The sequence below is a fragment of the Magnolia sinica genome, chromosome 1 (assembly GCF_029962835.1).
Source record: "Magnolia sinica isolate HGM2019 chromosome 1, MsV1, whole genome shotgun sequence".
Lineage (NCBI taxonomy): Eukaryota > Viridiplantae > Streptophyta > Magnoliopsida > Magnoliales > Magnoliaceae > Magnolia > Magnolia sinica.
The window spans coordinates 57,679,838-57,751,926 of NC_080573.1; positions in this window are offsets into that span (position 1 = coordinate 57,679,838).

A 72,089-nucleotide genomic window follows, 5' to 3' on the forward strand; every position below is an offset into this window, starting at 1 on the left:
GATCGAGGAACGGCCGAAAGACCTTGTTTATCAGCTACATGAATACAGTAGGCGCATTAGTCAGTCCGAACGACATGACCAAAAATTTGAAGTGACCATATCGTGTCTGGAAAGCCATCTTCAGAATGTCCTCCTCTCAGACCCGAATCTGATGGTAACTAGAGCGCAAGTCTATCTTGAAAAAATATTGTGCACCCTGTATTTGGTCAAACGGATCATCAATACGAGGAAGTGGGTATCGGTTCTTGATGGTGACTCTGTTGAGCTCATAATAGTCTACATAGAGCCACAACTAGCCATCCTTCTTCTTCACAAACAATACCGAGGCTTCCCAAGGCGAACTGCTAGGATGAATGAAAACTAACTCCTGGAGCTCATCTAACTGCTCTTGTAGGTCCCTCAACTCCAACGGTGCCATCCGGTAGGGGCCTTCGAGATAGGCGCGATACTGGGCACTAGATCAATCTAAAACTCTACCTGCCAATGCAGAGGCAAACCTGGGATCTCCTGAAACACATCCGGGTACTCACAAACAACTGGCAGCTACTCAATACACCCTGTCATAGAATCCTCGACGACAGAAGCCAAGAAACTAGATAACGGCTCTCCTCTGAGCTCGGCAACAAACTGGAATGCTGGCAAGCCTGTAATGTGGAACGTGACTGTCCTCGCGGCACAGTCCAAGATGACACGATACTCTGCAAGCCAGTCCATACCCATAATAACATCAATGCCTGACAGCGGCATCACGAACAGATATGCAGGAAGGAACATCTCGCCCACTAACACTGAGCAAAAATACAATGACGGGTCAACACAACGGACTTCCCCATGGGAGTCGAAACGGCCAAGGCCTCAGACACGAACTCCGACAGAATACTGGTCGATCGGTAAAATTGTTTGGCCATAAAAGAATAGGAGGCACCAGAATCAAATAAAACATGAGCAATGCAAGTAGAAACAAGAAGAACACCCTCGACGACTCTACAGGTTGATGACTGCGGGTCCTGGCCTGGTGCCTGCTCCACGGGATAAAATCAGCCCTGAGCTAGTAGATGAAGCAAACCGGAAGACTGTGGGTCCTGAGTCTGTGCCTGTTGGGCTGCAATACACACTCCACCCAAGGACTGAACATATGGATATCCCCTCTACTGATACTGCTACTGTTGCTGTCTCTGCTAGAGAGGTCTACCAGGCTGTCTTTGCTACTGAGGAGGAGCCCTAGGAGCAACGGCTAGAAGCTGCACTCGCTGCTACTACTGAGGAGGACCTGCGCAGCTCAGTGACTTGTGTAACTCGTGACCCACGTAACTTGATCTTTGCGAAACTCAGTCCATTTTCTACTCTTCTTCTTCTTCTTTTCTCCATCGAAATTTTTTATGCTCTAACAGATATCAATCAAATCGATGGCAACTCAGTTACTTTTGGAGATGGTATCAACTGCGAAATCATCGGAAGAGAAAATGTAAAACTTCAAAATCTACTTATCTTTAAAAATGTGTTATATGTTGAAAGATTAAAACATAATTTCCTGAGCATATCTCAAATCTGTGATAACAATCATAGTGTAAAATTTTCAAATCACGGATGTGAGATAATTAACAATCAATGTCATATAATATTAAATGGCCGAAGAACCTATGAAAATTGTTATATACTCTTGCTCTATAAATCATTCTTGTTATATGGTCTAAACTGACAAAAATAAACTTTTGGCATTAGTCTTGAACATGTAAACTATAGAGACTAAAATATATAAATTGAGCAAGAGAGATCATCTACGTGGTCTACCCAAAATGAAAATTGTAGAAAATACAGTATATGGTGCCTGTCAAATAGGTAAAAAAATTAGTAGTGACAAAAAGGAGAACTCCTTAGCTACTATAAGACCTCTTGAACTACTCCATATGGACTTAGTTAGACCATATTGAATGGAGAGTAGAGGCGAAAAGAAATATTTTCTAGTTGTAGTAGATAACTACACTAGATATTCATTGGTAGCCTTCATAAGAGAAAAGTATGATGATTTTGACGAAGTTAAAAAGTTAATTAAACACATCCAGACTAAAAAAGAACTGTCTGTGATCAGAATAAGAAGTGACCATGGTACTAAATTTGAAAATAAAAATTTTAAGAAGTACTATAATGACCATGGAATATTACATGAGTTTTCTGCTCCTAAAACTCCTCAGGAAAATGGAGTTGTGTAACACCCCATACTTTCCAGTACTCGGGTGTTACCATTTAATTTAATTTAATATAAATACAAAAAAAAAGATAATATAACCTAAATACATGTATTATGAAATGTTATTTATATATTTCATAAATATTTAAAGTCTCACGTTAAAATTGTATGTATATAACTACCGTATACAAAATATTACGAAAATAATATTATAATAATGAATGAATTATAAATATTGATGTAGTACTAAATATCTTCTATGTATATGAGTACTAAATTTATTAGATATTTTAATAAGATTTTATATGACTTAACAATATTGAGGAATACAAAGATGATTTTGATTAAATATATATTAATATTATATATTGTGAATTATATACTAATAAACATGTGATTCATAGCACGTATATGATAATATATTAATATTAAAATTTATATATTATTTGAATAGAAGCGCATGATGGTGTGCTTAGACACATAAGTGATCCCTTAAGATATTTTAACCATTGATAGTCGAAATCACAATCGATGATAAATAACTTAAAAAAAATATATAATAATAATAATAATAATAATAATAATAATAACAATAATAATATTAATGATATTAAAAGCATTGACAATAAATAGCTCATGCTATAAGTGTGTATTAGGCCATATGATTCATGAAACAACCACTAAATTCTAGCTTAAGTAGTCTCTAGGACTCTTTTAGCCGTTGACATCCAAATTCAAAATTATCCGACTAGCGGATCAGCGAGGACCCGTACTTAAGGCCAAGAATCACTTGGTATGGCCCACCTAGGCTTTGGATCCACCTCATCTTTAGCCTAAGGTCCTAATTGGACCTGTGAAACCAAATGAATGGAGTGGATTTCATCCAAACATCACGGTGGACCCCACACGGCCATTGCGCGTGCACCAGGGGTGGTGCACTCGCTGTGCACCGGACCCGATGGCTCAGTCAAGAGGCGCTGACCCGCCATTTCCAAATAAAGAGAGATTTCTCTCTCTCTCTCTCTGCGTTCTCAACAGCAGCGGACGGCGTCCGTTTGCAATGCACTGTGGCCCACCATATGGTCCCCAACTTGATGATCCAAACCGTCCATCCGACAGAGGACACGTGCAAGACCAAAACCCAAGTTCACATCATATTTTCATGCATGTATGGACACACAAACCTCGCTGCATAACGGCCCTGCAAAAACACATTTCCAAAAATGGCAACTGTCCTCCTTGCCACGAGAGCAATCCGTGTGCTCTCTCCCCTTTCCAATCCCAGCCATTCTTCCTAGTGAGATCTCAACCGTTCATTCCAACAACGGTTTAGGGCTTCAAAACCACGACCGGTCCCATTCCGCCTACTGTTTTGGGAGGCGGTTTCAACCAGAGGAGATCCTGGCCACTCGCTACTGATCCGACGGTTTAGGAGGGATTAGGGCAAGCGTATAAGGCGTGCGGATCGAGGAACGGTAACTCGTCCTCCATTTTCGCAGCCACAACCCAAAAACTGGCCGTTTCCCTTCCACTAGCGAACCCACCGCCCAAACGACCGTAAAGCTTCGAAAGAACTCTCCCATAAGCTCCCTAGGGTCCATGCGAACCACCCCATGCTATCGGATTGAAGGAAGAAGCTGAGGGAGAGAATCTGCCATTAACGGTGGAGCTTCTTCCTCGTTCAAGTGGCGCCAAACCGAGTTGATTCGGGTCGAATCCGACAATCCAGTGACTCCACTGGACCTGCATCAGAGATGGAAGAAGAAAAGGAAGAAGAAGAGAGAAGCAAAAATAGGAGAGTAAGAAGGGAGAGAGTGCGGCTGCTGTGCAGCCCGACCCAACCCAAACCGAGCCGTGACCCGAGTCGCACTGCTGGCCCAATTCTCGTCAACACTGACAAGTGAAGAGGAGAGAAAGGGAGACAGGAAGAAGAATGGGATAGGGAGTAGAGAAAGAAAGGAGAAAGAAGGGGATGGTGAGGTGCGGCTGACGACACCATATCCAACTGACCGAGTTGCTGGGCCTTGTTTAGGCTGCTGACGAGTTGCGTCTGAGTCAACTCGATCCAGGCCCCTGCTGGATGAGTTTGAGGAAAGGAGAAGGAAATAGAAGAAGAAAGGGGAGTGAACGAAAGAGAGAAAGAGAGAGCCAACTCGACTCACCTGAACTCGGCTGGAACTCGCGGGAGCTTGCCGTGCAAGTTGGGCAGATCTGGTGTAGTCCAGATTCTTGCCGGAGTTCTCTAGCAGAAAAGAAGGAAAGAAAGAAAAGAAAGGAAGGAAAGAAAGAAAAGAAAGAACGAAGGAAAGAGAGTAGAGAGAGGGTTGACGTGGTGCAACTGCACCACGTTGTTGATCGAGTTCGGGCCAAGTTGAGGGGCCATTCTGGACGAGTCGGGTTGCTGTCCAGCTGGTCCATGGCTGCTATTGTTGAGCTTGAGGAATTGCTGGAAGTTTCAGCAATAGGGATTGCTGGAAGAAGAGGAAGAAAAGAAAGAAAAAGAGAAGGAGAAGAAGGGAGAATCAGAGAGAGGAAGAGAAAGAGAGTGGTAGCTGAGTCAACTCACTGCCGGGTTCCAAGTCAGGCTCAGTTCGGCTGGGTCCATTGCTGGACACCTTCAGCGGAAATGGTAGGAAAGAAATGAGGAAGGAAGTGAGAAAAGAAAAGGAGAAGGAAGGAAAGAGAAGGAATGATGGAAGAGAGTGGTGGTGGCGTTGCACCACACGTCGAGTCGAACCGAGTTGACTCAGCTGACTTGCGAAGGTGCTGCGCTACTCTGTCTCAACTCGTTGATGAGTTGAGTTGAGCCTTAATTGAGTTAGAAAGAAAGGAAAGGAAGAAAAGATAGGAAGAAAGAAAGAGAAGGTGAGGCCGTGAGGGTTGAGCCGAGCCAACTCGGACGTCGAGATGTTGATTCAAGTCAAATTAACTAGAGGTGCGTTTTCTCTAAAAATATTGTGTTGGAATTTTAATTAGCATATTAGTAGGTTATTTATGCTATAACTAGCTATTAAAATCAAAAGGTTGTAATTGTCAAATCTTAGTAATTATTATCATTATTAATGTGGCTATAATTATTGCGATTATTAAATACGGCTAATCATTAGTAAGTTAATTCTGCTAGTGTTAGTTATTATGAGTGCTAGATATTAACATTCATCATGCTATACTTATTTTGTCATTGAAGGTTATTGACAATAGGTCTAGCATTGTTAGTGTTAATAGACAATTATTATTTACTTTTACTTCATCCTAATATTATTATGAATTAATTGTATGAGTTAGGTTTCAAACTCTAAACCAAAGCCTAAAGTTAGATTGGTGGATGAAACCTGAGTCTAAGTAACCTATACCATAAGTTATGATCCTAATTATATAAGTTGTTCTCTAAGATATCACTATAGGTTCCTTTTATCATTGTTATTACTATCATGAGTCACTATTAGTATCATCATTCGAATGTTGTTAGATAATTTAATATAATATTAGTCGTTGTAATATTCTCAAAAATCATAACTAAATTATTTATTAATTTTACTCGTTCATTACTCCCATTAACAATACCATTGATGGCCACACAAAATAGAGTTCAAATTTCAAACTAAATCCTAAGATGAAGCCCTAAACTTTAAATTAAAATCCTAAAATCTAAGTATTGGACTAGACTCTAGAATAAAACCCTAATTCCACATTAAAACCCTAAAAGATGACCCTAGGCTATGATCTTCAACCCTAGGTAGTATGTAGAACTTGGATCTAATTGTGCATCCTGATTTATGGTAGGATTTGATTGTAAGGGAACGTGCATTCCTTAAACAATGCTGGTATGCGATGCAGAGTATAAGGTGATGATTCTTCCCCTTGAGCTTTCCATCTTCTCATTAGCTTAAGTTATAGTTTCTACTATAAATTATAATTGATATCTCTCTCTTATAATCACATGTGTTAGCTAGTAGAAATTGAATTGCTATATTGCCTGCTTAATGTTCATCCTGTATATTTGTTCATGCTTGTGGATTATTTGTGTATTGCTTATGGACTTTAAACTGGTACATTAGTGGGAAACCCCCACCTATAAATATACACCCATACTTGGGATGTAACCCGACTGGTTGTGATTAAAATGGACCTTCGACTTAGTGGTTATTGAGTAGTGGTCTAAATGAATCATTGATATGGGCCTACCATCCAGGGTTATTGTGTTCAAATGGTTTTCAAGGATGGTCTTTTATCGCATGGTTTTGACACTCGCCCTATGAGGCCTATTTTGATAATTGCCTTATGTGGCTTGTTTAATATCGCCCTATGTGGCTTGTTTGATATCGCCCTATGTGGCTTTGTTCTGATATTTTTTCTATATGGGTTCGATGTTTTATACCGTGTAACCATGCGATGGTAAGCCCCATATACTATAATATGATTAGCCACTAGTCGATGGGTTTCCATTAAACATCCTAAGATGGTAGCCTCATGAGCCGGGGATGGTGGTAATGGGACACTATGCCCGAGCTGTCGGCCTACGCTGGGCCCTGCGCTCCCGTAGTGACCGTGAGCTTATTCTAAAATGGCTGATCGCAATTGGACTAATAATGGGCTGGCAAATCATGCATGCATAGCATACTACGACGGCTTGGATCATTATGCCCATACGATTACGCTGCGAGTTGCACTAATGACCAGCCGATCGATTTATGATGATGACTTGGATCACTCATGCCCATACAATTACGCTGCGTGTTGCGCTGATGACCACTCACATCTTTGGGTGACGACCCCATTGCCTGTCTGGATGTTTTTCCTGGGGCACCGACCGTCCGGATGATTTACCCGGGTCGATGATTGCATTCATACATCCATGCACCTAATAAGACTGCATTTACTCTGTTTTGAATGTCTGGATGTTTTATACTATCTCTTACCTAATGCGGCGGTGTGTAATCTTGAGGGGAATTCACACTGAGTTGGCCACTCATCCATCAAATATAAAACCATACAGGTAGTACAGGTGGCTTAAGTGATATGCATGTTTAGATTTGATAAGAAGCAGGGTACGATCACCATGAATGCTTGACTGTATGCTTGGAGGAGCTGTGTAATCTTCCGGCTTATATTGATATGTTTTCTATTATTTCTCATGTATTAGATCATGTAATTCTTCTATTTGTTAATTTTGGAGACATTGGTTTGTATAAATCATTATGGGCAACTTCTTATAAATTTGAATGATAATGAAACTTTCCTTTATGTCGATTTGTCCACTCTACGCTCATTTGCTTACCCTGATGAAGAAAAAAAAAATGTATACTCGAATTTGACCATCCTTTAAAGTTAACACTCGGGTTTCTAGGAGACGGGTCATATACTCGGGTCCTGAAAACCGGGGCGTTACAAGTTGTTGAGAGGAAAATCAGAGTTCTTTAAGAAATGGCTAGTGTTATGCTAAATAGTTTAAAATTAGCTAAAAATTTATGGGCTGAAGCTGTTAATACCGCTTGCTACACTATTAATTGTGTTTATGTAAGAGTATGTAAAAATAAAAGAACTTATGAACTTTGGTTTGATAAAAAACCCTTTTATTAAATATTTTTTACTTTTAGAAGCAAGGGTTTCATTTTACGAGACCGAAAAAATCTGAGAAAAATTAAAGCTAAAAGTGATCAGGGAATATTTTTAGGATACAGTCTAAACAATTAATCATATCATGTCTTAAATAAAAGAATTGAGGTGATACAAGAATCCATAAATGTTGTTATCAATGATCAAACTACCACACCCAAACTTAATCTAGATGATGAAGTTACTATAGTCAACCAATCTGAATCATCAACGAAATCAGATTCAACTGAGCAGATTAGTCAAGGATCATCCAACTAATCAAATAGTTGGTAAACATCACACTAGTGTTCAGACCAGATGACAGTTGGAAAACATATGTAATTATGTTTGCATCACTTCCCAGATAGGACCGATTAATGTTTATGAAGCCCTAACAGATGAAAGTTAGATTTTACCCATACAAGATGAATTAAATCAGTTTGTTAGAAATGATATATGGTATCTGGTTCCTAGACCTTCTAACAAACATGTTAGTGGAACTAAATAGATTTTCAAAACTAAAACTAATGAAGTGAGAAATATTATAAGAAATAAGGCACGATTGGTTGTGCAAGGTTACACACAAATCGAAGGAATTGACTACGATGAAACATTTGCTCCATTTACTCGCCTTAAGTCTATCAGATTATTTATTTTCATTGCATGCCATAAAAATTTTTAAATATATCAAATGGATGTCAAAAGTGACTTCTTAAATGTGACTTAAACAAGGAAGTTTATGTTGAACAACCTAAGCACTTTGAAGATCCCGAACTTCCTAATAATGTATACTGTCTTAAAAAGGCTCTGTATGGTTTAAAACAAGCCTCAAGAGCATGGTATGAAAAACTGACCAAATTTCAACTTAGTTAAAATTTTTAAATGGGGAGTGTCAATAAAACTCTATTTATCAAAAAATAGAATGAAGACATGTTGATTGTTCAGAAATATTTAGATAATATTATTTATGGATCAACTTGTACTAACCTCTCTTTTAAGTTTGTAGATTTAATGAAGTCAGAATTCGAAATGAGTATGGTTGGTGAGCTAAATTATTTCCTTGGTCTTCAAGTGAAACAACTCAAAAATGGGATATTTATCTCTCAAACCAAATATGCTATGAATCTACTAAAAAGATTTGGTTTTAAGAATGGTAAAAACTTTCAAACACCCATGGGTACAACACTCAAACTATCTAAAGATGATTCAGGTAAAAGTGTTGACTCTCGTCTTTACCGTAACATGATTGGTAGTATATTATATTTAACTGCTAGCAAACTTGATATCTCCTTCAGCATAGGCATATGTGCTAGATATCAATTGTCATGCCCCAAACTAAGAAATCGGGCTCACAAAATTCCCGATCGCCGAATTCGGCACTGACAACCTCCATAGTATCCTATTCTCGGCTCCCGAAACGCATATACCAGATTCCCATCTCGGGGTTCTACAAGGAGTATTTTCAGTATGATTTTTTTTGAATGGTTAATCTGTTTGGGCGGTTACACATTTTGTACATGGTATTAACAAATATCAAAGAGACAAACCCGTTCGACATGTCACACATAATATGGTGCACCAACTCAACAATAATAAAGGAAACAATAACAAACTCCAACAACTCTTGTATGCATCCTGAAAAAGTGTAGTCATACATATGAGCAAACCATAGCTCGTGAGTCTACTGTGTGCTGAGAGTAAAACATGTCTTATCAGGGCACTCCCGTAAAGACACCCAAAATAACCATAGACATGTCATCATAGGTGAGTAGGTTATCAATCAAGCATGTCGTATAACTATACAGGTTATCATGAACATGACATCAATAATAGGCATGTCACTCAACAAGTGACCATGAATCATTAAAATAGCCAATCATCATCAACAAGATAATCAAATTCTATTTTCTACTATATGACATATGATGGAAAGGCAATGGCAAGGCTGACGTGCAATCGTTCGAGTACAAGGACATAATAAACCAAATGTCATAGGTTGAGGATGTAATGCAATATGCAAATCCTAACGAATCCACAAATATGTAGGACAAGGTCCTGCCTTCACTATGTGCACAATAGCCTGTCAACCACTGGTAGCTCACCCAGGCCCGCTAGTCCCTACCCACATCAGCGTCCGCCTATGTGTGCTCGCCCACATGTGACCATAGTGACTGAGCGTCACAATATGTCATATACAAAGGATGTAATGTAATATGTAATACAAAAGAAATGACAAGGCTGGATTGTGTAGTCGGGATGATAGTACATGGTATCACAAGTATGGGGTTCATCACAAGGGACTTCTATCCAAATCAGTCCTATACTTAAATTTGGATAGCTAGACTCAATGTGGTAAACTCCAGATCTAAGGTTGGTCGCGCGCCACAACCGAAATCCCTGCCATTACGAAGGTACACTTAATGATTTGGTTGTGTACCACTAGCCCGAGTGGATAGTGAATGAATGAATGAATGAGTCAAATGTTGAGTACGCAACTCCTGCTCAATAAGTCCACATATCAGTATTGTACATCTCTGACATCATCACCGTGGTTTAGTACAATGTTGTCAGCCATACCAAGGCTATGCAATGCAAGGCCTACGTGGCCAATGTCATATGCAAGGTGCAATCACAAGTCATGTCAGTCCTCATCTGAATCCACATATCAGTACAGTTCCTCTCTGGACAATCATCGGGGTCTAGTACGCTCTAAATGGCACTGCCCCTCCCCCAGGCACGCAGTCCAAGTGAGCATAAGAAACCTCATTATCCGCCTAACCAATTTTCACGCCCCAAACTCAGAAAGTGGGCTCACAAAATTTTCAATCACCAAATTTGGTGCTGACAGCCTCCGCAGTACCCCATTCCCAGCTCCCTGCGCCCATACGCCAGATTTCGATCCTGGGATCCTCCAAGGAGGATTTTTCAATGTATATTTAACTTGTAATAAGCATAACCATAATTTACCCAAATCATAAAGGCAACATCATCACCACATATCCACTAATAAAAATATTTAAATACAGTACATGAAGGGGAAATACATATATCGAAAATCAAAGCTCCAGAAGACATTTACACACTCCAAGCTCAACGCTGCTGCGACCTAACGCCACCTGTACACATCTACCGTGCATAAGCTTATAAAAATCTTAGAGAGTGGTGAAAGTGTGTGCGATGCACGTGCCAAGCATATAGATCTCAGAGTAAGCAGAAATACTGGCAATCCATAAATACCATCAGCCTTATCCCAGCTATGTGATGTAAAAACATAAACCAATATCATATACTCAGGAACCAATGTAGATCAGTTATGTAATGCGGAGACATACTAAGCTAGATACCGAGGATGTAATGCAATATGCAAATCCTGACGAGCGTTCAAATACCGTCAACCTTATCTATGTCATATAAGTACAGAAACATAGCAACCCAAAATGCCATATGCTAAGGATGTAATGCAATATGTGGTGCGAATGAAATGACCAAGCTGGAGTGTAAAGTTGGGATGATAGTACACAATATCACAGGCTACGGGGTCCACCATAAGGGACTTCTATCCAAACCAGTCCCATACCTAAATTTAGATACTCAAACTCAATATGGTAAACTCTTGATCTCAAGTTAGTCGCACGCCCAACCAAAATCTTGTCCATTGAGAAGGTACACATAACAATTAGTTACGCACCACCAGCCCGAGTAGATAGTGAATGAACTCCTGCTCAATAAGTCCACATATCAATACTATACATCTCTGAGATCATCACCGAGGTCTAGTACACTCTGCATACGATCGCCGCCCACTGGACGAGCAACCATGCAAGTGGAAGAGACCTCAGTATCTGCCTGGCTAGTAGTCAGCCAATATCTACTCACCACGTCGACAACAGACCCATTTACGAGTTAGTCAAACTCAGCTTAGCTATGCCCCCTACCGTCGGGCGGGTAAGGCCACACCCCTTCCAATCGACCACAACATAGTGGGAGACGCGGCCTACTAGTATTCAGCACTTGGACACTCATGTATCCACTCGGTCTAAATGTTGGATCATTTCCTGGCCATGGAAGTTTAGAAATTTTCAACCAGGGACATCTATAATGTCCCGATGCTAGTAACAGATTTTCAGTGTGCCATCTGGCATCCATGACTTGCCTGTGGAGGCTTCGGCCCTGATGTCACTAGGGCGTACAGTAATCACAATACACAATGTAAGATACATGAGTCATACAATCCAGTCATGCATCAATCCTGTGCATACCGTGCGCTCATGTGAGACAATCTCCGCCTATCAGGGAGTCTCATAACAGCCTGCCTAATGGCATATGCAATGGCCAACCACATCTCATAACAAACATGCAAATGATGCATATGGGCATGTATCATGATGTTACGCTGTCACATACTCATAATCGGTATTAATAATCGGCATCGATAATTGACCTTGATAATCGGCCTAACAAAGGGCCTAAGGGAAGGTCACGATGTGGACATTTAACCAACATCGCTCCCAATGAGTGACCCACATAAGACCAAACATATAGTGGGCTCATGGCCTCACACAAAGGCCTCATACATAATATAATGGGCTGCATACATTCTCAATAGGCCTCATACAATCATAATGGGCCTTACACAAGGGTCTCATACATCACAATGGGCTACGTCACATGGGCCTAATACACATCACATGGGCCGCATCACATGGACCTATATACATCACAATGGACTGCATCACGATGGGCCACATACGTCATAATGTGCCACATCACGGTGGGCCATATACAATCTCGATGGACCACATTCTATAGGCCTTAAATATATGATAATGGGCCTCATATCTGGGTCAGAATTATATCATAGTAGACCTCGCCAAATGGGCCTCATATACATCAAGTGGGCCACATCAACGAGTCGCACCAATGGGCCTTATATACGTCAAGTGGGCCACATCAATGGGCCACACCAATGGACCTCATATACATCAAGTGGGCTGCATCAACGGGCCGCACTAATGGGCCTCATATGCATCAAGGTGGACCTTAACGAATGGGCCATAAATACATCAAGGTGGCCTCATGGATGGGCCACAAATACATTAAGGTGGGCCTCATGGATGGGCCATAAATACATCAAGGTGGCCTCATGGATGGGCCACAAATACATTAAGGTGGGCCTCATGGATGGGCCATAAATACAATAAGTCGGGCCCACCACTCTAGGTGAACTATCTACACCATACATCTATTTTTAGAGATCATTTTAGAACATTACCTAAAAAATGAATCATATCGGAAGATCATCTGGACCACACCCTTAAATAACGGCGGAGATGATGATTGGAAAATCATCTGGACCATACCACAAATAGCAGTGGTGATAATGTTTCCCACCGTTTAAAATTCCCAGGGCTTATTTTCTATCCAATCTGTTCATAAGGTCACAAAGGCATGAATTAAGGGGGAAAAACAAATTTCATACTGATTCAAAATTTCTGCACTCCCAAAAGGGGTTTCAATGATAAACGTTCAACTCACCATTACTTCTTCAGTGTGGTCCACCTGATAGATCTGCCTCATTTTGTCTCAAGCCTTGAAACAAGCTTGCCAATTAGATGAACAGTTAGGATATGACACATACATCAAGGGTTGTCCCACTGTCTAGCCATCTAGACGGTGTGGATGGACGATGTGTATAAAACACATACATAATAGTGGGTCCACCGTCCTAGACAAATGGACGGTGGGGATATAAACCACATGCATCATGGTGGTAGGGTCCACGTCTAGTGTCTGGATAGCGTGGATAAAATACTCACATCACGGTGGATCCCACCATCCTTGCGGACGGTGTGGATATACCCTACACGTGCAAGAGGTAGGCCCTATGAATGGATGGCCTGGGTGAACACATGCCGTAGGGCGGGACTCATCGTCCCAACAGATTAGACGGTGAGGATGGGACCCATACAGATGGACGATGATGGATATATAACACATACCTCGTGACCTTAGGCCCAGAGAACTTGCTGACATGGAGTAACGGCTGCTACATGTGGGGTCCACATAGGTAGATGGTCCGGATGATCAAACCCCACTTGCTGATGTCCTACAACAACTGCAGCTACTGGCTGCTGACCCACCAGCAAAAATGGATGGATGGTTTAGATATAAAACATGTACATCTTGGTGGGGTAGGACGGCATCGTCCAAGCCGGTCCAGCATTGTCCAGATGGCCTGAACGATGTGGATGAAATAAATACATCATGGAGTGGTCCTATAGCACCGTCCAAGCCAGTCCAGTAGATGGACGGCAAGATGCGCACATACATTAAGGTGGGTCCTCACGGCTATGTAGCATGGATCAAGTGGCCACACGCCAACACACACAGAGAGAGAGAGAGAGAGAGAGAGAGAGAGAGAGAGAGAGAGATGTGAGAAGGGGAGGGACCCCACCACTATGGGCCCTCCCTATACAATACATACATCAAGATGGGTCCCACCATATGTCCCTCAAATATACAAAATCAACAATTTAATATGTTGTGAACACCCACCGTTAGATCTTGGACTCCTCTTTTCACTGATGCATTCTAGAGCTCCAAGGGATGAATTTTAATGGTTGAGATGATCTTTGGAGGGTGGGATTGGGTGGTAGGAAGGTGGGCCACACCTAACTCTTTCTCATGGAGAGCTTGGATGTTCTCTCTCATGGTGGGGTTGCTTGGGAGTGAAGAGAGAGATGAGAGAGAGAGAGGTGATGTAAGGGATGGGTGATGGATGGAGAGAGAGTTGACTTTAGGGTACTTGTGTAAGGGAGAGGTAAAGGTAGGGTATGGGTTGCTTGTACTTGACTTGAGGTATGATGTATACTTGATTGATGAAAGTGATTTGAAAGGTTCTCTCGAGTTTTGCAAATGTACGACGTTTTTCTCGAAATGAACGCGAGCCCACATCTCCTGGCCTGGGTATCGTATCAGTGTGCGAGATGCAGGTCGGAACCTCGGTGATGGCGCAGTCACAAGGATATAAGTCTCAGGTTGTGCCAACTCTGGAATATGGGATACAACTCAAGGTTGCGCGCAAATGCCGAATACAGGTCGCGGGTTGTCGAAATTCGATTGGGAGGACCACGGAAGCCTACAGAATGGAATGGTCTAAGATACGGTCCTTACACTAATAGTCTACCAATACCTATCCTGCACGTTGATAGCGGACCTATTTACGAGCTGGTCAGACTTAGCCTGGCATTGCCCCATACCCTCGGGCGGGTAAGGCCACACCCTCTTCCAATCGACCACGACACAGTAAGAGACGCTGCCTAATGGTATTCGATACTCGGTCTCAATGTTGGAGCATCCTCTTAGTACCATAAGGGTTTAGGAACTTTCACCCAGGGACATTTATGATGCCCCCTGTAGAACCAAAACATTTCTGGTGTCCAATCCTGCTATGCACGATATGCCTGTGGAGGCCTCATCCCTGATGTCACTAGGGTGAACATAAATCATATCACACAAATGCAAGATACATGAGTCACATAATCCAGTCATCCATCAGTCCTCCGCGTACCGTGTACTCAAGTAGGGCAGCTCCGTCTCTCAGGGAGTCCCAAAAACAACCATCCCAATGACATATGTTATGGTCAATCACTCCTTACAACAAGCATGCAAATGATGTGTATGGGCATGAATCGTAGTGTACGCCATGCATGATTATTAATCATAACAATGATCGGCATCACACAATCACAATGGGCCTCACACATCGCAATGGGCCTCATCTAGTCACAATGTGCCTCATCTAGTCACAATGGGCCTCATACAATTATAACGGGCCTCACACAATGAGCCTCATACAATCACAATGGGCCTCATACCATCACAATGGGCCTCCTACAATCACAATGGGCCTCATGTAATCACAATGGGCCTCATACCATCACAATGGGCCTTATACAATCACAATGGGCCTCGTACCATCACATTGAGCCTCATATAAGTACAATGGCCCTCATACAATCACAATGGGCCTCATACCATCACAATGGGCCTCTTACAATCATAATGGGCCTCATACAATCAAATGGACCTTACATAATGGGCCTCATACAATCATAATAGGCCTCATACAATCATAATAGGCCTCACACAATGGACCTCATACAATCACAATGGGCCTCATACCATCACGATGGGTCTCATACAATCATAATGGGGCTCGTACCATCACAATGGGCCTTATACAATCACAATGGGCCTCATACAATCACAATGGCCTCATACCATCACAATGGGCATCCTACAATCATAATGTGCCTCTTACAATCATAATAGGCTTCGCACAATGGGCCTCATACAATCACAATGGGCCTTGTACAATGGGCCTAATACAATCACATTGGGCATACATATCATAATGGGCCTACTTATCACAATGGTTCTACATATCACAATGGGCCTGCATATCACAACGGGCCTACATATCATGGCCACAAGATGGGTTCCAAGGTTTGAGTAGTACTACAGGGTATGGTGGAAAGCATTATTCTCAATGAAGGCCCAATAAGGGGAAAATAGAAATGGGCTTTAAAATGGGCTTTAGAGAGTTTGCAACATGGACATTTAACCATCATTGCTCCTAAAGTACGGCCCGCCTTAGATCTAACTTACAATGGGGAATGGGCTTAGCAATGGACCCTAGGGAGTTTATACTGTGGACATTTAACCACCACTGTCTCCTAGAATGCGGCTCACTATAGAGACTATCTCACAATGAGGCCCATGGCCCTTAAACTAGATAGAAAAATGGATGGGCATCATAAACATTATCATATACATCATGGTGGGATCAACATCATAATTGGGCCTTGCACAAGAGTCTCATATATCACAATAGGCCTCATCACATGGGCCTCACATACATCACAATGGGTCTCATCTCATAGGCCTCATATACATCACATGGGCCTCATCACATCACAATGGGTCTCATCTCATAGGCCTCATAAACATCACAATGAGCCTCATCATATAAGCCTTATATACATCACAATGGCCCTCATCCTATAGGCCTCATATACATTACAATGGTTCTCATCACAGGGGACTTATATACATCCTAATGGGCCTCACCACAAAGGCCTTATACACATCATAATGGGCCTCATACAAGGGCCTCACATACATCACATTGGGCCTAATCACATGGGCATCATATACATCACAGTGGGCCTCATATACATCACAATGGGCCTCATATAAGGGCCTCACATACATCTCATTGGGCCTCATTACATAGAAGGTAAAGCCCACTAGATGACCCACTTAAGGTTTTGAGCCCAATAATACCTAAGAATTACTTTTTAAAGTTTAGATACTGCATTAAATGCTTTGGGAAGGTGGTGGACCCCATTGACGTGGCCCCACATAAATTTTACATCAAACAGATTTTTGTGCAATGTTGGTTCTGGGCCATTTTAAAGTCTGATTCATTATCACGTGGGGCTTACATATGGTGAAAGAGAATAACCATATGGTAGATCTATGTATGAGCTTTACAAATTATAAGGCGGGCCTCATTGGTTGGCTGAGTACAATTTACGGTGATGGCCCAAACATGGGTACTTGGAAAAACTGTGCAGGAAATATAGTGCAGAATTAGTTTTGACCCAATCTTTAGTACATCTCACGATTACAGGGGACCACCTTTCAGTGTCCTAATAGGTGACCTTGGTTTTAATATATATGTACTTCAAAAACTATAAGCTGGAACAACTGGTTGTGCACACATAATATTTAGTATAGGGCTAAACATAGGTACTTCGATTTTCCGCACATAATTTTCTGCACAACCATGCCTGACCACATTTTGGGATCCACTACCTGATCATGTGGGTCTGATTTAGCCCAAGTAAAATATTATTTATCTATTTATTGGTATAGGTTAAAGGTTCCAAGTGGTGGTTTATTCATATCTCTAGCGTGTGGTCCACGACAGAGGCCCAAAGTTGGTACAAAACACAAATAATCAGACAGTTTTCAGCAATGGGGTCTGTCACTACTTAAAGCCAAATTTTCAAACACTTAGGGAATCATTCCAGACGAAAAGTGGGACATCCCAGCTCACTTATATAAGGATTAAACATCCCCCAAAGTGGGACCCTTAAATACAGGGTGTGGGGCCCACTACAAGGTGTCAAAGAGGCCTACATGCAATACAGTCAAGTACTTAGAAAATTTCAACAAACATAAAGTATGAAGGAAATGAAATAAATCCAATGGCAAGTGGGGGCCCACATGCTTGCTAACCATAGATAAGAGACACACAACAATGTACATGGGTTTCCAGATTGGATAAATTAATAAAATGTATAAATCACAAGTGATCCCACACCCAAGTGGGTCAATGAGAGGATAATTGTCATGTATAACATAAATCCAACATATTTATTAAGTAACACATGAAATATATATTGATGAGATATCTATGATTAGATTCTTTGTTGGCAGATCTGATCTAATGGATGGTTTGGGAACAAGTCATTCATGCTGTTTATAGGTTTCCAACCATAAAGAGCCTTGGATCCATTTGAACCACACATAGAAATTCAAGATTTATCCTTACAGAAGTATCTATCGGTCCATAATTTTTTAAATTTTATCATGAAAGAATCTGACCATAGGGACCATACATATGATTATTAACTATACATCTAACTGTTGAAATCACGGATATGGCCTAAACAAGAATGGTAATAATAAGCTCCCAAATACATCTTTTGTATAAGGCCAAGATTGCAACCATCCGAACTCCGATTGGGGCTTATTATATACTATTGGAAAGTTGGTTCGATTTTCTATGATACTAACTAAACATATAGTTTTAATACATTCATTGAAAGAGTTAAAAATGGGTCCATTTAGACAAATCGGAATCCTGCATATGCTGTTGGACAGCGGCCAAGTAAACTTGAAGTTACGGATGATTGGACCGTTGGATGGCTACGAAATTTGGTCCAGAGTTAGTTCATATTGTGATTCATAATACCCCACATTTCAATGCCGATCTTAGCATGGTTGATTTTATATGATTTTTAGAACTTACTGTTCAGAAACAAAAATAGGATTACAAATGAAGGGTGTAGATATGATGTTCATCGTAGTGGACCATACTGACATGGGTCACTTTGCTGACCACCATATATATAAATACATGCACACAAGAAATCCACACCAGTGGGGCCCACACATATCAAGAAAATAAAAGGAGGAAGAAAGAAGAGGACGAGGAAGATGGAAGGAGGGGTGTAGACTCACTTTAAGGGATGGATGGTTGGATGATGATGTGTGGTCCACTCCCTCTTGATCAATCGTGGGCCACACCTTAGCCCTAGTCTCTCTCACTCTCTCTTAAAATTTCAGAATTTTTTTAAGTATAGGAAAAGAATAAGTGCAAGAGAGCTCCTACTATTATATAGGAAATTAGGGGTTGAGGTGGTAAAATGATATGGTAAGTTCATTGGATCTCATTGGTGCTAAAAGTGAGGTGGAATGTAATGTATGGTATGAGTAGTGGATGGATGAGATGGATGGTGCTAAGCATGCATTGGCCAAGCTGGAAGAAATCTAGACATGCATTGGCTAATGGATGGATAAGGGTTATGGGTTGTAGGTGATGCATGGTGGATGATGAAGTGGAGTGTTGCAATTGGTTGTTTGAAGTGATGTGGTACAAATCAAGACATGCATTGAATGTATGTATAGGATGAGGTGGACATGAGCCATGATTAGTTTCTAAGGCATGGGGAGAGAGCTAATGATGAGTTTTGGGATAGAATCCGATTTTGTTTTATAGTGCTTGTCTTATATATGCTAGGTTCTTAATTTGTCATGTAGCAATTGTCTTATTTGTTGGTAATTTCTATGTTCTAAAAGTGGGTTGTAGGGCCACATGAGCTCAAGTCCAATGGGCCTAGCATAATAAAGATTTCTTGTGTTACTGGATACATAATTTGGGCCTTACATTCGATGGGTCATATCTCACTAATGGAGCGTCGGATTGATGCGCGGTTTTCACCATTGCAATCACAACGACGACGCGGTCCATATGATAAAGGTTTCAAGATCTTCCGAAACAAATCACTTGCGCATGTTTTCTAGGTGCACTAGGGTGCAGTGTATGGTCTATCAACGGTACGAGTTGGGACACGTGTGCATATGAGCGATGTTGTAAAAGACCGGGATCCCACATCAATCTAACCCTATAGAATCTCATTTATCTACGGTTAAAAGAATAATCCGATATGTTGCTAACACGACTAACTACTTAGGCTTATGGTATCCTCATGATACATCATTACAAATTGTTGGATATACTGATGCTAATTGGGCATGTAATGTTGATGACAGAAAATCCACAAGTGGTGGATGCTTTTATATTGGAAATTGCCTTGTTTCTTGGATGAGCAAGAAGCAAAACTCAGTATCATTATCCATTGTAGAAGCTGGATATATTACCGCAGGGAATGCATGCACACAATTAATGTGGATGAAACGTATGTTAGCATACTATGGTATTGATCAAGATACCATGAATCTATACCGTAACAATGCCAGTGCTATAAACATATTCAACATTCTCGCACAAAACACATCAATATGCGATATCATTATATTCGAGAATTAGTTGAAAACAACACTATCATGCTAGAACACATTAATATTGAGAAACAGCTTGCAGACATTCTGACAAAACCGCCGGACAGTGTTAGATTCTCCAATTTAAAAATGATATTAGATTATGTTATATTACTTGATTAATCTTCCTTTATTGTAATTTGTTTATTTTTTTCTATTTTCTTTTTTATATATTTGTATAAAAAAATTATTAAAAAATAAAATTGTTGGAGATATTTCGGCCAGCCCATAGCTGATCGACCAGTTCAGCCAGTCGAGCACTTATTCGGGCAAGCTGAATCAGGCACAGATTGATCAAAAGGGGGGGGGGAGGGGGGGAACCTCCAAATTTCTCATTTTTACTTCTTTTTCTTCTGTTTGCTAGTGCTTCCTTCAGCCAACCCATCTCCCTAAACTCATTGTAAGTGGTTTAGTTGTTATTTCCTTATAGATTTAAGTTATTGGTCGTACTTTATTTATGAATCTTGCAATTTCTTAGAATTTAGAACCTTCATTTTGGTATGTTTACTTTAAAATTTTGATCTAATCAAATCCATCACCCACTTTGTTATTCTTTGCTCATTTTCTTCCATGAAACATCGAATTAAACATACCGTTCATAGACCGCATTCTGGTTCCTCATCCCGCTTTGTTCCTCAAGTTGTGTAGTCTATACACGCACCAGAGGATTATCCGGAGAATGAACAGAATTTCCACTCTCATAGAATTATCATTGAGCGGTCTATTTGATCTTCTCTCCGAGGTAGGATGGGAGAAAATTCTAAAATGGGGCGGGGCGACTTACCAATCCATTACACAACAAATATACGCATCCATAAATGAAGTTTCTTCTAATAATCATCATTTAATATTCAATTTATGGAAGAAATTATCACCATAATACCCTCCTTCATATCATCCATTGTGGACATTGAGATGGCAGATGACGGGTTACCTTTCACACCTCTTTTTGAAGATATGTACACTTCAGAAAGAACTACCATTACTCAGGTGTTATGTGGATTTAACGCCAAATGGAAGTCTAGTAACTCTCTCCTCACTTATAATTTACTTCCAAAATACCACACTCTTCATTGCATCTTTACATTTAATGTTTATCCAGGGGCTGGGAATAAGACTGTTCTTACTCCCTTCATGATGCGTATTATGCATTTTGTTGCATCTGGTATTCGCATTTTTCTTCCTTTCTTAATATCTCATTCGATTATTCAATATCATCTCTATCATCGTCATGTTTCCATTCCTTTTGCATTTCTTATGACTTCGCTTACTTTGCGATTAAATGTCCAAATTCCCACGATCGAAGCATCGGAATCCAAACTTCCCTTTAGTAATGCAAACTTGAACATGATAAAGTTAGATCTGAGGCCTGAGCAGTAAGGCGATCAGGAAGAGGATCCTGAAGCTGATATCAACATGGATGACACATTTGGTGACTTGGAAGAATTTGTTGATACGAATGATTCAGATTTCCAACCTTCGCAATACTCTCATAGATTAGAGAGTTTAGAGAGGAAGGTAGACGCTTTGCATATATCTGAGGAATCATTGCATTAAACTTGAAAACAACATATGAAGTACATGAAAAATTACTTTCATCGATTCAAAACTAATGATTCTGAAATGAATGCACCGTCCTCCTTTGTTTCGGACTGATATTTTTTTATGATCTGTAATAACTTTTATTCTCTCTTTAGATTACATGCACTCTTGGATGGCTTTCCCTTATGCACATTTGGATATTAATCTTTATGTAACTTAATGACCTCATATTCTTAATTTATATGCACATTTGGATATTAATCTTTATGTAACTTAATGACCTTATATTCTTAATTTATATGCTCTTATCCTTGATATTCGTGTTCTATCCATCATTTAATTCTTTCTTCTTTTGTCAACTTCCGACAAAAAGGGGGAGAAAATGGTTATGGATATATGAGCACAACTCCACAAAACACTTGAATGAATATCTGAGCACAACACTTGCATGGATGAATTATATGAAATTATATTCTTTTTTGCATGTGATAAAGTATTGGATTGTATAGAGATATATTCTATGTGACTAAGTGCTTAGGGGAAGTTACAAATGCTTGTTCTAAGGGGGAGCATCAAGATCATCAAGATATGGTATAACTAGTGGTGTACATATGCTCTTTTAAACCAGAACTCATATTAGTACGATGAATTTGTGAGATGTTGTAATATTTTATGATGAGTTGTATGAGTGTATGATGAGTTGTATATGATTGCGTTTTGTCACAAAATTGACAACGAGGGAAATTGTAAGTGCTTATACTTAAGCACAATTAGGATTGTCAAATTTCGTAGTCCTGAAAGGAGCACAAGCACTCATGAAGATACTCTTCGATAACTCATGAAGAACTCGTAAAGACTCGATTAACATCATAAGGAAGACTCAACATCTCAAACCTCAAAAGCTTTACATGGTTCAAAGATTGGAACACTTTGTATGTGTCAACCATCAAGTGGTATATAACCTTAGATTGACCCTAGGTTAGGTGTATTTCACATGATATCACGATAACATATGATTCTAAGTAAAATACATTGAAGTTATGTCAGCTCGACCTTAGGTTCGACGAGCCTAACTACCTTCGACCAACCCAACATAATTCAGGCAAGTATACAATAAGAAAGATCTTTTCTGAAGTAAGTTCGGCCAGCCCAACCTTGGGTTTAGCCATCCCAACCAATCTACTCATACTTGCAATCTATTTGGTATCACTTTTGTCTCACGAAATTTGACAACCATATGTGTGTTAAACATACAAGCACTTACAAACCTCATATAATCTAAATAAAATGTATTAAAAAAATACAATATATGTTTATATAAAGAAAACATATGAAGATGTTAAAATGTAATATTTTTCAATGTAAATTAAAAAAAATGAATGAATTGAATTAATATATTCCATAATCCATAACAATTAGTGTAGTTTATTCTTTTTAACAATAGGGCTAGTCTACACCAATTTACTAACACCCACGCCAATACAACACCTACCCTAATAATGGAAACTTTTTGCGTTACATGCTCACCCATCCAATGGGCATTTGGTGAGGGACTCATTTGTACGTTAGCATGTCAGACTACTACCCTACCGAACCTGACGACAGAAACTATTTATAATCCTGACATGCTTACTTACCCAAATGGTATAGTAGAGGTTCCAAGACATAACAATTGGGATTCTGGGACTTCCAACCCAATGGTCTAAGTTGCCCCACCTATTTCCAGTTTAGGGATTTTCAACCCAGAGAACTTAATTACCCCACCTATTTTCTAGTGTTTTATAACTATTTCAATGATGCATGATTTTAATATTTCAAGAATCAAATATTTTCAAAATTCTTCAATGACCACTATTCTTCGATTAATCCATACTATGTGATGTACATAATTTATCTAACTAAAAAAAAAATTCAATTAATGTAAATTGTCCGTACATGATTAAAGTTATACGGAAAAAAATACAATGTAATCTATTAGATCTTAATTAAAGTTCTACGAAAGAAAATAACATGCAACGTAATCTATTAGATCTTGATAAAAGTTCAACGTAAAAAACTTAAACATGTAATATAATTTAATAGATCTAAGAATCTGGAAAATTATATAAAAACTAGAGATTTTTACAATAAATTTAACAAAAATATCTAAATTCAAAAAAAAAAAAAAGAATTTTTAAGGCAGGATTAAAAATAAGCCAATATTAAAGTCAAATTGAGTCATGTTAATTAAGGACAACAAAAAATGATATATTTAAAAGCATGGTTAGTAATTAAAACAAATAAAACTACTACTAATAATAATAATTACAACTAAGATAAGCAATTTCATTTATTGGATTATTCACATAATAATAATAGTAATTTTTATTTTAAACAAACCAAATAGAAAGAAATTTTGAGAATCAATAAATGAATAAATACTTTAGTAAAATATAAAATTTCGAAAAAAAAAACAATTGAGAGAATACTCACATTTTTTCCCTCTTATCTTTTTTCTTCTCTTTCTTTCTCTCTCTTATTTCTCTCTCCCCCTCTCTTTCTCACGTGAATAACCAAAACAATTTTCTTATCTCTCTCTCTCTCTCTCTCTCTCTCTCTCTCTCTCTCTCTCTCGCTTTTATAAACTCTTTCACACATGTAACACGTGTGAAAGAAAACCTTTGGTATTTACTCCCTTATGTTTCCATTCCATCAGTTTTCTTTTCTTTTCTCATTTAAAACATATGCGGGAACATTGTTTAGCTTACGCTCATGTGTGTTGCATGTGTGCCATGTGTGTGCATGTGTATATGGGAATGGATGAGGTGTGCGTGTGTGGGAGGTGTGTGTTCATGCAATGGGTGTACATGGTGTGTAATATTTGATGCATGCATGACAGATGGTGTAGATGGAGGGATGAATTGATATATGAATAGATAGGCGGATAGATGTACGGTTAGGTGAACTTTTATGTGATCGGCGAATGGACTTCAAATGCACATGTGGATTTGAGGTGAGATGGACGGGTAGGATATGAGGATGGGTTAGGTAAAATGATGATGAACGGTATTTCTAGAATAAGTGATGTGCATACCTTTGGTATAGACCTCACATTGGGTATGAAGTCAGATAGAGAGGTAGAATTGTGGGTGGCTACATGACTAGTAAGATGGATGATTAATTTTGATTGATAACAAGTGTTCTGATGATTTTTAGCATATGAACAGTTAGATGGGTGTTTCTTCGGATGGATGGCCAAATGTCTGGTTGAATTTATTAATTAATGGATAGTTGGATTTGGATATGTTTAAATCAACGGTTGAGATTGAATAGGTTGATCATGTAGATCAACAATCATATTGCATTAGTATGGTACGTCGATCAACGGTTAAAATTGGACTGTTAAGATTCAATCAGGTTATTATATTCTACCCACTTTAAAAGAAATTTTGTCCTTAAAATTTAACATACCTATAATGCAAACAGGTGAGGGTATTTCACTCTAATATCGGCCTCTCGTTCCCAAGAACCCTCTTCCTTGCTATGGCGATTCCACTGGACCTTTACTCACGGTATAACGCTAGATCGAAGTACTTAGTCTTTCCTATTAAGAGTAAGGACTGGTTGCTCGATGTATAAAGCATCCTCCTTAATCTCTAATGGTTGTCAGTCTATAACATGAGAAATGTTCCGCTCATATTTTCTTAACATGGACACATGGAAAATATCATGAATACCGGACAACTAAGGTGGTAAAGCAAGCCTATATGCGATAATACCAACCCTCATTAGAACCTTGAAAGGACCTATATGCCTTGAAGCCAACTTTCTCATTTTACCAAACCTTATGACACCCTTCATTGGAGAAATCTTTAAAAAGAAGTGATCTCCAACTGTAAACTCTGGATCTCTTCAGCAATTGTCAGCGTAACTCTTCTGGCGACTTTGGGTTGTATGCGGGTAGTTTATAATGATAAAAATATTTTTTGTAATCTCTTGCATAATCTCTGGCCCAAGCAAGCTACCTTCTCCAACTTTTGCCCAGCAAATTGGAGATCTACAAGGCCTCCCAAACAAAGCCTCATATGGTGCCATACCGATACTCACTTGATAGTTATTATTATAAGCAAACTTGATCAATGGTAAATTGTCATCCCAACTCCCTTTAAAATCAAGAACACAAGTTCAGAGCATGTCCTCAAGGATCTGATTCACTCGTTAAGTTTGCCCGTCAAACTGAGGGTAGAAAGTGGTGCTAAAATCAAGAGTGGTTCCTAATTCCTTCTGTAGACTCCTCCAAAAACGAGATGTGAACCTGGAATCCCGATCGGATATGATAGATATAGGTACTCCATGCAGTCTAATTATTTCTTAAATATAGAGCTTACATAAGTCCTTAGCATGTACTAGAAGAAAATGTACAGACTTAGTGAACTGATCGATGATGACCCAAATTGCATCATGACTATTACATGTACATGGCAATCCCATAATGATGTCCATGGATATGTGATCCCACCTTCACTCAACAATTGGCAGTGGGTGTAACATCCCTGATAGCTTATGATGCTCTGCCTTCACCTGTTGACATATGAGACATTTGGCCGCATAATCAACAATCTCCCTCTTCATATTATTCCACCAATATTGTCTGCGCATATCACGATACATTTTCATACCTCTAGGGTGATTGTGAACTTAGTGTAGTGTGGCTCATCCATAATTTCCTTCTTCAATTCAACCACATTTGGCACGCACAATCTTCCTTAGAATCTTAATCCACCATCAACACCAACTTTCCATTCTAATTTACTACCTTCTTTAGCTTTTATTAACTTGTCATGCAGTCATGAATCTTGTTGTTGAGCTTTTATAACCTTACTAATTAAGGAGGATTGAATGGCTAGGTTAAAGAGACGAGCTACAGATGTTCGCAGATTCAATTAGACATCAAAATCCTACACCGTATCTAACATTTCCACCATTGAATCATGAGGTGGGTGATTGGTCCGTGCGTCTTATGACTTAAGGCATCTACTACTACATTAGCTTTACCTAAATGATATTGGAGGGTGAAGTCATAGTCCTTTAAGAATTTCATCCACTGACGCTGCCTCATATTCAATTCTTTTTTAGAGAAAAGATACTTCAAACTTTTATATATGGTATGAAAATAGTTTGAACTTCTCCCTATATAGATAATGCCTCCACACTTTAAGAGTGAAAACCATGGCTTCCAACTCAAAATCATGAGTAGGGTAATTCTGTTCATGCACTTTCAGCTGCCTAGAGGTGTAGGATATGACCTTACCTTGTTCCATAAGGACATAACTTAACCTTCTATATGACGCATCACTAAAGATTACAAACTTTGCACCACTTGAAGGATTGGTGAGGACAGACATTGTCATCAATTGGATCTTTAACTTTGTAAATGCTTGATCACAAGCATCATTCCAAATGAACTTTACACCCTTCCTGGTTAATTGAGTTAACAGTGAAGTAATCCAAGAGAAGCATTCGATAAATCTGTGATAATACCCTATTAAACCAAGAAAACTACGTATTTTGGTCACACTCGTGGGTTGTTTCCACTTCAATACCACTTCCACTTTTGATGGGTCTATTAACACACCATTCTTGGAAACTACATGGCCTAAAAATTTTGCTTCCTCCATCAAAATTCACACTTTTCAAATTTAGCATATAACTAGTACTCCTATAGGGTTTGAAGAGTAACTCTAAGATGTTGCTCATGCTCTTCCTATGTCTTAGAATATATAAGAATATCATCTATGAATACTGTGACAAACTGATTTATGTGTGGCTTAAATACCATGTTCATCAGGTCCATAAATATTGTTGGTGCATTGTTAGCCCAAATGGTATCACGACATACTCATAATGGCCATAACGAGTCCTAAAGGATGTCTTTGGTATATCTTCTTCCTTAATTCTAAGCTAGAGATATCCTGACTACAATTCTATTTTAGAGAAAAACTTAGCTTCCTTCAGCTGGTGTAACGCCCCAGATTTTTTGCCAGTTGGGAATTGGATGTCCTTGGGTAGTACATTTGATTTTTGGACTTCAGTGCATGTCTATGTGTGTATTCACACATGTTTGGGGTCAAAAGGATGGACCTTGGATCCACAAACACCGCCTGACTGAGTGAAATTTGAGAATTTCGAAGAATAAGGATAGCAAGGTTTGGTTGCACCTAGTGGAACTCGATTCCACTGAGCAAACTGGGACAACTGGGGTAGCACTGCTCGGTTGCACCGAGTAAACATCAAGAAACTAAACAAATTTGGATAGCAAGGTTTGGTTGCACCGAGTGGAATTCAGTGTAACCGAGTAACTCTATTCATCAATATTCTACATGTTTGGATTTTGACAGTTTCAATGCATTGAATTCAAAAATTCATATATATTTTTCTACAACTCTAATTGAGGTGATTCAAAAGAGATATTGAGTCTTGATGAATCTAGTTTCTTGAAAAAATAAATAAATAAATTAAAGTATGTTAAGTTTTGAATGTATTGGAAATTGTACCAAAATCATTAGTTTCAGGCAGCCGGTACTCCCAGAATTTTTAGAATTTTTCTATAACTAAAAATGAGATGAAATTTAGTGGGGCTAAATTATACTTGCTATAAATTATTAAAATATAATAAAAATAATTTATTTACTAAAAGTACCAAAAATATTATATGAAATATACTTATTTAAACTAAAAATTTCTACAAGTACACGTTGTCGACATGTCGCGCATATCTTTTTCATCTTAGAGTTTTTGTATTCGATGTCTTCTTAAGAATTTCTTTTAATCATACTAGGAATCATACTATTTAATTAAATTGATATTTTCTATTTTTTGGTATATTTTACTAATTTGGATAACTTTGAGTATAGTTGAATTATGGTCCTTGATTAGAGTGATTAAAGCCGAATCACCGTGTTCACTAATTACAAATATGTCACACTATGAATTTAGCTAATCTAAACCCCAGTCATTGTGTATGAGAAATCTCGTTGCCCAATTCATCCTGAAAATAGCCTAATTATCCAAAAAAGCTCCAGATCGCATGTTAGTAGTCCGCTAAACTCAAAACGGTAGAATAACGACCGTCTTACCAGGCTTAATGTCCATCGCAGATGTCAATCTGGGATAATGTCTAAAATCGTTCAACTTCAGCCGAATGCTAGGTACATGGGATGTGCAAATGCCCTAAGCAGAAACTTGAAAATTTAACTAAATTAGGCTCTCTACTCTTTTGCGAAGTTGTGATATTTCAACCGTCAGATCACAATGAAACTCAAGGTATGAGTTAAGGATATTTTTCAGCTCATATCCGTATAACCACGGCCCCGATTGATAATCGACAATCATCCATAGCAAGTGGGGCCCCCACAGCTTATCGAAGCATCTGATTTCTGTCTGGTTGTGTCCAAACATAGATCTTATAGTGGGGCACCTTCCCCTGACATGGATGAGCCAGTGGGCCCCTAAAAGGACCTGTAAGTCAAAAACAACCCCCTCCAGGGTTAGTATAACGAATAAAGGGCCATTAGGCTATTTTCGTCAATTTTGGTTCTATAAAAGTACCTCATTTGCACTCTCCTTCTCCCCATACAAATTTTTGCAAAGAAAAGGAGAGAAAGAAGAGGATAAGAAGAGAGGAATGAGAGAGATGGTGGGGCCCGGTGCTGGATCACACCATCCAATCCCCGTGCTCTCTGGATTCATTCAAGATCTCATCTCTATTCTTAGTCTCATGTCTTTCACGGATGAAATCCGAAGATTTTGGGTCGGATTCTCCACTCCCTTATTAGGTAAGAGGTTTCCCTACAGGTCTTTCCATCTCTTTCTTTTATTTTTTACTCTTTTTGAGCCATTAAGATTGGAAACCCTCTTTCATTTTCATCATTTCTCAAAAATCTTAACACTAGGGTTTGATCATGTTAGGACTTGGGGTCTCAGAAATTGATTAAGAGTGGCTCATGCTATTATGAGAGTCGTATTTGGGCATGGTCCATGCGGATGTCGTAGTAGACCAATCCCAGGCTCCGACTCGTCAATTCGAGTTGAGATTTGCTTAAACTAAGTTAGTTAAAACCCTTAACCCTTAGTTAAAACCTAATTATATTAAAATTCATATTACTAATGATGATATTATCAATGAATTACGGTTTGGAGCATTTTTTCCAAATTTCTGATGTTAAGGCCGCATCCAAGTCAAGGATTTTGACTCTAAGGTGAAGATCTACCCCCAAGCTTCTGCTTGCATTTTAGAATAATTAAATACATTTAATTATTATTTGATTAACAACATGCTCAATGAAATGCTTGAATAACATGAAACTCTTAATATTATAAAAATTCTTGGATGTTGAATACTTAGAAATACTAGGATGATTGAATAGTGTTGTTATGGTGGATTGAGCTTCGCAAATATCTACATATATGGATCGCCCACTTTAGGGAGACTATCCCAGCATTGTACGGTTGACTGAACTTGAATATGGATGAACAAAAATAGTTGGAGCTACACTGAATGCTTTGCACCCAATGCTAGTTTGCCTGAGGTCCTCCATAGTCGATCACATCAGTCTAATGCAAGCTCAATCATTTTTTTGCTTGGTGATTGTATAACATTTAGAATCTTGGATACTACCATTACCATTGATTTAATCTACTCATAACCATTAGTGCGTGAGCATGGTGGTATAGGACACCATGTTCGAGCTATCGACCTATGCTGGGGTGACAAGCCTTCCCATAGTGACCATTGAGCACTGATAAAGGTGATAGTATGTTGTTCGAACGACCCCCGTCAAATTACCCCACCGATAGTTTCGTGTCAGAGTACCGTTTGAACGATCGGGCATGAATGGACTTGGGTGACGAGGCCTTTCCTTCCTATTTATTTAATTTTGAGTGACAGGCCCGCACCTCTAAATTGATGGTTTATACTTGGTATTGGGTGACGACCTATACCTTATTAATGCCTTAATTTGGATCAAGGGACACTGGTGAGGAGCCGCCACATGCCATAACGAACCATGTGATCTGGATAATGACTCGTGATATAATAGCGATATCTAAGCTTTGTCAACCTGCTGTATGAATTAAGACTAATAATCACTTCACTAATCATGTATATCTTAGGACAGGTTGCGATTTGGCATTGGAGTCGCTTGTGAGGGAGTGTTGACATTTGCGAAATAGTCGTGGAAGTTGCTTGTGAGGGAGTGTTTTATTGTGAGGAGCATGATCATTTCATCACCACATTAATATACTTACCAAATAGCTTAGTAAACTATTTGTTATTATGCTATCATTACCTGTGCTCTGTTGTGTTGGCAACATGTGTAACTTATTTAGTAGTTATGCATTAAAGATAGCAAGCTTGAATGTATAATATCTATTAATATACATTTATTGTGAACCCGTTAATCACTAAAATGTCCCAAGTAACAATCTTGGAGATATTTCTTCACTATGTTGGCATTTAATGCCTCCTATTTGACATATGCCGATAAGTCAGGAATAGGACAATTCGATGATGAGCTTGGGGAGCCGAATAGATCTCTAGCTTCTTCTCACTTGGTAGTTGTTCTTTTATTCCTATTGTAATTATTGTGATTTGTATAATTATTAAAAAAGGCAAGCTTAACAGTCCTAGGGGGCTGAATAGGACTATGCCAAATAAAAACTTAAAGTACTGAAATAATAAATAAATCAGAATAAATCATAGATCTCAATAGCCATAGAATTGAAAAATTGATTCAAACTTAGTTTGTAGGACAACCTTATACCAAAAACAAAGTTTTAGGTAGGACAACCTGATTTCACAAATGTTTGTAAGGATCAAGACTTCAAACCAATTAAGAGATAATAAGCCTATCTATTATAATCATTCACCAGTGCAGAAATAAAGTTACAAACATTCACCACAGATACAAAAATTAAACATTCATCACAACACCAGGAGTTATAGTGGTTCGGTGTGTACACCAACTATTCTCAAATAGTCACACCTACTCCACTCCCAATAATCACAACCCACGTGATATTGGCGTTCACTAAAAATAAGGTTTTCATAGGTACATCTTAAAACCTATACAGTTGTAATTTTAAAAGGGCTATCATGAACAAAAACCCCACACTGAGATTTTCTAGCTATCTCATTCAAAACCAATACATGAGATTTTCTGGTTATCTCAAATAAACCAAAATACAAAGAAATAGAATTGTACTTATCTTCTCTTTGAAGACGTTCTTGATGTAGCCTATGGAACCGCTTCGCTTGAAGTAAAATGTTCAATGTCCAGTAACACAAACAAGGGTTCTAGGTTTTAAATTGATTTTAAATTAATTCAAACTAAAGGCTACTTGTTTGAATTCCTCAAATCTTAAAAGAAGAGTGATTACTCTTTTTAAAAAATAAGATTCATGAAAAGAGATCAAGGAATTAAAATAAAAAAGCTATACAAACAAAATATTAAAATGTCATGCAATAACTTGAAGATAGTGGGGACTTCTCTCTCTCTCTCTCTCTCTCTCTCTCTCTCTCTCTCTCTCTTGGTGAAGGCTTTTCTTAGCTTAAATAAGTAATTTCAAAATGAGAGAAGGCCTCTATTTTTAGTTAGAAATGTTGTTGCTTCGACTCTTCTAAGGTTTCCTTCGACTCATCTAAGATCCAACAAAATTTTAAATTTTGGGTGTGATCGGGTAAAACTGTTCTTCGACTGATCGAAGGCCCCGCTCAACTAGTTGAGGGCCCTATTCGACTGGTGGAGCATGGGCTTTGACTGGTCGAGGGTGCCTGATTTTAGTTGTTGGACTTTGAGTCGAGCAACCCTCGACTGGTTAAAGGTCCCTCTTCGACTGGTCGAGAAACCACCAAAAATATCCATTTTTTGTATTTCAAACTTGGACTGGTCGAAGATTATCTTAGACTGGTCGAGGTACAGCTTAGACTAGTCAAACCAATGTCTAAACTAGTCAAACTTAAGCCTAACTAAAGTATAGAAACCCATATTAGTTTGTCTTTTGAAAGCACCTAAGTCTAAGGTCTTTCTAGTGTCTATTATACCTGAGAAGACTAGACATTGAAGTGTAAAGCTTGAATCTTCTTCTTGAATCTTCAATAGTTGATCTTATACTTGAAATGTAGTCGAAGGTGGAGCTTGATCTTCTATTATAAGTGTAGTAGAACTTGAACTCATTTCGGCTTTGAACTTTCTAACCTCATGACTTGTACTTAAGCTAGCACTTCCAACTTCATGATTCACTTGAAGGTGAACTTTCCATCTTGATTCACTTGAAGGTGAGCTTTCCATCTTGATTCTCTTAAAGGTGAACTTTCCATAAGTTGTTTTGTCTCATCGAAATTTAACAAACAAGAGTGTGCTTTATAAATTATAGCACTTACAATTCTCATTTGGGCGGACACCACTTTTTAATTGTATTATTGATTGTTAGCCCTATATTTATTGATTTTTGTTATCCCTACTTTGCTTCGATTCTGCTAATTTGAATTGTGCTACTCTGATTGCTCGTGTGTAAAATGAGTGTGAATATGAAATAGGTCACATGTGCATTTTATTTGGTTAACACCTGAAAACTCAGGATCGGGGTCTCTGTACTTGGGTACCGATTGTCGGGGTGTTACAACTAGTCAAAAAGGGCATTTATCCTATGCAGTGGGTACTTGTTTTTAATGGTGACCTTATTCAGCTGGTGATAATCAATACATAATCTCATCGAGCCATCCTTCTTTTTCATAAATAAGACTAGCTCACCCTACGGTGACGTACTCGGCCAAATAAAAATCTACTCCTTCAGTTCCTTCAGCTCTACTAATGCCATACAGTATGATGCAATGGAGATCGGTGAGATCTCGGGCATAAGATTTATACCAAAATCGATCTCTTCTTGGAGGTAACCTTGGCTTGTCTTGAAATACATCCAAAAACTCACAAACGATTGGAATTTGATCGATACCCACTTCATGTGCTTTAAAGCACTAAGAAATCCCAAAACAGTTCGTCCTTTTGCTTTCCAAGAAATTAGAGTCTCAGTCGTCTAAGAATAGAAAAGGTCACAATTTTCTCAAAACAATCCAACTCTGCATGAAACAAAGTCAATCAATCCATTCCCAGAATAACATCAAACTCTTGCATCTCCAATACGATAAGATCGGCCAATAATATGAAATCTCCGACCATGACAGGGCAAGATCTGCACATTTGATTTAACACTATAGAGCTTTCTATTGGTGTATAAATTACTAAATTCTTATCTAGGACTTCATGCGATAGACCTAATGTATTCATAAAAGGAGTCAAAATAAAAGAATGTGTATCTCCTGAATCAAATAAAACTCAAGTGGGCGAGGAATATATAATTATGGTACCTTCCACCACTACTCCATTAGCGTTTACATGTGGTAGTGCTATGGCGAACACACGACCCTGTATCGATTCTTGAGGAACTTAGCATTTCAGCCTCGACTGGTGGTGTTGTTTCTATGAGTGTTGTTGCTATTGAGGGGGTCTCTACTGCGGAGGTCTCTAATATTGTTATGGTGCTTGGTCATATGGAGGTCTCCAGTATTATGGTTAGGGTGTTTGATATCATGGATGAGGTTTCGGGTGCAGCTATTGGGGAGCCTGATACTGTGATTGCTGAGGTGGTCATCTATAAAAACAAGCAGAATGACCCTTCATTCCACAATTATAACATTTACCTACAAATTTGTTCGTTGGGTGAGCTGGAGCTGAGATGTTTGTTATCGTCATCTTTTGCTTCTTGGAAGCATTGCCCTGTGCTTAAGACATGGTCAGTGCAACCCTAGCATTACTCTACACTTTTCTGTTCTGGTTGTGACTTTTCCAGAATTCTTTATTGTCTTGCTCTTGTAAGTGCTATATTTTCTAGTTCCTATGATTGTCAAATTTTGTAGTGTTAAAACCTCTTGGAATTTGTGTCTTGTGTAGCGCATCTACATATTCAAGACTACGCATCACATGTCCAAGAACAAAAGTCTTTACCTCAAGAACTTCAAATGCAAGATCAAGAGATATACATGCTCAAGTACAATACTATGGGATAGTTCACTCCTTCAAGCTTCAAAGTTCAAGGTTCCAAAGCTTCATCTAAAGGCAAAACAATAGTCTTTACTTTGGTACTCAAAGCTCGAGATGAAATATAAGTCAAGTACTTCAATTTCAAGCTTCAAAAAGTCTCAAGTTCAAGCTTCATCATATGTTAAGATCTCAAACTTCGTGAACTTCAAAGAACAACTATCAACTGAAGCAAAAGAAGATTTAATGTTGATATATTTCTTACAAGGTATGAATGACCCTAGATTGACCATAGGATAGGTCATTTTGAATACATAATTTAATTGGGTCACTTTATAAGTGCATAGACTATTTTTTGACTAGTCTTAGACTAAGTTCGACTAGTCTTAGTATTGTCTTAACCAGTCCAAGAAATCCTTGACCAGTCCTAAGTTTGCTACTAATTTTTGAAATTTTTTGTTATTGCCTCGACTAGTCCTGGAGAATGCTCGACCAGTCGAGTGAACAGTACTCGACCAGTCCTGCAGGCTCGACTCAAAGTCCAGCGACTAAAAAGAGTCTCAAACGACCAGTCATAAACAGGACTCGACTGGTCGTGGAGGCCACTCGACTGGTCGAGTAGGTCCTTCGACTAGTCGTGGAACGGCCTGATCTTATCCCACCCAAAATTTTAAAAGTTTTTTGGTCCTTCGACCAGTCGAGCTGTCCTCTGGGCCAATTGAAGGAACGATTTCTGTACTTATAAATAGAGCACGATTTTCAGAGTTTGATATCCAATTCTAGCAAAATCAAGACACCACTCTGAGAGATAAGTTAGTGATATTCTTAAGCTATTTAATGCTCATTTTATATTCTCTTTAATTAGCTTTCTACATTTGATTTTGTATTCTACATTCCAATCTTATTTGAAAAAAGGATTGAAGTTTTCCCATTTCTTGGAATCAAAATCAAATCAAGCTAGCCCAAGGTGATTTAATCTAAAATCAATTTAGAACTTAGAACCATTTCATAAGTGAGTGTGAACATTAAACTTCTACTTCGAATTGGTTCTACCGGGCTGCAACAAAGAAGAATATCAAGATCAGTATTTTACAGTTTTGTAAATCAATTATTCTTTTGGTTTTTTTGAGATTGTGCTAGAAAAATCTCTTTCTTTTGGTTTGTCTAGGGTGATCAAGAAAACTCAAAGTGTAGGGTTTTTGAATTGTATAAGCCCACTTGAAAGACACAATTGTGAGGGTTTTAGATGAACCTTGAAAAACCTATTTTTATAGTGAACGCTAATATCCACTGTGTGAGGATATTAGGAGTGGAGTAATCGTGTGGCTGTTTTTCTAAACAGTTGGTGTACACACAAGCGAACCACTATAATTTCTGGTCTTATGGTGATTGATTGATTATTTCATTGTGTGGATGTTGTAATTTCCCTTTACGCATTTGTGGAGAATGTTGTAATCTTTTTATGTATGTATGGGAATGTTGTAATAGCTTAGTTATTTTCTTTGTTATTTATTTCTTTATTCCTCTGTATCAGTTTGAGTTTTTGATACATAGACCGTTCTAGGAATCAAGTTGTCCTACCATAAGTCATTGGTTTTTGGTGTAAGATTGTCTTTAGAACAACATCTGTATCAGCCTCTCAATACTTATACACTTGAGGTTGTTATTTATTTCTGCATTGTGGGATTGTTTAATTACTATCATTATTTATATTTGTTTAAATTCTGTATTTAATTTTTTATTTGGCATTGTCCTATTCACCCCCCCCCCCTCCCCTCCCCTCAAGGACTCTTAGCTCAGCCTTTTCAAGTGGTATCAGAGCCTAATAGCTCGCTTTAATTATTATTTCTTTTAGATTAATTTTCTGAGCTAATCGATCTGAGCTTTTTAAGATGTCAAATTTCGATAGCCTTTCACTCACTAGGCCTCCACCATTTGATGGCTCCAATTATGCCTATTGGAAAGTCAGGATGAGAATTTTCTTAAAATCCATGGATGAGAGCGTGTGGTAAGTCACGTGACTAATTGGACCCCTCCTACCACTGAAGTAACTGGTATCGACGGATCCAAAACTATGAAAGTCACACCTTATTTTTTTTAGACCACTCTTCAGAAAAGTGAGAGTAGTGCTAATGCAAAGGCTCTAAATGCAATCACTTGCACACTATCACCGGATGAATTCAAGAGAATTATATCCTGTGATACTACAAAGCAAGCCTGAGATATTTTAGAAATGACACATGAGGGAACAACAATTGTCAAGAAATCTAAAGTCTAAATCCTCACAACCAAATTTGATGAAATATGTATGGAAGAAAGTGAAACTTTCATGGACTTTTATACAAGATTAAATGACATTGTCAACTCTATGTGGGGTCTTGGTGATAGAATCTCAAAAAGTAAAGTCTCTGCAAAGATACTATGCTCACTGCCTGAACGGTTCAATTCAAAGGTGACTGCGATCTAGGAACTTCGTGATACGAATAAGATGAGGGTAGAAGAATTAGTTGACTCATTATAGACCTATGAGTTAAACTTTAAAGCTCCTAAAGGTAAATCCATTGCCCTTAAATCTTCTAAAAGAATTTCTTAAGAAAATAGTAAAAATTCTGATTTAGAAAATTCTGAAGATGATATGTCCCTTTTAGCTAAAAAGTTTTATAAGATTTTCAAAAATAAAGAGAGGGTTGATTTATAAAAGCCTAATAAAAAGAAAAGATCTAAATCTAAAACTCAAAAATCTTTAAAAGACAGTCAATGTTACAACTATCATGAATATGGGCATTTAGCAACCAAATGTCCTAAAAAGGATAAACCTAAAAGGAAAGGAATGTTAGCTACTTGGGATGAATCTTCCCACTCTGAAGCCTCTTTTGAGTCAGAAGATTCTGAAACCGAGTCGGATAATGAAGTTAAAGCCCTTACGACTCTAGCCAAGTTCACTTTCTTAAATAATGATGATTCAACTAGTGAAGAAAATCTGAATAGTGATCATGAAAATGAAGAAGATCTTCAAGATACTTATAATGTCCTATACAAGGAAAGTTGCAAAATTGCTATAAAGCTAAAACTTCACAAAGAAAAGTTTTCAAAGCTTAAAGAAAATTTTGATAATCTCGTTTTAGAAAAATCTCACATTTTAGATTGTTTTGAAAAAACTAAGTGCGACTTAGATTTCAAAACCTCCCATGTTGAAAACCTAAAATTTAAAAATGAAAAGCTAAAACTTTAAGTCTCTTCACTTTTGAGTTTAAAAGACACCTGAAGGTATGCCCAAGGTGATCCTAAGTTAGAAAAACTCTTATCTGGATCCAGAAAATGTGGCGATCGATCTGAATTGGGCTACGATAAAAGTATTCCTCCCAAACATAAAATACTCCACCTAAATTTGTGAAAGGGGAGTCTTCAAACTCAAAAGGGAAAAATCTGAATCAAAACTATTCTAAAAATGCTAAGACTTTTCAAACCTTAAAACCTAAAGTAACCATATCAACTATAAAAATCAGAATCCTAATCCTTTAGCTGAGAAAATTGTTGATTTACTTAAGGAGCTCTTAAAATCTTACTTAGTAGGTCGGTCTTATAACAACTACAAACATAAGAAGACCAACTATACTCCTAAACCCAAGACTGTAATGAAATGGGTTCCTAAGGTTACTTACTTGGTTGCCCACACTGCTTTCAAAGCTTCAAGTCATTCAAAGTAGCAACTAGATAGTAGATGCTCCAGACACATGACTGGTGACAAAGGTCTGTTCACCAATCTTAAAGACATGACTGATAGTTCAGTCACATTTGGTGATGGTAGCAATTACAGGATTGTTAGCCAAGGTATGGCTCAACTCATTAACCTCCCTCTATTTAAGAATGTTTTATATGTAGAAGGGTTAAAACACAACTTATTAAGCATCTCTCAAATATGAGATAAAAATCATAGTGTAAAATTTACTAATCAAGGTTGTGAAATTTTAAATAAAAATGGTTTTGTAATATTAACTGGTCGTAGAGCATCTGAAAACTGCTATATTGTTTATGTTTCAAGCTCATCTAATCTATCGTGCTACATGGTCCATACCGATGAGACCGAGTTATGACATAAATGCCTTGGACATGTACACTACCGTAACTTGTATAGATTGAGCAAAAGAGAGTTGGTAAGAGGTCTACCTAAATTATAGAAAGTAGACAAAATATGTGGCGAATGCCAGATTAGCAAATAAAACAGGAGTACTCACAAAAAGGTTGTAACAACCCAATCTTTTCAATACCCGAGTATTGAAAGTCCTCGAGTGTTACCATGAAGTTTAACTTGATACATGCGTGTGTACGACACCAACTTAGCTATCCTATACCTACATCCATTCCCCAACAAAAATTGAACCATTGGGAATGATCTTCTTTCATAGATCAAGCCATCTGACCGTAAACTTCAAGGTAAGACTCTCTGTCATGAGATCTAACGTATGTGTCTTCCCTTAAAGGAATTGACAAATAACTCCCTATCCATAACAATTTAGATATACGTTCTTTTATAAGAATTTCTTAGTAACGTACTTAGAACTATGTGGAGCCATTAGACTTCACAAAACTCTTAGATCAGCAATAATTACGAAAATGCCATCCACCTATATCCTAAATTCCAACTCACAAGGTTCTCATGATCTGTTTCCTGTGAAACTTTATACCATGCCTAATTACCAAAAATTAACCGTACACGTCGAATTTCAGGCCTTAGATCACGGTAAATCAACTACTTGACCTCTACATCCGTTCGTACACTTATCAGATCAAGATTCTGGTCCGTTCATCTTATTCACACCATATGAAAATGCTTAGCCCACCATTAGAATCAGAATCTGAGAAACTTTCATGTATAAGAAAGTCACTCGAATCTAACGTTATATAAGTCTTACCCCTAATCACTCCGGAAACCCACTTTGTGTTTAACTATTCACAAAACTGACCATACATCCACCCATATGCATGGTTAGAGTGCTAACCATAAAGCTTCCTTATTTTTAACAAGTCACCTGACCGTCCATCAGGTTTGGATCCGCCAAATGGACCATCCGAATATCAGGATGAATCGGTCATTGTGGAGATCTTCGGGTTTAAGTCCCAACTACCTGGTAACTTGTCAATCGAAGGTATATAAATGTTATTTTGAATCATGGAGTGTGTAGGCCGCTAAAGAAGTATCTTGGACATCCTTGGGAGATCGGGGCCCAAACTAGACCAAGAGAAAGAGCACGAAAAAAGAAGAATGCTTGCCAAACTCAAGAAATTCGGGCGGCGCACTTCAACATAATGGACGTCGGAAGCTGGTTGAGAAAAGAATGGCAAGATTGTAAATATTCATGAATTTCATTCCATACCCCCGTTGAAGCTAAAACATACCGTGCGGCCCACCCGATCAACAAATCTGTCCCAATTTTGGACCTTAATCCTAGCAGGGCATGTTAAACATAATGAATAGAGCGGATCGTACAACTACAAGTAGTAAAGTGGACTTCTCGAAAAATATCTAAATTCATTCAAATTTATACATGCATGGGATTTCACGGTAAATACCATTTAATCCGTTATCAGATCGTGCGGCCCACCTAAAGTTTGGATCTATTTCAAATTTTGGACCATGGGTTAGCATGGTGTGCCAAAGATGGTGGACGGAGTGGATTTCTTAACAAGCATCACTGTGGGCCCCACTTGATTTTTTTCCTAGCCCTGCATGCAAGTCCAGATTTTTCACGTAAATGAATTCCTGGTTCAACGTGAACATGGGCCCGCGGTGATTAAAGGGTGGCCCACTTGAGTTACATATCGACCCCTATAACACACCCGAACACACCTTAGGATCATTAGAATCCTTTTGACCATCGATGTTTAATTTCGAGGTGATCCAACCATCAAACTAACTGGAATCTTCAATTAGAGTTAAAAACAAATGAAAAATTGGTATATAGCCCACCTAGACCTTAGATCAGTCTGATCAACAGCTAAGGTCCGTTAGTGGAGCTTCTAGAACTTAATGGATGAAGTAGATTTGGCAAGGAGTTGGTGGACCCTACCTCTAGATTTAGAGTGTGCACACAACACGTGTGCACCAGCAGCACACCGAATGGCATGAGTGGTCAGACCAGACTCTGACCCGCCATTTCCCGAAAATGGGAATTCTCCCGCTGTGCTGCCGTTTAAAACACGGCTCATTGTGTTTTTCCCTCCCCCGTTTGATTAAGAAATGGCCCACCATGAGGGGCCATATCAACGATCCGAACCGTCCATCTCATCAAGATGGTAGAGCTGACCAAAACCCCTAAGTCCCAAATGATTCCAAACAAGTACATGCACACAGTCCTCGCTGAAAGCAGACCCTACAAAACCCTATGTCCAAAATTGGCAACTATCCTCCTTGCCACGAGGGCAATCCGCATGATCTCCTCTCCGCCCAACCTAGTTGTCCTAAAGGAAGCCATCTCAGCCATCCAATGGCTCTCCACGTGGGAGAGAATTCCCGCCCACAGAGAAGCAAAACCACGACCGGTATTTGCAATACCAGCCATGTGCAAAAATGGTTTACACCAAATCCAATCTGGAGCGTTTGTTGTAATCCGACGGACCAGGAGAAGGCTAGGCTATGTTATAAACCTAGGAGGATTGAGCAACAGAAGCTCATTCTCTATTCTTGCAGCCATTCGAGAGAAAACGACCGTCACCTTCCACCCTTGAACCCATCACCTAAACCTTCCTCAAGCTTCAAAAGGGCTTGTCTAGAAGCTTCCTAAGACCCACACGAATCGTCTAGAAGGAGCAGATTGGAGGAAGAAGCTCCATATCTGAATCCACCATTTTAGCCCGGTCATCTTCCTCGTTCAAACTACACCGAGCCGCGGTCCGAGTTGGGCCACTTTGTGCCTCGCTGGGTTTCCAGCAAAAGAGAAAGAAAAAAAAAGGAAGAACCAGGGAGCAAAGAGAAATAGAAGAAGAAAAGAAAGAGAAAGAAGGGAGTGTGAGAGTGCATGTTCCAACTCCAACCCAAACTGAGTCAGGTAAACCTTCTCTCCATCTCTTCTTGAGACTCCAAACTAAGCTAAACAAGGACTTCATCAGGTCTTGTATCAAGCTGAAATTGACCCTTGTATCAAGCTGAAAACAGGCTTTGAGAGGAGCCAAAATCAGGCCTTTCTGGCCCCTACAACAGACTGAAAATGGGTCTCCAGTTGGGCTATTATCTGGGCTGAAAGCCAGCCCAAAACTGAGCTGAAAACAGGCCTCAGCTGGGCCATGATACCAGCCTTCAGCTGGTGCGTGAGGTGGGCTGAAAGTAGCCCACGTTCTAGGCCTAGACTAGCCTCAAAACTAGGCTGAGATTAGACCCAATTCCAGTCAAAAGGGACTGGGCCATGGTCAGTAAAGTTTGGGCTGCAATCTGGGCCTGACTTCAGCCTTTCTCCATCTCAAGTTGGGCCGCAGCTGACTCCAAATTCCAATGGGCCTCACTGTACAATGCAGCGGGCCGCACCTAAGATCAAAATGCACATGGGCCCCACCATATATACAGTGGGCCGAACTCTGGTCCAGATCTGTGGGCTGAGATTAACCTTAGTTGGGCTGTAATGTGGGCCATGGGCAGCCCCTATCATGAGCCACATTTTGAGCTGAGAAAAGTCCTGGATTTGGGTTGAAATCAGCCCCAGTCCAGGCCTAAAATCAGGCCCAAGATTAAGTCCAGTTTGAGCCTTAGGCAAGGCCAAACTAGTGGCCCAACTTCCCATATTAATGAGCCCTTCAGACCCACACTAGGCTATTATTTTTGTATTATTGGCATTATTACTGTTAGGATTGTTAATATTAGTAAAGATTAGCCATTAGTAAATGATCTATACTAATATTAGTTATGGTAGTCAAGAATAAAATAAAATAATATCATTGCTAAATACTAGTGTCTTGTTTTGTCACTCTTAAATATTATTATAAATAGTGGATTATAATGATAATTATCATCGTAATGATTTTTAGTAGCATGTTAGCTAATATTAATACTGTCATTAATATTAATAATTAGCTTATAGTTACTAGGTTAATAAATTTTACATTAATTAGCGTTTAAATCCTAGAAATATGAGCTTAGAATAAAACTCTAGGATGAAAATCCTAATTTTTCGTCAAAACCCTAAGATAAGTAAATTCAAAACCCTAGGCCATGACCTTAAACCTAGGTAGTATGTAGAACTTGGATCTAATTGTACAAGTTCATGATTTTTGATAGGATATGATTCTAAGGGTGCAATTACTTAGCGACACTAGAAGGCGATTCAAAGTATAAGGTGATGATTCTTCCCCTTGGGCTTTCCATTTTCTCATTAGTTTAAGTTATAGTTATTTCCATTTCATAATCACATGTGTTAATTGTTGGAATTAAATTGCTATATTACATGCTTAATGTTTATCCTGCATATTTATTCATTCTGTGGAATATTTGTGGATTGCTTATGGAACTTGAATTAGTACACCAGTGGGAAACCCCCACCCATATGTGTACACCCATACTTGGGATGTAACCCGACTAGTTGTGATAGTAATGGACCTTCGGCTTAGTGGTTATTGAATGGTGGTTTAAATTAACCAATGATGTGGGCCTGCCATCCAGGGTTGTTGTGTCCAACGGTTTTCAAGGATGGTCATTTATCGCATGATTTTGATACTCGCCCTATGTGGCTTATTCTGATATTTGTCTTGCTTTGATATCGCCGTTTGTGTCTTTGTCCTGGTATTTTCCCTATATGGGCTCAATATTTTTATACTGTGCAACCAGGCAATGGCAAGCCCCATATACTGTAATATGATTGACCACTAGTCGATGAGTTTCCATTAAACATCCTAAGATGATAGTCTCATGGGCCGGGGATGGTGGTAATGGGACACTATGCCCGAGCCGTCGGCCTACGCTGGGCCATGTGCTCCCCGTAGTGACCGTGAGCGTATTTAAATTGGCTGATTGTAACTGGTCTAATAACGGTTTGGCTAATCATGCATCCATAGCATGTTGGCGATGACGGGTGGCTAATTCTGAATGCTGTAGCACGTGCCCTTAGGATCTTTGGGTTATCGTTTCGCTAGCTCCCAGACCACCGACTATCGACCCCTGTCCGACTGGATGATTTTCCCAGGTCGATGATTTGCATGGGTGACAAGCCCAAGTCCGGCTGGATGTGCATCCCCAGGCCGATGTGCATTCATGCATTCATACATTTAAAAAGATTGCATCATGTATTGTTTTGATTGCCTTGTTGTTTTATAATTATGCTTACCTAATGCGGCGGTGTGTAATCTTGAGGGGAATTTACACTGAGGTGGCCACTCATCTATCAAATATACAACCGTACAGGTAGTGCAGGTGGCCCCGTATATTGGTGAGGAGCAGGCTATGGTTGACAAGAGTGCATGATTCTATTTGCTAAGGGTTGCTACATGATTTTACAATTCAAGATTGTTGCAGTTTACCTTGTTTCACATGTAATATTATGTCAATTTTGTATTTGTAAGAATGGGGACACTGGTTTGTATAAGTCATTATGGTCAACCACTTGTATATTCTAAATGAAAATTTAAACTTCCCTTTTAGCTTACTTGTCCATTCTACGCTCATCTGCTTACTCTGATAAGGAGAAAAAAAAACATACGTGAATTTGACCATCCTTTAAGGTTAACACTCGGGTTTTTGCGAAACAAATCATATACTCGGGTCCTGAAAATACGGGGCGTTACAGTTGGTATCAGAGCATAGTTTGGACAAACTTGGCCTTGGGAAATGACCTTATACAAACTTTAAATGTCTCAAGTTAGAATGTTTGAAATTAGAAATTTGAACTTAGGAGAACTTCCCTTAGATTTAGAAGAATAATTGTGAATATAGAAACCCAAATTTAGTTTCCCCTCGTAAATAATTAAGATAGTCAGTTGAAATGATGTGAAATCCCTTATATGTAGAAGTAATTGAAAATAGAGGAACCCAAAACTTTAGGCCCCTTAGAAACTTGTTTGGAGGACTGAAGAATTTAAGAATGAACTTAGGTCCCCCTTAGAAATTATTAGAATAACCATTTGAACTCATTTGAACTTCCCCTGTAGTTAGGAGAAATTGAGAATATAGAAATTTCAGATCTTAGACCCCTAGCACATTGTTGGGTAATCTTAGGACTTGGGAATAGAACTTAGATTCCCTTGGAAATCTCATGTTTGGTCAATTGAACTAGGAGTTAAACTTAGGTACTGTGGAAAAACAAATACCGATCATGACGTATTGGAGATCCAACGAGAACATTCCTTGGACTTAACCCTTGGTGAACAAATTTTATAAATCTTGAAATTTGAACTTCTTTAAAGATTTTGTAGTTAGAAATCATGTTGTTGCCATCTCCAGGGAATGAAACAACCTTAGGCATTGTAAGGAAATCCCATTACTCACCATATCGTACATTAGGTCAGTTGTAAATGTTCCCCAAACTTGAAGAATCATAGTAGGGGTTATAGTTTAAATTCTCTAATGCATCTCGTTAATTAGAGAAGAGTTTTCATGAATCTCAACACTTAAGATTAATTAGTGACGAAGTCATAGAATTCTGAGTAAATTTTCAACCTGAGACTAAGCATATTAGAACTAGATTTAAAATCCTAGATAAATTACCAAAATTTCAAACTCAGGTTCCATAGAGAAATCCTGGTCTTGAAATTTTCAAGTAGTGCATTAGATGATCAAAGCACGCAGTGGAAGCGTAATGGGCCGCATAAACTTGAGGATATAAGATTACATGATATTTTCTAGGAGTCCAGAATAATCAGGATCGCGGATTGATGGAACCATATTTAAATGAGGTTTACATGGTTTGACTCGAATTCTATGTCCTATCAAATCTCAATGACTCCAATACTCTGATCAAGTAAAGGATCGAGATTTAACAGGATTATGAATGGATACCAAAATCCTCTGTCCTGCGCAGACAGATGATCGATGTATTGGGCTCAAACCTACTACGACCATATATTCGTGTTAGCCTAAACATTGGAAATTTGAAATCTTTAAGGGGGGTAGCTTGCAATGACTCTAATTCTAGTAGCTAGTTATGGGCACTTATACAAATAACCTTAATGCAGAAAACCAACAGATGCATATGGACATCGTAAGAAAGATTGTACCGAATCTCGAGGACGAGATTCTCTTTAAGGGGGGTAGATTGTAACAACCCAATCTTTTCAATACCCGAGTATTGAAAGTCCTCGAGTGTTACCATGAAGTTTAACTTGATACATGCGTGTGTACGACACCAACTTAGCTATCCTATACCTACATCCATTCCCCAACAAAAATTGAACCATTGGGAATGATCTTCTTTCATAGATCAAGCCATCTGACCGTAAACTTCAAGGTAAGACTCTCTGTCATGAGATCTAACATATGTGTCTTCCCTTAAAGGAATTGACAAATAACTCCCTATCCATAACAATTTAGATATACGTTCTTTTATAAGAATTTCTTAGTAACGTACTTAGAACTATGTGGAGCCATTAGACTTCACAAAACTCTTAGATCAGCAATAATTACGAAAATGCCATCCACCTATATCCTAAATTCCAACTCACAAGGTTCTCATGATCTGTTTCCTGTGAAACTTTATACCATGCCTAATTACCAAAAATTAACCGTACACGTCGAATTTCAGGCCTTAGATCACGGCAAATCAACTACTTGACCTCTACATCCGTTCGTACACTTATCAGATCAAGATTCTGGTCCGTTCATCTTATTCACACCATATGAAAATGCTTATCCCACCATTAGAATCAGAATCTGAGAAACTTTCATGTATAAGAAAGTCACTCGAATCTAACGTTATATAAGTCTTCCCCTAATCACTCCGGAAACCCACTTTGTGTTTAACTATTCACAAAACTGACCATACATCCACCCATATGCATGGTTAGAGTGCTAACCATAAAGCTTCCTTATTTTTAACAAGTCACCTGACCGTCCATCAGGTTTGGATCCGCCAAATGGACCATCCGAATATCAGGATGAATCGGTCATTGTGGAGATCTTCGGGTTTAAGTCCCAACTACCTGGTAACTTGTCAATCGAAGGTATATAAATGTTATTTTGAATCATGGAGTGTGTAGGCCGCTAAAGAAGTATCTTGGACATCCTTGGGAGATTGGGGCCCAAACTAGACCAAGAGAAAGAGCACAAAAAATGAAGAATGCTTGCCAAAATTCAAGAAATTCGGGCGGCGCACTTCAACATAATGGACGTCGGAAGCTGGTTGAGAAAAGAATGGCAAGATTGTAAATATTCATGAATTTCATTACATACTACCGTTGAAGCTAAAACATACCGTGCGGCCCACCCGATCAACAAATCTGTCCCATTTTTGGACCTTAATCCTATCAGGGCATGTTAAACATAATGAACAGAGCGGATCGTACAACTACAAGTAGTAAAGTGGACTTCTCGAAAAATATCTAAATTCATTCAAATTTATACGTGCATGGGATTTCACGGTAAATACCATTTAATCCGTTATCAGATCATGCGGCCCACCTAAAGTTTGGATCTATTTCAAATTTTGGACCATGGGTTAGCATGGTGTGCCAAAGATGGTGGACGGAGTGGATTTCTTAACAAGCATCACTGTGGGCCCCACTTGATTTTTTTCCTAGCCCTGCATGCAAGTCCAGATTTTTCACGTAAATGAATTCCTGGTTCAACGTGAACACGGGCCCGCGGTGATTAAAGGGTGGCCCACTTGAGTTACATATCGACCCCTATAACACACCCGAACACACCTTAGGATCATTAGAATCCTTTTGACCATCGATGTTTAATTTCGAGGTGATCCAACCATCAAACTAACTGGAATCTTCAATTAGAGTTAAAAACAAATGAAAAATTGGTATATAGCCCACCTAGACCTTAGATCAGTCTGATCAACGGCTAAGGTCCGTTAGTGGAGCTTCTAGAACTTAATGGATGAAGTAGATTTGGCAAGGAGTTGGTGGACCCTACCTCTAGATTTAGAGTGTGCACACAACACGTGTGCACCAGCAGCACACCGAATGGCATGCGTGGTCAGACCAGACTCTGACCCGCCATTTCCCGAAAATGGGAATTCTCCCGCTGCGCTGCCGTTTAAAACACGGCTCGTTGTGTTTTTCCCTCCCCCGTTTGATTAAGAAATGGCCCACCATGAGGGGCCATATCAACGATCCGAACCGTCCATCTGATCAAGATGGTAGAGCTGACCAAAACCCCTAAGTCCCAAATGATTCCAAACAAGTACATGCACACAGTCCTCGCTGAAAGCAGACCCTACAAAACCCTATGTCCAAAATTGGCAACTGTCCTCTTTGCTACGAGGGCAATCCGCGTGATCTCCTCTCCACCCAACCTAGTCGTCCTAAAGGAAGCCATCTCAGCCATCCAATGGCTCTCCACGTGGGAGAGAATTCCCGCCCACAGAGAAGCAAAACCACGATCGGTATTTGCAATACCAGCCATGTGCAAAAATGGTTTCCACCAAATCCAATCTGGAGCGTTTGTTGTAATCCGACGGACCAGGAGAAGGCTAGGCTATGTTATAAACCTAGGAGGATTGAGTAACAGAAGCTCATTCTCTATTCTTGCAGCCATTCGAGAGAAAACGACCGTCACCTTCCACCCTTAAACCCATCACCTAAACCTTCCTCAAGCTTCAAAAGGGCTTGTCTAGAAGCTTCCTAAGACCCACACGAATCGTCTAGAAGGAGCAGATTGGAGGAAGAAGCTCCATATCTGAATCCACCATTTTAGCCCGGTCATCTTCCTCGTTCAAACTACACCGAGCCGCGGTCCGAGTTGGGCCACTTTGTGCCTCGCTGGGTTTCCAGCAAAAGAGAAAGAAAAAAAAAGGAAGAACCAGGGAGCAAAGAGAAATAGAAGAAGAAAAGAAAGAGAAAGAAGGGAGTGTGAGAGTGCATGTTCCAACTCCAACCCAAACTGAGTCAGGTAAACCTTCTCTCCATCTCCTCTTGAGACTCCAAACTAAGCTAAACAAGGACTTCATCAGGTCTTGTATCAAGCTGAAATTGACCCTTGTATCAAGCTGAAAACAGGCTTTGAGAGGAGCCAAAATCAGGCCTTCTTGGCCCCTGGAACAGACTGAAAACAGCTCTCTAGTTGGGCTATTATCTGGGCTGAAAGCCAGCCCAGAACTGAGCTAAGTGCAGGCAATGAAATGGGCTGAAATCAGCCTGAGTCTAGGCCAAATTCTAGGCCTAGACTAGCCTCAAAACTGGGCTGAGATTAGACCCAATTCCAGTCAAAAGGGACTGGGCCATGGTCAGTAAAGTTTGGGCTGCAATCTGGGCCTGACTTCAGCCTTTCTCCATCTCAAGTTGGGCCGCAGCTGACTCCAAATTCCAATGGGCCTCACTGTACAATGCAGCGGGCCGCACCTAAGATCAAAATGCACATGGGCCCCACCATATATACAGTGGGCCGAACTCTGGTCCAGATCTGTGGGCTGAGATCAACCTTAGTTGGGCTGTAATGTGGGCCATGGGCAGCCACTATCATGAGCCACATTTTGGGCAGAACAGTCCTGGATTTGGGTTGAAATCAGCCCCAGTCCAGGCCTAAAATCAGGCCCAAGATTAAGTCCAGTTTGGGCCTTAGGCAAGGCCAAACTAGTGGCCCAACTTCCCATATTAATGAGCCCTTCAGACCCACACTAGGCTATTATTTTTGTATTATTGGCATTATTACTGTTAGGATTGTTAATATTAGTAAAGATTAGCCATTAGTAAATGATCTATACTAATATTAGTTATGGTAGTCAAGAATAAAATAAAATAATATCATTGCTAAATACTAGTGTCTTGTTTTGTCACTCTTAAATATTATTATAAATAGTGGATTATAATGATAATTATCATCGTAATGATTTTTAGTAGCATGTTAGCTAATATTAATACTGTCATTAATATTAATAATTAGCTTATAGTTACTAGGTTAATAAATTTTACATTAATTAGCGTTTAAATCCCTGAAATATGAGCTTAGAATAAAACTCTAGGATGAAAATCCTAATTTTTCGTCAAAACCCTAAGATAAGTAAATTCAAAACCCTAGGCCATGACCTTAAACCTAGGTAGTACGTAGAACTTGGATCTAATTGTACAAGTTCATGATTTTTGATAGGATATGATTCTAAGGGTGCAATTACTTAGCGACACTAGAAGGCGATTCAAAGTATAAGGTGATGATTCTTCCCCTTGGGCTTTCCATTTTCCCATTAGTTTAAGTTATAGTTATTTCCATTTCATAATCACATGTGTTAATTGTTGGAATTAAATTGTTATATTACATGCTTAATGTTTATCCTGCATATTTATTCATTCTGTGGAATATTTGTGGATTGCTTATGGAACTTAAATTAATACACCAGTGGGAAACCCTCACCCATATGTGTACACCCATACTTGGGATGTAACCCGACTGGTTGTGATAGTAATGGACCTTCGGCTTAGTGGTTATTGAATGGTGGTTTAAATTAACCAATGATGTGGGCCTGCCATCCAGGGTTGTTGTGTCCAACGGTTTTCAAGGATGGTCTTTTATCGCATGATTTTGATACTCGCCCTATGTGGCTTATTTTGATATTTGTCTTGCTTTGATATCGCCGTTTGTGTCTTTGTCCTGGTATTTTCCCTATATGGGCTCAATATTTTTATACTGTGCAACCAGGCAATGGCAAGCCCCATATACTGTAATATGATTGACCACTAGTCGATGAGTTTCCATTAAACATCCTAAGATGGTAGTCTCATGGGCCGGGGATGGTGGTAATGGGACACTATGCCCAAGCCGTCGGCCTACGCTGGGCCATGTGCTCCCCGTAGTGACCGTGAGCGTATTTAAATTGGCTGATTGTAACTGGTCTAATAACGGTTTGGCTAATCATGCATCCATAGCATGTTGGCGATGATGGGTGGCTAATTCTGAATGCTGTAGCACGTGCCCTTAGGATCTTTGGGTTATCGTTTCGCTAGCTCCCAGACCACCGACTATCGACCCCTGTCCGACTGGATGATTTTCCCAGGTCGATGATTTGCATGGGTGACGAGCCCAAGTCCCGCTGGATGTGCATCCCCAGGCCGATGTGCATTCATGCATTCATACATTTAAAAAGATTGCATCATGTATTATTTTGATTGCCTTGTTGTTTTATAATTATGCTTACCTAATGCGGCGGTGTGTAATCTTGAGGGGAATTCACACTGAGCTGGCCACTCATCTATCAAATATACAACCGTACAGGTAGTGCAGGTGGCCCCGTATATTGGTGAGGAGCAGGCTATGGTTGACAAGAGTGCATGATTCTATTTGCTAAGGGTTGCTACATGATTTTACAATTCAAGATTGTTGCAGTTTACCTTGTTTCACATGTAATATTATGTCAATTTTGTATTTGTAAGAATGGGGACACTGGTTTGTATAAGTCATTATGGGCAACCACTTGTATATTCTAAATGAAAATTTAAACTTCCCCTTTAGCTTACTTGTCCATTCTACGCTCATCTGCTTACTCTGATAAGGAGAAAAAAAATATACGTGAATTTGACCATCCTTTAAGGTTAACACTCGGGTTTTTGGGAAATAAGTCATATACTCGGGTCCTGAAAATACGGGGCATTACAAAGGTAAACTCCAATGCCACATATAAACCGCTTAAACTTCTCCACATGGATCGCATTGAACCAATTAGAACGGAGAGTCGAGGTGGCAAGAAATATATACTGGTAATTGTTGATGACTTTACGAGATATACTTAGGTAGTTTTCTTAAGAGACAAATCAGAAACTCTCGATGAAGTAAAGAGGGTACTTAAACGTATCCAAAAAGAAAAAGGATCTCAAGTTTGTAAGATCCGTAGTGATCATGGATCAGAATTTGAGAATAGTAGTTTTTAAAATTTTTGTAGTGATTAGGGAATATCACATGAATTCTCTGCGCCTAAAACACCACAACAAAATGGTATAGTAGAAAGAAAAATAGAGTTTTTCAAGAAATGACAAATGTAATGCTAAATAGTATGAAGCTCCTTAAAAATCTTTGGGCCGAAGGCGTAAATACTACTTGTTATATAATTAACCGCGTTTATACTAGAAAATCAAATGGTAAAATGGCTTATGAATTGTGGTTTGATAAGAAGCCTACTATCAAATATTTTTGATTTTTTGGCAGCAAGTGCTACATTTTACGTGACCAAGAAAATTTGGGTAAGTTTGACACCAAAAGTGATGAAGGGATATTTTTAGGGTATGCTCTGAGTAGTTGAGCGTATTGAGTTCTTAACAAGAGGACTAGTGTAATTCAAGAGTCCATAAATGTGGTTATAGATAATCACTTGAATACACCTGTCTTAAGTTCAGAAAATGATGAAGTTCTTCTAATTGACAAACCGGATACTTCATCAAGTCAAAATAACTCTGAACTGAGGACTGTTAAAGACCATCCAACTATTTAGATTCTTGGAAACCCTCTTACTGGTGTGTGCACTCGTAAACAACTAGAAGATTTGTGTAATTACGTGTGCTTTATATCTCAGATAGAACCAGCTAACGTAAAAGAAGCCCTTTCTGATAAAAACTGAATTGTTGCGATGCAAGAAGAGCTAAATCAATTTGTCAGAAATGATGTTTGGTACTTAGTTCCAAGATCTAAAGATAAACACATTATCGGAACAAAATAGATTTTCAAAAATAAATCTTGTGAACTTGGTAATATTATTAGAAACAAGGCAAGGCTGGTTGTCCAAGGGTACACTCAAATTGAATGTATCGATTATGATGAGACCTTTGCCCTAGTAGCTCATCTTGAATCAATCGAACTATTTATATCCATTGCATGCTTTAGAAAGTTCAAAATATGTCAAATGGATGTAAAAGAGTACTTTCTTAAATGGTGATTTGCATAAAGAAGTGTTTGTTGAACAACCAATGGGTTTTGAAGACCCTAAGAATGTTAATCATGTCTACCGCATGAAAAGGGCACTCTACGGTTTGAAACAAGCTCCCAGGACATGGTACAAAAAGTTGACTAAGTTTCTACTAAGTCATAACTTTATAATGAGAAGTGTTGATAAGACACTGTTTGTAAAGAAACATAATGATCACATTTTAATAATGCAAATTTATGTTGATGATATTATCTATGGATCTACCTGTGCTAACATGACTGTTGAGTTTGCAGATCTTATGAAGTCTAGGTTCGAAATGAGCATGGTTGGAGAATTAAATTATTTCCTAAGGTTGCAAGTAAAACAGCTACCTGATGGTTTCTTTATCTCTCAAACTAAATATGCTCTGAACTTAGTTAAAAAGTTTGGATTTAAGAGGGGGAAAATTTTGATACTCCTATAAGTACTACTTTAAAACTCTCAAAAGACTCTACAGGTAAGAGTGTTGATCCTAAGCTATATCGCAATATGATGGGAAGTTTGCTTTATTTAACTGCGAGCCGACCTGATGTTGCATTTAGCATAGGAATTTGCACTAGATATCAATCTGACCCTAAAGAGTCACATTTAATTGTTGTGAAGCAGATTATGCAATATGTCACTAGTTCAGCAAATCTTGGTCTCTGATATCCACATGATACTAGTATGCAATTAGCTGGTTATATGGATGTTGACTGGACTAGTAACATTGATAACAGAAAATCAACCAATGGTCATTGTTTTTATGTAAGGAGCTGTTTAGTTTCTTAGCAAAGTAAGAAACAAGTTTTGTATCGCTCTCAACTACTGAGGCTAAATACATTACAGCAGGTAATGCATGTACTTAGCTTTTGTGGATGAAAAGAATGTTAAGCGATTACGGAATTGCGCAAGATATTATGGTTTTATATTGTGATAACTCAAGCGTAATTAATATCTCCAAAAATCCAATCCAGCATTCACGAACCAAGCATATTAACTTAGATATCACTACATTCGTGAATTAGTGGAAGACAAGACAATTTCCTTGGATTATATTCCGACCAAGAATCAATTAGCTGACATATTCACAAAACCGTTCGACAAAAGCAGGTTTGTTAAATTGAAATTTGATCTTGGTATGTGCAATATGAATTATTAATTCATGTATTTTTGTATCATAACATATATATTTGTTATTTTCAAATGTTTAAATTTTAAATTTTGTCTAATATTACACATTTTGGGCTGTGCACGACCGGTCGAGTACATACTCGACCAGTCGTGGCACGACCGCTCGAGCATGTACTCGACCAGTAGTGAACCGTGGGTTTAGTGCTTTATTTGGGGGAAAATCACTTTTTCCTCATTTTGGTAATCTTCTCCAACGGCTCCTAGGTTGACCGGTTGAACTCATCTTCTATTTCTTCAAGGTTAGTACATTGTTTTCATTTTTCTTGTAGATTCAAGTCCTTTGCACTCCCTTTTCATTATTTATGTGGTTTATTTCTTGATTTATAGTAGTTTTTAAGGTTTTCTTCTTAAAAATCTGATCTATTGGAAATCCACTCTACCTCTTTTGCAATCTCTTTGTTCCTTGCTTTCTTTATTGCAAATGGAAGGAAGAACCAGAAAGAAAGGATCTCATGGTCCCTCTACTTCTAGGTCGATTCCTATCGCAATGCTCTACCTTCGGTCGCCCAAAGATGATCCCTCTTATGTGTAGGATATTTGGTTGCACAATGTTATATAGAACGACCCGTTAATGTTAATCATTTGGCTCCATTTGATATCCTTCCTCTCATTCAGTCTATAGGATGGGATAACATACTACTTTGAGGTGGGCCGGCATACCGCTCCATTGCGCAGGCTATGTATACTTGCATTATTGATTTTTCTATTGAAAATTTGACCTTTACTATAATGACCAGAGAATGTCCAATTGATGTGGACCGACATCTTATCTCTGGATTAATGGATTTACCTATCAATGATGAAAGTATTCTCATTAGTACTCTAGTGGCAAAACCATCTGAAGTTGAGAAGCGAATGCTTACTAAAGATTAATGTAATATAGATGCGGAATGGAATATTGCTGGAAATGCGCTTGCCTCCAAGTTTTTGTTACCTAGATACAGCATCCTTCATAGGATTTTCATTTTAAATGTTTGTCCTCGTTCCGCTAACAAAACCGAACTCACTACGTTCATGGTTCGTATTGTTCATTTCATCATTTCTGGTACCTTTGTATGTCTTCCTTCCTTGATTTGTCATTGCATCATTCAGTTCCGTCTCCATCCATGATATAGTGACATTCCCTTTGCTTATCTTATGACTGTGTTGGTCACCCATAGTTTAGTGGCTATGCCTGTTGGAGAAGCTCTCATTCACCACCTACCATTCAACAACTCCAATATTAACAAGATGAATTTGAAGTTAGCCCCAGGCCAAGTTAATATGGGTGCTGGTGTCGCAAATGAAGAGGGTGGTGATTTACCTCCAGATGACATCAATATGGATGATATTTTTGACGAAATCGAATCCGACTCAGTAAATGATCCTGATTATCAACCATCTGACTTTAATGTGCATTTGCGCTCACTTGAGGAGAAGGTTGAAAATATGAATGTGTCCCATGATTTGCAATTTAAACATATGCGCAAGTATCTGAAGTGCATTAATAGGGGACTTCATCAAATTGAACCTACCATACCTGCTCCTTCATCAGGTTCAGATTAGTTTTTAATATGTGGTTTGAAATAACTTTTAACATACTCAAATTTCCTTTGTTTTATGGACTTGGGCATGCTTGAACATGCTTTCTTATGGTTCTAATTACTTGGTAATCTTGATCTTATATGAACGTCTTTTTCATTACTCTTCTATTTAATTCCTTATTTATCTACATCCATTCTCATTTATTGGTTCCTTCCTTTGTCATGTTATGACAAAAAGGGGGAGACTTTTATCATGCTCAGCTCATGCTTGTGACATGTGGAATTATGGATAGTAGCCATATTTCAATTTTTTTTGATATTGATGTGGAGTAAGGGGGAGTAAGTAAGGGGGAGAGTATTGATGTGGAGTATTGAAGTTAATTTAAATATATGGTACATGATTCTTTATTGTGCATGTAATGCTTATGTTATTTTAATGAAGTGTGTTTTGTCACAAATTTAACAAAGGGAGAGATTGTAAGTGCTATGTTTTATAGCTCCTATGATTGTCAAATTTTGTAGTGCCAAAACTTCTTGGAATTTGTGTCTTGTGTAGTGCATCTACATATTCAAGACTGTGCATCTCATGTGCAAGAACAAAGGCCTTTACCTCAAGAACTTCAAATGCAAGATCAGGAGATATACATGGTCAAGTACAATACCATGGGATAGTTCACTCCTTCAAGCTTCAAAGTTCAAGGTTCCAAAGCTTCATCTAAAGGCAAGACAATAGTCTTTACTTTAGTACTCAAAGCTCAAGATGAAATATAAGTCAAGTACTTCAATTTCAAGCTTACAAAAGTCTCAAATTTAAGCTTCATCATATGTCAAGATCTCAAGCTTCGTGAACTTCAAAGAACAACTATCAACTGAAGCAAAAGAAAATTCAATGTTCATATATTGCTTACAAGATATGAATGACCCTAGATTGACCATAGGATAGGTCATTTTGAATACATAATTTAATTGGGTCACCTTATAAGTGCATATACTGTTTTTCAATTAGTCTTAGACTAAGTTTGACAAGTCCTAGTACTGGCTCGACCAGTCCAGAAAATCATCGACCAGTCCTGAGTTTGTTACTAATTTTCAGGATTTTTTATTGTTGCCTCGACCAGTCTTGGAGACTGCTCGACTAGTCAAGTGAACAATGCTCGACCAGTCCTGTAGGCTCGACTCAAAGTTTAACAACTGAAAAGAGTCCCACATGAACAGTCATGGACAGGACTCGACCGGTTGTGGAGGTCACTCGACCGGTCGAGCAGGTCCTTCAACCAGTCGTGGAACGGCCTGATCTTATCGCGCCCAAATTTTTAAAATTTTGTTGGTCCTTCGACCAGTCGAGCTGTCTTCTAAGCCAGTTGAAGGAACGATTTCTGAAATTATAAATAGAGCACGATTTTCAGAGTTTGAAATCCAATTCCAGCAAAATCAAGAAACCACTCTGAGAGATAAGTTAGTGATATTCTTAAGCTATTTAGTGCTCATTTTATATTCTCTTTAATTAACTTTTTGCATTTGATTTTGTATTCTACATTCTAATCTTATTTGAAAAAAGGATTGAAGTTTTCCCATTTTTTGGAATGAAAATCAAATTAAGCTAGCCCAAGGTGATTTAATCTAAAATCAATTTAGAACTTAGAACCATTTCATAAGTGAGTGTGAACATTGAACATCTACGTTGAACTTCTACTCCGAATTGGTTCTACCGGGCTGCAACAAAGGAGAATATCCAGATAAGTATTTTACAGTTTTCTAAATCAATTATTCTTTTGATTTCTTTGAGATCATGCCAGAAAAATCTCTTTCTTTTGGTTTGTCTGAGGTGATCCAGAAAACTCAAAGTGTGGGGTTTTTGAATTGTGTAAGCCCACTTAAAAGACACAATTGTGAGGGCTTCAGGTGAACCTTGAAAAACCTATTTTTATAGTGAACGCTAATATCCACTGGGTGAGGATATTAGGAGTGGAGTAGTTACGTGGCTATTTTTCTAAACAGTTGGTGTACACACAAGCGAACCACTATAATTTCTGGTCTTGTGGTGATTGATTGATTATTTCATTGTGTGGATGTTGTAATTTCCCTTTACGCATTTGTGGAGAATGTTGTAATCTTTTTATGTATGTGTGGGAATGTTGTAATAACTTAGTTATTTTTCTTTGTTATTTATTTCTTTATTCCTCTATATCAGTTTGAGTTTTTGATACTGAAAAGGCCAAGCTATATGTCCTAGAGGGTGGGTGAATAGGACAATGCCAAATAAAAACTTATAACAGCGGAATAATAAAGAGTAAGATAGCCAAAGTAAATCGCAATGCAGTAAATTAAAATGACCTCAAAATTCAGATCTTGAGAGGTTGATACAAACGTTGTTCTAAGGACAACCTTACACCAAAAACAGAGTTTATGGTAGGACAACCTTATTTCTAGAAAGGTCTTTGTATCAAGTCTCAAATCGAAGAGGAATATAAAAAGAAATACAAACTGAATTGAAATAACTTGTAATTAAAAATGTATTGTTCTAGGGACAGCCATACACCATAAAAATGGCAGGGCAACCTTGCTAGAACAACTTTCAAAAGAAATTGAAATTCAAACTGATAAAGGAATAGCTGAGAATAAATTCTACACTATTACAACATTCTCACAAAGCTTGAATTAAATGATTACAGCATTCACCACCATACATACATCCCACAAAAGAATGATTAAAGAATAAAACAATCAAACATAAGGGTTTATAGTGGTTCGCCTGTGTGTTCACCAACTGTTAAACAACAGCCACACAAAAAGCTACTCCACTCCTAATATCCTCACACAGGGGATATCAGCGTTCACTAAAAATAGGTTTTCCCAGGTTCACCCAAAACCCTTACAATTGTGTCTTTGTCTGTGGGCTTACACAATTAAAAAACCCCACTTCTGAGTTTTCCTGGCTTTCCTCAGATAACCAATATAACAAGATTTTTCTAGCAAATCTTGAAAGAAACCAAAATAATAGAAAGGAATTTACAATATGTAAAATACCTGAATATCTTCTTCGTTGTAGCAGCCCGGTAGAACCAAATCAAAGTAGATGATTGAATGTCCAAGTTCAATGTCCAGTACTCGATTACAATGGTTCTAGTTCTAATAGATTTTAAATTAAACCAAATAGGGCTTGCCTTAATTGATTTTGATTCCAAAGAAAGGGAATAACAATTCCTCTTTATCAAATCAGATTGGAACAGCAGAAACAAAATCAATTAAAATAAAGCTAAGGAAAGAAGAATATTAAATAAGCACACTTAGCTTAGATGCAGCACAGAATTTTTCTCAGAAGTTCGACGAAGATTGGCTTGAATACTATAATTAATTCGATGATTTCTTCTGAGATTCATGCACTATTTATAGGTGAGAAGATCAGGTCTTTGACTGGTCTAGAGTGCTCTTCGACTAGTCGAAGCAGTAACAGATATTTGAAAAATCCGGCGGGATATACTTTGACCGTTCTACGATTGGTCGTAGCCCTTCTACGACTGGTCGTAGGTAACCTACGACTGGTCGTAGGTTTCCTTCGACTGGTCGTAGGTCCTGTAAACCTTCGCTGGACTTCGAGTCGAAGGTTGTACGACTGGTCGAAGATCAGTCGACACTGTTCCTACGACTGGTCGAACAGATTCCTGGACTAGTCGAAGGCTAACAGATTTTATCCGGAATTTGTAACAAATTCACGACTGGTCGAGGATTTTCTTAGACTGGTCGAAGCAAGTCTAGGACTAGTCGAAGAAGACCTAAGACTGGTCGAAGAACAGACCAATCACATGTAAAATAACATTCGACTTATGTATCCAAAATGACCTACTTCTAAGGTCAACCTATGGTCAATCAAACCTCAAACATGAAGTATGGACATTGAAACATTCGGAACTTGTGACCTTGAAGTATAAGCCTTGTAATCTTGATGTAGATCAAACCTTGATGTAGCTCAATCTTGAAAGTGTATTAACTGCTTTGAACTCTTCTTGAAGTCTTGCAGCTTGAGTCTTGTCTTGTGAGTTTTGCTTGTTGTGAGCTTAGCTTGGTCATGGAGTCATGAATGTTGATCCCTGAGAGAGCTTCACTTAAGCAGGTTATATATAACATAACAGTGATTTTGGCACCACAAATTTGACAACAAACAGGGATATAAACTATAGCACTTACAATCTCCCCCTTTGTCAAATTAGTGACAAAACACATAACCAAACAAAAGTAAAACAACTGGTTAATACATGCAAATCAATATTCAACATTAACATTCAACCAGTTTCCTGTTTCAACATTCAACCAGCTTCATTCAATAAGATCAAACATATACTCCCCCTAACTCCCCCTGGGTAGCATAACCACTGCTACTTCCCTCACAATCACATTAAGAACAAACCATTCTCCCCCTTTTTATCATAATATGACAAAGGAGAACTAAAGAAAGGAAGTCATGAGAGGAAACATGAGGAAGTAAGAGAGTAAGAGGAACTCAAGATAGCATCACATATATCCAGCATTACATCAAGAACAAATATTCAGCATAAAACATAAATAGAATCCAACTCATACCCAAGCAAACAAGTGCTAAGTAATAAAGTTATTACAGACCAAAAAGTCTCATAAAAACTAGTCAGAACTAGAACTTGATGAAGGAGCAGGAATAGAAGGATCAAGTTGGTGCATGCCTTTGTTCAAGCGCCTTAGATATTTGCGCATGTATTTGAATTGTAAATCATGAGCAACAGGCATGTTCTCCAACTTAACATTAATATTCTCAACTTTACCCTCTAATGCACTCAGACGTGCATCAACATCAGATGGTACAAAATCTGGATCATTAGCTGAGTCAGAATCCAGTTCCTCAAAAATGTCATCCATATTAATGTCAACATCAGCTTCTTCATGACCACCACCAACACCACTACCTTGTTCAGGAAGCAGATCCAACTTCATCTTATTAATATTTGTATTGTTGAAGATCAGATGATGGATAGGTGCTTCATCAACAGGCATATCGACTAACATATGAGTAGCCAATACAGTCATAAAATAGGCAAATGGAATGTCACTATGACTAGGATGAAGTCGAAACTGAAGAATAAAATGACAGATTAAGGATGACAAACAAATCTGAGTACCATTGGAGATAGCATGGATAACACGAACCATAAACGAAGTTAAATCAGATTTATTACTCGAACGAGGATATAAATTAGACACAAAGATTCTGTGAAGAATTCTGTATTTGGGTAACAAATACCTTGCGGGGAGCGCATTCCCTTTTTGAGTCCATTGAACATCCATGTTGTACAAGTCTCTAGTTAGCATGCGTTTTTCAGCCATTGAGGGTTTATCAATTAAGTTATGAATTGGAATACCCTCATCATTCACAGGAATTTCCATAAGGGCTGAAATTAAATGACGATCAACGTCAAAAGGCCCTTCTCTTGTAGAAATTTGAAAAGTTAAATTATCCTGAGAAAATGCACTAATACATGTAAACATGGATTGGGCAATGGACCGGTATGCAGGCCCACCCCAATGCAATAAGTTAACCCAACCTACAGCTTCAAGCATAGGAAGGATGTCAAAAGGTGCAATGTGCTTGGCATCAACAGGATGTTAAACGATAACATTACGTGATCTAATGTCTCTAACATATGATGGATTATCATTAGGAACAAGAAGATGACGGTTAGAGATAGCGGTCGATCTGGAGGAAGAAGATGGACCACGGGAAGTAGTTTTTCTACCTCTAGAAGCCATTTGCAGCATGGATTTCAGGAAAATAGGAAGTTGCAAAGGATTGAGAAGTGGGTTTTCTTAAAACAAAATTTTCAAAATCCAAATCCCAAATCTCAATGAATTTCAAAATAGAAAGCTTTAAGAGAGAAAAGGAAACAATCTTGACATAAATATGCAAGAAAAAGAGGATTTGGAACACTAACCTTGAAGGATTTGAAGGATGGGTTCGACGAGTCGAAGTTCGGCTCCAAGGAGAAGAAAAAAGAAATGAGGAAGAAAGAGAAAAAGCCCCAATATAAGTGAAACCCGTGTTCCACGACTGGTCGTGGGTATCTACGACTGGTCATAGTACGACTGGTCGTGTATACTCACGACTGGTCGTACAAACCCCAAAAATTCAATTTTCTTGCAATTTACACAAAAATTGGAATTTAATCTAGCAAATATATACAATATTATACAAGAAGGCATAAATTATCAATTTAAAATGCACATGCCAAGATCAAATTTCATCTTTTTGAACCTGCTTTTATCAAGAGGTTTTGTGAAAATATCAGCACGTTGATCTTCAGTAGGAATATATTCTAGAGATATAACATTTTCTTCTACTAATTCCCTTATATAATGAAATCTAATGTCAATGTGCTTAGTACGAGAATGCTGAATAGGATTTTTTGAAATATTTATCGCACTGGAATTATCACAGTGTAATAACATAGAATCCTGTTTAATTCCATAATCACTTAGCATTCGTTGCATCCAAACAAGCTGTGTACATGCATTACCGGCTGCGATATACTCAGCTTCAGCTGTTGAAAGTGATATAGAATTTTGTTTCTTACTAAACCAGGAAACTAGACAATTTCCAATGTAAAAACAACCACCACTGGTTGATTTTCTATCATCTAGATTACCAGCCCAGAGTACCCAGCTAATTGGACATTGGTTTCATGAGGATACCAGAGACCTAGATTTACAGTACTTGCGACATATCTAATAATTCGCTTGACAGCAATCAAGTGAGATTCTTTTGGATCAGATTGATATCTTGCGCAAATACCAACACTTAGAGAAATATCAGGTCTACTAGCAGTTAAATATAACAAACTACCAATCATACTCCGATAAAGTTTTGAGTCAACATTTTTACCATTAGAGTCTTTTGATAGTTTCAGGGTAGTACTCATAGGAGTATCGAAATTCTTGCCATTCTCAAATCCAAATCTCTTGATTAGATTCAAGGCATACTTAGATTGAGAAATGAATATTCCTTCAGGTTGTTGCTTTACTTGCAATCCAAGGAAATAAGTCAATTCCCCAACCATGCTCATTTCGAATTGTGATTTCATCAAATCTGCAAACTCAGTAGTCAAGTTAGTACAAGTTGATCCATAAATGATATCATCAACATAAATCTTCACCATTAAGATATTATCATTATGTTTTTTAACAAACAGTTTTTTATCAACAGATCCCATTTGAATATTATGACTTAAAAGAAATTTTGTTAGTTTCTCATACCATGCCCTATGTGCTTGTTTTAATACATAAAGTGCCTTTTAAGCCGATATACATGATCAGTATTTTTGGAATCTTCAAATCCCATTGACTATTCAACATAAACTTCTTCATGTAAATCGCCATTTAGAAAAGCACTTTTCACATCCATCGATAGATCTTTATCTTTCTAAAACATGCAATGGATATAAATAGTCCGATAGATTCAAGACGTGATCGGTGCAAAGGTTTCATCGAAATCAATCCCTTCAATTTGAGTATAACCTTGTACCACTAGTCTAGCCTTGTTTCTAATTATATTTCCACATTCGTCAGACTTATTTTTGAAAATCCATTTTGTTCCAATGATGTGTTTATCTTTAGGTCTTGGTACGAGATACCAAACATCATTTCTTATGAATTGGTTGAGTTCATCTTGCATTGCAAAAATCCAGTTCTCATCAGCAAGAGCTTCTTTTACGTTAGATGGTTCAATTTGGGATGTAAAACATACATAATTACATATATCCTCAAGTTGTCTACGGGTGCGAACACCGGTGAGAGGGTTTCCAAGAATTTGTGTGGTTGGATGATCTTTAACAGTCCTCAACTCAGAATTAGTCTGATTCGATGAAGTATCGGGTTTATCAATGATTAGTACTTCATCATTATCTGAATTAGAAATTGGTGTGTTTAAGTGATCATCAATGACAACATTAATGGATTCTTGAATCACACCAGTCCTTTTGTTGAGGACCCTATAAGCTCGACTGTTTAAAGAATATCCTAGAAAAATACCTTCATCACTCTTCGCATCGAACTTTCCCAAATTTTCACGATCACGTAAAATATAGCACTTGCTGCCAAAAACTCGAAAGTATTTAGCAGTAGGCTTTTTATTGAACCACAATTCGTAAGCCGTTTTATTATTATCTTTTCTAGTGTAGACTCGGTTAATAATATAGCAAGCTGTGTTGACTGCTTCAGCCCAAAGATTTTTAGAGAGCTTCATGCTATTCAACATAACATTAGCCATTTCATGAAGCACCCTATTCTTCCTTTCAACAATTCCATTTTGTTGTGGAGTTTTGGGAGCAGAGAATTCATGTAATATTCCTTGGTTGGTACAGAGCTTCTCAAAATTGCTATTCTCAAATTCAGATCCATGATCACTATGAATTTTACTGATTTGAGAAGATTTTTCAGTTTGAAACCTTTTGAGAACTTTTCTTACTTCTTAAAGGGTTTCAGATTTATCCCTTAAGAGGACTACCCAAGTAAATCTGGTAAAGTCATCAACTATTACCAGGATATACTTTTTACCACCACGACTTTCCGTTCTGGTGGGTCCTATCAGATCCATGTGGAGAAGTTCGAGTGGTCTTGATGTGGTATTTAAATTCACCTTTTTGTGTGAGTTCTTTGATTGTTTGCCTATCTGGCACTCACCACATATTTTATCTAATTTCTGAAGTTTGGGTAAACCTCTTACAAGTTCTCGTTTGCTCAATCGATATAAATTTCGATAATGAACATGTCCAAGACGTTTGTGCCATAAGTCAGTCTCGTCTGTATGGACCATGTAACATGTTTGATTAGATGAGCTAGATTCACTAATAATATAGCAATTTTCAGATGTTCTACGTCCAGTTAATATTACAGAACCCTTGTTGTTTAGAATCTCACAGCTTTGATTAGAAAACCGAACATTATGGTTATTATCACATATTTGTGATATACTAAGCAAGTTGTGTTTTTGGCCCTCAACGTATAAAACATTTTTAAACACAGGAAGATTAAAAAGCTGAACCGTACCTTGGCCTAAAATCTTGCAGTTGCTTCCATCACCAAATGTGACTGAACCGTCAGTCATATCTTTTAGATCGGTGAATAAAGCTTTGTCACCTGTCATATGTCTGGAGCATCCACTGTCTAGGTACCACTTTGAATGACTTGTTGCTTTGAAAGCAGTGTGAGCAACCAAGCAGGTGACTTTAGGAACCCATTTTATAACTATTTTGGGTTTAGAAACATAGTTGGTCTTCTTTTGTGTATATTTGTAGGAATGACCCGTAGAGTTAGATTTTAAGAGCTCCTTGAGTAAATCAACTATCTTTTCAGCTAGTGGATTTTGTTTCTGATTAAATTTGACATGGCTGTTTCTAGGTTTTTGAAAAGTTTTTAAATTTCTAGAAAAATCTTGATAAGTACTTTTCCCTTTTGAGTTTGAGGACTCTCCTTTAACAAACATAGGAGGAGTATACTTTTGTTTAGGAGGTAGATTTTTATCATAGCCCAACCCGGATCGATCGCCACATTTTCTTGATCCGGATAAAAGTTTCTCTAACTTTGGATCACCTTGGGCATATTTCCATGTGTCCTTTAAACTCAGAAGAGAAGATACTTCTGTTTTAAGATTCTCAATTTCAGATTTTAAATCAACAATTTGAGAGTTTTTGAATTCCAAATCACATTTTGATTTTCAAAACAATCTGAAATTTGTGATTTTTCTAAGACAAATGATTCAAAACAATTTTTGAGTTTAGAAAACTTTTCTTTTTGAATTTTAAGTTTGACAGCAATTTTACAACTTTCCTTATATAGGGCATTGTAAGCGTCTTGAAGATCATCTTCATTTTCACATTCACTATTCAGATTTTCTTCACTTGTAGAGCCATTATCTGAAAATGTGAATTTGGCTAGAGTCAGAAGAGCTTTAACCTCATTGCTCGACTCAGTTTCAGAATCTTCTGATTCAGAAGAACCTTCAGAATCAGATGATTCATCCCATGTAGCCAACATACCCTTCTTCTTGGGTTTGTCCCTTTTAGGACATCTATTTGCTAAGTGCCCATATTCTAGACAGTTGTAACATTGACTATCTTTCAAAGATTTTTGAGATTTGGGTCTTAACTTCTTTTTGTCATTTGATTTTTGAAAATCAACCCTTTTCTTGCTTTCGAAAATCTTATAAAATTTTTTAGCTAAAAGAGCCATATCATCTTCTGAATCAGAATTTTCTTCTGAATTACATTTAGAAGATTTTAGTGCGATAGATTTTCCTTTAGGAGCTTTAAAGTTTAACTCGTAGGTTTGTAGTGAACCAACTAGTTCTTCTACCCTCATATTGTCTGTATCACAAAGTTCCTGGATCGCGGGTACTTTAGAATTGAACCGTTCAGGAAGTGAGCGCAATATTTTTGCACATACTTTACTTTCTGGGATTTTATCGCCAAGACCCCACATTGAGTTTACAATGTCATTCAATCTGGTGTAAAAGTCCATAAACATTTCATTTTCCTCCATATGAATTTCTTCAAATCTGGTTGTGAGGAGTTGGACTTTAGATTTTTTGACAATTGTAGTACCCTCGTGTGTCATTTCTAATGTATCCCAAGCTTGCTTTGCAGTATCACAGGAAATGATTCTTTTGAACTCATCCGGTGATAGTGCGCAAGTAATTGCATTTAGTGCTTTAGCATTTGCACTACTCTCACTTTTCTGAAGTGTGGTCCATTGGTAATATGGTGTGGTTTTCATAGACTTTGAACCATCAACCCCAGTAACTTCCATGATAGGAGGATTCCATTCAGTCACTGTGGCTTGCCACACATTTTCATCCATTGATTTGAGGAAGATCCTCATTCTGGCTTTCCAATAAGCATAGTTGGAGCCATCAAAGGGTGGAGGCCTTGTGACTGAAAGGCTATCAAAATTTGACATCTTAAATAGCTTAAATCGTTAGGTAAGGAATTAAATCCAAGAATTTAAAAAAAGGAGCTATTAGGCTCTGATACCACTTGAAAAGGCCAAGCTATATGTCCTAGAGGGGGGGTGAATAGGACAATGCCAAATAAAAACTTATAACAGCGGAATAATAAAGAGTAAGATAGCCAAAGTAAATCGCAATGCAGTAAATTAAAATGACCTCAAAATTCAGATCTTGAGAGGTTGATACAAACGTTGTTCTAAGGACAACCTTACACCAAAAACAGAGTTTATGGTAGGACAACCTTATTTCTAGAAAGGTCTTTGTATCAAGTCTCAAATCGAAGAGGAATATAAAAAGAAATACAAACTGAATTGAAATAACTTGTAATTAATAATGTATTGTTCTAGGGACAGCCATACACCATAAAAATGGCAGGGCAACCTTGCTGGAACAACTTTCAAAAGAAATTGAAATTCAAGCTGATAAAGGAATAGTTGAAAATAAATTCTACACTATTACAACATTCTCACAAAGCTTGAATTAAATGATTACAGCATTCACCACCATACATACATCCCACAAAAGAATGATTAAAGAATAAAACAATCAAACACAAGGGTTTATAGTGGTTCGCCTGTGTGTTCACCAACTGTTAAACAACAGCCACACAAAAAGCTACTCCACTCCTAATATCCTCACACAGGGGATATTAGCGTTCACTAAAAATAGCTTTTCCCAGGTTCACCCAAAACCCTTACAATTGTGTCTTTGTCTGTGGGCTTACACAATTAAAAAACCCCACTTCTGAGTTTTCCTGGCTTTCCTCAGATAACCAATATAACAAGATTTTTCTGGCAAATCTTGAAAGAAACTAAAATAATAGAAAGGAATTTATAATATGTAAAATACCTGAATATCTTCTTCGTTGTAGCAGCCCGGTAGAACCAAATCAAAGTAGATGATTGAATGTCCAAGTTCAATGTCCAGTACTCGATTACAATGGTTCTAGTTCTAATAGATTTTAAATTAAACCAAATAGGGCTTGCCTTAATTGATTTTGATTCTAAAGAAAGGGAATAACAATTCCTCTTTATCAAATTAGATTGGAATAGCAGAAACAAAATCAATTAAAATAAAGTTAAGGAAAGAAGAATATTAAATAAGCACACTTTAGCTTAGATGCAGCACAGAATTATCTCTCAGAAGTTCGATGAAGATTGGCTTGAATACTATAATTAATTCGATGATTTCTTCTGAGATTCGTGCACTATTTATAGGTGAGAAGATCAGGTCTTCGACTAGTCTAGAGTGCTCTTCGACTAGTCGAAGCAGTAACAGATATTTGAAAAATCCGGCGGGATATACTTTGACCGTTCTACAACTGGTCGTAGTCCTCCTACGACTGGTCGTAGGTTTTCTTCGACTGGTCGTAGGTCCTGTAAACCTTCGCTGGACTTCGAGTCGAAGGTTGTACGACTGGTCGAAGATCAGTCGACACTGTTCCTACGACTGGTCGAACAGATTCCTGGACTAGTCGAAGGCTAACAGATTTTATCCGGAATTTGTAACAAATTCACGACTGGTCGAGGATTTTCTTAGACTGGTCGAAGCAAGTCTAGGACTAGTCGAAGAAGACCTAAGACTGGTCGAAAAATAGACCAATCACATGTAAAATAACATTCGACTTATGTATCCAAAATGACCTACTTCTAAGGTCAACCTATGGTCAATCAAACCTCAAACATGAAGTATGGACATTGAAACATTCGGAACTTGTGACCTTGAAGTATAAGCCTTGTAATCTTGATGTAGATCAAACCTTGATGTAGCTCAATCTTGAAAGTGTATTAACTGCTTTGAACTCTTCTTGAAGTCTTGCAGCTTTAGTCTTGTCTTGTGAGTTTTGCTTGTTGTGAGCTTAGCTTGGTCATGGAGTCATGAATGTTGATCCTTGAGAGAGCTTCACTTAAGCAGGTTATATATAACATAACAGTGATTTTGGCACCACAAATTTGACAACAAATAGGGATATAAACTATAGCACTTACAGATACACAGACCGTTCTAGGAATCAGGTTGTCCTACCATAAGCCATTGGTTTTTGGTGTAAGGTTGTCCTTAGAACAACATCTATATCAACCTCTCAATACTTGTACACTTAAGGTTGTTATTTATTTCTCCATTGTGGGATTGTTTAATTATTATCTTTATTTATATTTGTTTAAATTCCGCATTTAATTTTTAATTTAGCATAGTCCTATTCACCACCCCACTAGGACTCTTTAGCTTAGCCTTTTTAACTCTATCAATAGATCTCGTTCTACTACATCAGCATATAATTTAAGATTAAGTGGAGTTAGCTTATTACAAATTAACCCTGTTAGACCCTGCTTAAACTTCTTACATTTGTGAGCTTCATCATGAATCATATATGGGGTAACATGGGATAGTTCAACAAATTTGGACTCATATTAGCCTACGGTTATCTCCCCCTACTCTAAGCTTATGAATTCATCTGCTTTCTTCTCCCGTACACACTCAGGAAAGTATTTCTCGTTACACTTCTGATGCAGGGATGAACGTAATGAGGTCGATCACCATCTTCCTTAAGGATAACTACTCCAAATCCGCGGAGCTTCTCTGGACTCCTAGACACTTCTCGAATCCATGAGGAAAAAAGTAAGAAAAAATATGATGAGGTTGATCACCATCTTCCTCAAGGATAACTACTCCGAATCCGTGGAGCTTCTCTAGTGTGACGCCCTGAAATTCGAGGGTCGAGCATAACTCAGCTCCCGAGTTCCAAAACATCATTTATGCAACATATTCAGTGATGTATGTTGTCTGTATTAGCGCATAAAACATGGAATAGATTAAGCCAAATAACAAATATAATTCAGGGATAAGTGAAGAAAGCAAGCGGAAGACTTATAAAAATAAATGTGTACATGTGCGGATCCCTGAAATACATATACATACCAGGTCGTAATTCAAGTGTTACTATTAAAATTATAAGTATCAAATTACATCATTTAATTCCCAAAAGAAATCCCAGCATCCCGCGCATCAGAACTAGGCTCACTAGAACCCGTCTGAAAACTGCATAAAAGAGAAAGCAGCCTCATCATCATCCATCTCCCGCTCTGCCTTAAAGGTCGCATCAACATCTGCAACATCTGCAACTAAGACAGAGTCTGGTGGGTGTTTAAACACCGCCCCATAACGAGGGAGTGAGTGATCAACTCAGTGGAACAATAAAGCACAGGTTAACATGTTATCAATTCAATCAAGCAGTAATGATAAAGCAGAACAATTAAACATGTCCTAAGTACTCTTGTTAATGCAAGGATGTATGCAGAATGATGCGTGCCCTCACGCGTACACCCTCAGCGTCTTCATCTTACGTTACGCATGACATCGCCTCAAAGTGCGCCACATCTACAAAGCACATGTAAATGCGGTGCATGAACATGATTACCAAGTTGTTATTAGTCCTTTTCATACAGCAAGATTGGGAAGCTAAAGTAACTTCCTCATATCACCATCCAAACAGTGATCCATACTAGGGTCGTCAGTCCTAGACATCTTATACGATCATATGGTTTTAGGTCGTTGCAAAGGGCTCGTCACCAATCAATGCACGCCTATCATACCGTCGTTACCACAGTATGGCTCGTCACCTCAATGCGGTATCCAGGCATGCTCGAGGTCACTACAAAGGGCTCGTCACCAATCAATGCAGGCCGACAGCACGAATATAGTGTCCCATACCACCATAATCGGCTCACGAGTTTGGATGCTCACTGGTCACTACGGGAAGGCTCGTCACCCCAGCATAGGCTGACAGCTCGACCAAGGTGTCCCATACCACCATGTCCGGCTCATGAGTCTTAGCGGATCAAGGTACCATGGTTAATAGGATTTCATTGGTAAGTCTGGTACACTAGATTCAAGCAGTAACGTCCATACATGGTGAACATACATCGGACAATCGGGTTACTTGACGAACCCGACTAGCACGAGCGCACGTTGGGTTGAACGACATAGAGTGCGCAAACACTCCGCATGGCCAAACCACTGCCGACAACTCTAATACGACTCGGGTTCGTCTAATCACGTCCTACGTGGTGAAAGCAACCTCAACCACGAACTTAAGGCCGATTACCAATTTCCTGGACTAATGCGTAGTCCCACACACATTCCACTACAACAGGTATTCATATCTACAATTTAGAATAGTAATGAAACAACAACTCAAATCATATGGTATGTAAGCATCTGAAGAAATCAACTTAACATGGATTTAAGCATAAGTAAGACTTGAAATTAAACAACAAGGAATGTAACTTACATGAAGGAAATCATACACACTAGTGGGAGAGTTGAGAATCGCTTCTCAACGCCCACAAATAGTATAATATATTATACTTTAGATCATTCAGGCATTTCTACAAATAGTTAGAATATATAGTTCAACATACATGACGTATGTTGAAAACACGCATTTGGACAATTCCTTTTACCAAGGAGTTGTCGCACATACATCTAGCATAAGTACATGACAAATAATCATGGCTATCACATGTTCATATGTTATACGCATACGGTACTTTATACATACACATAGAATACACAAATCTCAATGTCGCACATGCATATTAGGAACGCAAAGTAAACATAACATTTGGCATGTGAAATCTCATCCATAACAAAAATAAACCATTAACTGGCATTGAAAGTCTTGAAAACCATAACCTATACACTTAAAGTCCGCACCTTAAGCCAGAAAAGAACACCGAACTGATTTCAGACGATATATCTTCGTCAACGGCAACAGAACAACCTAAGACAAGAATAGAAATGAGATACAACAACACCAAGACTATTCTAAGCTCTAACACAGATTAGGGTTAGGTTAACTTACCCAAAGATGAACTCAGAATCGCCGGAATAATGATTCAAAGTGAAGGTTTAAGGATGAAGAAGAACAGGAAAGAATCTAAGATGATTCACCAACTTCTCTCTCACTTTCTCTCTCTTTTCCTCTCTCTCACTTAGCTAGGGTTAGGAAATTCGTATGGAAAAGAGAGCTAGGGTTTTAAGGTCTATAAATAGGCTTAACATTGATGAAAATAACCCCAGGGCCAAGGTATACTTAGGGTAAAACCAAAACCGGCCTTTCACGATCCAACGAAGCACTTCCGGTGGGCCTATAACCACGAAAGGTCGGACTTAAGCTCACTGACCATGGATCTTAGTCAGGCTGAGTTTTCGTACCGACCGGATCTTCAGATCAGCCGTGGCGGA